We start from the raw sequence: 55,909 nt of genomic DNA on the forward strand, positions 1-55,909 counted from the left end.
ATCGCACCATACAAAAACAATAAAATAAGTAGATAACAAAATATAAAGTAAAATGATACAAAATATAAGTACGAGCAATATAAAAAGAAAAAATAGGCTAGTAAATGTGCTACTATATATGGTCTAAACTCTAGATAACCAACTGAAAACTGATAATCACCTGTGTGAGATAAAAGTATATAAATGTCATTAATGTAACAAATTCATAATATAAAGCTCACAAAGCGCTATAATACGTGGGTGTAAGAGGTAAAAAAATGTTGGTGCCATGGTAACCAATCAGAATTAAGTAGTGCATAATGGTGATCCCCCTCCTCAGGAATGCACTGCGATCACCAATGACGTTTCGGAGAGCCCGAGACCTGCACTAACGCCACTCGTCAGGGGCGTGTCCTTGCAACTATTGTCTTTAACTATTTTTTTATATTGTTCTGCTTCGTTAAGAAATTATAATTTTATTTGGTTTTATTTAGGCAAATCTTAGTGCTGTTTTTGAACAGTGAAGTTAATTATTCATCAAACCTAATTTTAAATTTCTATTTCATTAAAACATATTTTACATTATTTTTGAGATTTAAAATAACATTTTAAATCTCAAAAAAAATTTTACATATAGATTCTTGAATTAATTTGAATTTATGATCTTATTTCTTGTAGTATTTTTAAATAAACTTATTAATACACATTTTATTCAATGCAAATATCATGTGATTCCAAAAAATCTGGACAAATTAAATTCTAAAATATTTTTAGAAAGATGACTTATTTTTTAAGTTTTGAACGATATTTCAAAAAGAGCAATGTTCATAGAGTAATATTACAAAAAATTACAAATTTTCCATTCCTTGTCTGCGAACTGTATCAACTCTTGTAAAACTCTCCTTACCAAGTCGATGTACGCGCTCAATGTCGACATGTTTGAAGCAGTAGTTGATACGATTCCTCAGTTGGATCAAATTTTTTAGCTTCCCAACAATTAGCGTATACTGCTCTCTTGATTTCATTCCAAAAATCTTCAATAGGTCGCAATTCTGGTACGTTTGCAATATTTTGACTTCTGGGCACATATTCGACATTTTTGGACCTCAAAAATTCTTGAACTTTTTTTGAGTAGTGAGATGATGCAAGGTCAGGCCAAAAAACTATTTCATCATCTTTATGAACAGTCTCTATATATGGGAGCAAACATGATCTCAAACACTTGTCTATGTGCACATTTTCATTGACAGCTTGACCGGAAGGTGCAACATAATGCTTTGACAATCCCTTTGGAGAAATCCCAAAACCCAAACCAATAATTTTTGTTCAAATTTTGATTTTCTTTTTAATTTATTGTCATTTGGTGTCGTAGTAACATCTGATGAATAAAACCCTCTGTTTCTTGAAATATTACAATTACTTAATCCAAAATATGATTCATCGTCAATGATCACCTATTTTTTTCGAAAAATTTCAACCCATTTAGACCACTTTGGACAAACAAGAGATTGTTGTTCAGGAGTTCTTTTTGGAGCCTCAATTTTTTTATGATAATGAATGATTGTCTTCTGCTTTATCGTGTTGCATATATATGATTGATTGACATTGAATTTTTTAGCAAGAGAACGTTGACTGATTCCATGTTGATGGTCGATTTTTTTTTCCAATTGTTTGATCTTCTTTTTTGTCATCTTAACTGCTTTCCTACCGCTTCCAACTTGTCGTTCAGGTAATATGTTGTTGTCTTTTCGTTTTAGAATATTGTAGAGCGTAGATCTTGGAATACTTTCCATCATAAAATGTTTTACAATTGCGTTTTTGGAAAGTTCTGGGTTAATTTCAATAAACTCGTACACTCGCTTTCTTACGTCATCTTGTTTCAAAGTAATTTTTTTTTATTATTTCAAATTTGTTGCTCAGTATAAAATTAATGAGTTTTCTAGAGAATTTAATTCTCTACAAAATTGCGTGATAGCCAATCAAAATTGATAACTTTACGCGGAGAAAAAATGGCGGGAAATTTGTCCAGATTTTTTGGAATTACATGTTATTTATTATATCGCAAAAACTAGAAGATAAGAATATTAAATAATATTATATATATATATATATATATATATATATATATATATATATATATATATATATATATATATATATATATATATATATATATATATGCAGTCTTCTCTGTTTAGCCAGCGCCTTTGCGTTTAAGTCTTTTTGGGCTCACCCACACGCCCGCAAAAACTTTGGCGAGCGCATAAAAAAGATTTGTTTTAAATTAGAAATGCCGCGAACAGTTTTGCCGAATACCGAATATTCGGCTTGACTCTTCGCCGAATAGCTGAATATGAGGCAGCCGAGTATTCGGTAACACTTAGAAAAATTTGCATGTGACAATTTCCAACCAGCATTAGTAAAGTGAATAGCGGTACGGGTATTTACGCCTTTTTTATTTTTTATTTTAGTGTTTGGGCATGTTATTTGTTGACTATTCGTTACATCAAACTTTGTTACTTATAGGTTGTAATTCTTACAACCCGTTACCTAAGATGTATACATATATATACAATAAATGTAATTATATAGTGAAAGCTTTAGAATATTTAGTGGCAATTGCGTTGTTTGCGGATTATATTAGCTGTTGATGTATTTATAATATAAATTGTCACTAGAATTTGTAAATAAACAAATTAAATTTACTAAATGCAATCCATTTATTAACAGTTTCGATAATTTATTTTAAACTACCGAACACAAGTATTGTCATTAAAAACCGTACAAATACATTAATCTTTTAATTAAAAATTTGTAAATATTATGAAATTTGTTGGGAAGGCAATAAACTAGCAGTTTGTTTGCTGTGTAATAACAAGATCTTGTGAGGTCGAGAAGGAAGAAAAGCAAAAAAGTTTTACGTATATTATAACTAATTAAATGTTTTGTTATAACAAATTATTTACGCTGGTAGTTTTTTCAATCATAGTTCTTTTGAACCGTAGGTTCTTTAATTACTCTAAGTTTAAGTACTTTTTTTTATTTCCAGCAACAACTTCTCTTAAAAAACGTCTTCAAAACAAGCATTCTGAGCAGTACACTAAGTTAACTGGAGCTCCCCCGGCAACAGGGAACAAAAACGAGGGTTCGCTTACTAATCACTGACTCTAAATCACTTAATCGACATGAAAATGTTCAAGAGCTTTCACCAATCGAAATAACCAAATGGCGACGGGAAGAGGCGTGGCATAAATATTTCTTTTTTCTGCCCCACTTCACCCTTATGTAAACACTTTTTTAAGGTACATTTCAAAATTAGGGCTTCTAGCGCACACAGGGAAACAAAGCAATTTCTGCTAAATAGAGGGGAAGAAATTTAATTGTTTACATTAAATAACAGTATTTAGGCACCACTCCTAACTAGAAATTTCAGGCTGTCCAACTTCTCCAGCTTCCCACTTCTCCCCACTCTCCCAAATAGTAAAACTACAAAGAGCAAAAAAAAAAAATTCTTTTAGGAGCTCTGAAATGTGGTTTTGAAGCGTCTAGTAGCTTCGATAACAACTCATCTCCACCTTGAAAGAAGAAATTGTCAATAAAAATGATACAATAATTGTAATACACAGTATTTCTGGAATTTTTTTGAGGAAGTCGCTACAGAAACTCAGATGAAGATTTTGAACAGAAAAGTTCAACAGCAAAAGAAACTAATTTGTCTATGAAAACTGTTCGCCTAGATTGGAAAACAGACCCTTAAAAATGATGGTCAGCTAATGCAAAACAATATCAAAGCCTAGCAGATTTTTTTTAGGTTTATTTATCATCTCCAGCTAGTTGCGTGTATAGTATGCGGCTATTTTCGAAAGCAGGTACAATTTACAAGGAAACACGGAATCGTTTGCTATCAACAAACGGTGAAAAAAATTTGTATTCATTCATCATAGTTTCGCACAGACAGATTTCAAGAATAAAACTTGTTTTAAATAAATTTTTTTTGTTATAAATAGAATCTTATACATATAATATATTTATTATTTGATTAATTTGTTTATTGCATAATTTATAGTAATATATAGTAATATAATGCGGTTCTATTTCTAACGCGGTTTTTTCTCTTGTTTTAGTATTAGGTATTTGGCCGAATATTTTGCAATATTTGGTCGAATACTAAATATATAAAATATTGCCGAATATGCCAAATACTAGTGTTGTGACCAAAACTAAAAATTGTAACTAACATAACTAAAAAAACCGTAACTAAAATTACCCAACTAACTTTTTAGTCTAACTAAAATTAGTCGACTAACTTTTTAGTCTAACTAAATTTAGTCGACTAACTTTTTAGCGTACCTAAATTTAGTCGACTAACTTTTTAGTTTAACAAAATTTAGTCGACTAACTTTTTAGTCTAACTAAAACTAGTCGGCTAACTTTTTAGCGTAAATAAATTAGTCGACTAACTTTTTAGCGTAACTAAATTTAGTCGACTAACTTTTTAGTCTAACTAAATTTAGTCGACTAACTTTTTAGTGTAACTAAATTTAGTCGACTAACTTTTTAGCGTAACTAAAATTAGTCGATTAAAACAAGCTTCAGTACTAAAAACTGAATAACCTATGAAGCCATGAAATTTTCACACACGATGGCACATTATTGTGGCGGTTGAATGTCCCAAACATGGTTCATAGGGGCACGTCAAATCAAATTAGTAACGTATTAAATCAACTTTGATTATTAGAATTTTGTCTCAGCTCTGAGACAACTACCAATGCGGTTGTTGCAACTGTTTATAAACGCCCAATGGGCACGGAATCTAAAAAAGGCACCCTTTGAACGTTTAATTAACATTCTGCAGTTTAATTTAACGTCTTATTCGGGGTTGGGAAAGCCAACTTGTTGGGGGTATTTTTGTTCTCACGCTCCAATCACCGCAATTTCTTTGAGAAACATTTTCATTTGACTTAACAACATTCTTGAGTTATGAGTTCGCACGATGCCTAAAAGTGTCATATCTGAAACATCAAAAAAATCCTGCCCACGCCGCTGGAAAGGCAATATACGAAAAATAAGATTTTCGCAAGAATCACAAGCGAAAAGAAACTTGCTAATCGATTCATTTCGAAAGAAGATTTTGAAACCTACCGAAAGGACTCAGTTAAAAAATAATATCAGTTTTTTACTTCATAAAAATTTGCATGCGCGATAATTGACACTTATGAGTAATGAGCATTTAATTACTTAGTTCATTATACGGATTTTTTTAAATGGAACATTTCAATCTTGTTTTTATGACGAATTTCAAGTTTTCTTCCGTAAGTGACCGTTCTTCAAGTGGATTTATCGAAAATTTTCCTTTCGAAATAAATTTTTTGATCATTATTTGAAAAAACAAACTAGTAAAAATTTAATATATTGCTATACTGAAGATAAAGTTTCATTACAAACAGTTTGATATATACAGATATTTTATTTTCACATTTCTTGCAGTTAGGCGAATAAACTTCCTTTATAGATTTCGAAACGTAGTTATTAAAAGCGCTCATTTCTCAAGTGCTACTTCCGAAAGTGAAACTTTTGGAAGTTTTGGAAGAGCATTATTTGAAATAGCAACTTGCGATAGTCTAATTTTCATAAGTATTATTTGCGAAAGTTACTTTGACAAATTTTAATGCTTCTATATATTCGTTACGAATAAAAATAATTACTAATTGTATATACCCTTTTAAAAGATTTTTTCACAGAAATCTTTGAAACCTTTCGGTTAACAACCCTATTTCAAAGGCTTAAAATAGCAACATAGGAAAAATTATCCCAGATAAGTAACATTCCTAAAATTGGATTTTATTATACATTGCCTATAAATTTTTATTTTCATATTAGTGATATATAGTATTGGAGCCAGCGAGAAGGGAAGGTGGTGTTGGGGGTATGACACTCACTATCTATTACCATGGAACTATAAGAGATGGACGTGCAACCTATTGTTTTACATCAAAGACGCCGCAGAAATCAGCGAGCCATGCGAGTTTCCGACAAACTCTAAATTTTCACCCGTCAACAAAAAAATCTATTAAAATGGCTGCCCTTAGTTTTTAAACAGAAACTCTGATCACGTGGTGTTAGTTTAAATTTTATAGCATTTGTTTAATAAGACTGTTCAGGATAAGTAACTACTTCACGTGTTGACAAATTACTAAACAAATTACACCAAGGAAAAGGAAATCAGTTGTCGGCACGAACAGATTTTCATCATTTTTCCAAGATAAACATTTGTAAGTTAGGGAACTTTTTTCGTGTAAACAAAGTTCCATCAATAATAAAATAGATCTGTAAAGATAATTTTAAAATGACTAAAAAAAGTAAAGCGAAAAGTAAAACTCTTAAATGAAAATTTTTAGTCAAGGTCTGGTTTCATGCAACTCCTTGGTCCTTCATTCACCAGCCTTAGTTTAGTGTATTTTTTGAGTATTATTTCCGATATGTCGCCGTTTTTTGCCTCGACTACTCTATAAGCTCCATAATATATATTCCACTGAGCATTGTTTTTTAGTAGGTGTATTTTCTAATGGGCTTTTTTATAACTCGTTTGATAATGCAAAACCTTTTAAAAAGTTATTCAAGTTTATAATCATCTTGCAAAATGTAGCCAGATATTTCATGTTTTCGTATTTCATATTTCATATACTATTTCATTTGTCATAAAAGGCACATAATAACCCATTTGTTTTTATCAAATAAAAATTAGTTTATATATAGCTGGTAAATCATGCTATGTTAATATTAAATACTTAGTTATTCTTGCGGTTTGCCATAAATTGGCTTTGCTAAATTCTTTAAAACTGTGACAAATTATTTTTTTCTTTATTGTATTTATATTCATTTTATGTATGAGTTATTTATCCTTAACTGTATATATTTCTGTTGTTAAACATAAAAATAAAAAATTCTATAATATTCTTAAACAATAAGTCTACAGCAATATAGTAGATGGTGTAGTTCCCTGGACATGAAACCAATATTCTCTAAGTAGCTACAAAACTAGTTGATATTTTGTATTATTTGTTATATCTCTAGTTATACATGTACTAAAGTAGTTAAGTAAATGATCTCAATTTCTATATTATTATCAGTATTATTTCTTAAAATATAAGGAATATCTAGCTATATAAAATTAAACTTAAAATCTGACTCTATTGTAGCCATTCTTGACGATTTTTTTATTATTCAAATAAACATATGTAACTTATATCATTGTATAGAGCTTGACTTGACTTAAAAAAAGAGGGGTCATTCGGCCTTTGAAGTTATTGAACTTTTTGTAGTGCAATAATTGATGATTTTTTGACGAAAGGTATAGGGCTTGAGTATGGAAAATTTGCATTGTTATGGCACCGAAAATTTGCATTATGTCACGCAAAATCAAAACAAAAAACGTCATAAAATATGCGAAGGAAGATAGTTATATATATATACATAACTTCTATATAAAAATCCTTAGAACCTATTCTTCAAGAAAACATAAATAAATACTTGTTATAAAAAGAGGAAAGAGTAAACTTGCAATTTCCACCTGGACACTTTTAAAAAACACTTTTTTTTTCTATAAAAATAAACCTTGAAGTTTTGAAACGCTAAGAACTTAAAATTTATGTATTAAAGTTAAAAAGTGTGCACATTCCATTTGATTCGTCATCCCTTTTTTAACCTATACGGAAAGTTTTATAAAAATTGGATGTGTTTTGGTACTAAAGAATCCTAACCTCTGAAAGCTTTGTTTTAAAAAAATGTTTCCGCTTCGAGCTTTTTTCTTAATAGTGGTCTTAAGATATGGATAAAATTTAAATGAAGCCATATAAACCATAGTACTTTCTATATATGACTGGAAAGAGGTTGAGTAACACTAATTGATGCAAAAAACCTTAAGGTGTTTGCTTAAGCATACAAAAAGATATAAGAGAGTAAAGTTCATGAAAGTTACGTGTTTTTTTTCAAACGTCAAATGTTTTTCGTTGAGCCGTGGAATCGCTATCTATTGCTGTTATCTTGAATAACTAAAAGGAAGTTGATGTAACTGGTTAGACAAGACCAAAAGTTTTCGACGAATCCGACAGACTTTATAATTTAATTTCTATGGTTTAAAACAAAAGATTTGTAACAATGCGCAATGAGCATGGTTCGCAAAAAAAAAAAAAAAAATAGGTTGCACGTCCATCTATTATAGGCCATGCTATTGCCGATATTTAGTTTGATCATTCGGCAAATTAAGATGTTAATATAATTATTAGCAAATCTCAGCAATCGATATATATATTCTTATACTCAGCCAGTATAATTTTTAATCGGCAATTATTCTCACGGCAGTTTTCAACTTACCCTCCCCCCCCCCCACCCTGTATACTAGCGAATATACTTAGTCTCTAAATATTTAATTTCATATAAGCGATAAGAAGTACCAATTTATTAACGCTAACTTCCATCATTTTTCTCAACAAGCTTGATTTAATGCGAAAGCTTATATATGCAACGTTATCATTACATTCATAATTAAAACTTTATCTTTTTCTCATTTTTTCAACGTACGGACAAATAAGTACGGAATTGCGCTTAAATTGGTTGGCGTATTAGGTTATGTTTGTTACAATTTAAGTACATTTAAGCTTCGGCAATTTATTTATTCTAAAATGCATACCAAATGTTAAACGTATTAATATAGTTTTTAAAAGGCAAAACATTTAATAGCATTTACCGAGAGGCTCATCGTCCGCATTTAAAAATGCAACCTCCGCAATTAAATCGTGTAAAACTGTAAAATAAGATAAACATTCTGTTAAATGGCAGCGGTCGCTTTATCAAACCAGAAAATTTCTTATCACTTTTTAATTACTTAAAAAATGCAGAATATCTATCATTTTAAAATACATTTTCACTTTTTGTTAAAAAAAAATTAAGTTACGATATATTTTTCCCAAAATAATGTTTTTTTTTGGTATCAAAAATATAATTTTTAGTCGTATATAAACTCGTTTAATTATATTAAATATGGCTGTATACTAGGCAGCAGCAATTTTTGGCTTTAAATTGCTTCAAGCTGAAGTAGATAGTTTGTTTGAAAATAAGAGTTTTAGCGTGAAAAGTAAGATCTAAAGTTAACTAGAAGCAATCTTATTTAAAAAGTAAGTTTGAAATATCAACTTAAATGAACCGCATTTAAGACGCCATTTTTTGTAGAATTATAAAGAAAAGGTAAGGTTAATGAAATCATTCATTATGAAATATAAACTTGGGTGGGTCATAATTAATACATGAAAATGTAAAATACATTTACAAATGTAAAAAAACTTAAATTTAAATAACATAGAATCGGGAAGACTTGCTACGTTCATATTTTGCACTTAGTTTTATAGTCTAATTAAGCAATTGGTTTTTCTAAAAAAAAATTGAAAATCGGATAATGATACTTTGCAAAACATTGCGATAATTGTAGCCTGGAAACATAAAAGCCCTTAAGTTTCTGGGGTCCCCCCCTGTCCCAAACATGAGAGCAACAACTTTATAAAATCATTTTTTAAACATGTTGCAACCTTGTTTGATTGTTTTTAAAACAAAACAGTTCAAGTTCTAAATTTAAGAGTTTTTATTTAAGAACAATGAAATAAATTCAAAAATAATTATTTCAACAAGATATTTCCGTATTACATTGATTAAATTGCACCAATTTTAAACCAAATTAAAAAATTCCAAATTTTCGTACAAAAACATCAACATTTGAAAACATTCAGCCGTCATCCTGTTTCGCTTAGCATACAAATTGTTTAATGCATCAGAAAAAAGGCGCTCACTTGGTGCACTGGTAGCAGGTGTACATAAAATCATCGTTGAAATGCAATACAATATTGGAAAAACATATTGATTTTGATGCCAAAACTCTAAAACATTTTGTTCGTGCACTGACAATCTTATATATTCACTGATTTCTTTTTTTAAATCTAAGGTTAAATTTTTGTCACTATCACTTCCGAAATCATCTTCTTCATCCTCAAATGACAACTTAAATTTTTTTGATTCCTTTGTCACCTTTTTAATTGGAATTATTTCACCAACTCTTTTTGAGAGATAAAAATCTGACAAAAATTCTTTCACAATTTTTAAATATTTCTTTTTTTCGTACTTTTCAAAGAATTGAAAACTTTTATAATTTGGATCCAAAAAAGTGGCACACAATAAAAAGGAATTATTCTCTAATTCATATGAATCTTTGTAAGTTTGTAAAGATTCTAACAAATGTGATTTCAATATTACAATTAAAGGAGGAGTTTCACTTTGATTCTTACTCAGCTGCTTCTCAAGGTACCTTATACTTGGAATAATTAAAGAACACGTTGTATACCTATCGCCAGATAGTAAAACACTTACTTGATTAAAGCTTAATAAAGCATTTACCGTTTCTTTTAAGTTAACCATTTCATCTTCATCGAGTAAATATTTTCTTATATCTTTGTATTGTTGTTTCGAATTAAAGATATCTTTTACGTAGGAGTGAAGCTTAAGCATTCGCTCTGCCATGAGAAACGTAGAGTGCCAACGAGTTTTCACATCTCGAATCAAATGAAGTATGTGATTTTTTTCGACACCTTGTCGTGTTTGACTTTCCTCTAATAAATCATTAAGTTGAGAAGAGTGATTGAAAGATGTAACAATTTTCCTGCACTTAGTTAATGTTCTTGCAATGAAAAAGAATTTAGACGAACTATCTTTTTCACCTTCCTCAACTAAATCTATGACATTTTTAACAACTAATTGCAAAACATGTCCCATGCATCTTATTGGTTGAATATTTAAACAAACTTTTAAAGAATTTAGACAGTTGCGTACGTTACTGGCATTGTCTGATACTATACTCATTATTTTATCATCTACTTTAAACTTTTCTACGATTTTTAGCAAAGCCTCTTTTAAATTATCTGCATCATGGCGGCCATTAAGGTATGCAAAGCCCAAACAAAAGCTGATGAAATTTGTTTTGTCAGAAATGAAATGTGCAGTTGCAGATATATAACTATAGTTTTGACAGGACGTCCATCCGTCAGTAGTAATAGATAAAACTTTAACTGATAATAATTTTGATTTCAAAAGTTCAACTTTTTCTCGATATAAATCAGTTAAAAGAGATCTTAACTTTTTTCGGCAAGGCACTTTATACTTTGGATTTAAACACAAAACAAATTCTTTAAATGCACTACTTTCTACCAACATAAATGGAAGACAACAGGCAATAATGAAAATTAAAAGAGCTCTATCAATCTTATCGCTAACTTCTTTGGACAAGCCACTCATAGTTCGTTTTTTTTTCGGCGTTATTATTTTGTGATCATGTTCAAGATGGTAATCTAATATACTCTTTGATGTTTTACAAGAGTACTGTTTAGGTCTGTTACTATTACATTGATTGCATATTCATTTTGATGTTTCCTCCTCGATTGAGTAATATTCGTATGTAGTTTTAGCTGCTTCTTCAATGGACTGAGCATCAACTTCAATTTCTGTTTGACCGGATGAAAAACTTGAACTTGTTTCGCTATCGTTATGATCTGCAGGGTTTTGTTCATCTATAGTCTTTCTTTTATCCAATCTTTTCTTCGTCAGATTCATCAAATCAGATATTGGAGCAGCATATTCAATTGGAGAAAACGTATTATTTTTCGACAGTTTAAAAATGCAATTTCTTAAAGTAAATTTAAATATATATTTGAGAATAACGGTTTATCTAATATATAGCGAGAAACCATTACTTTGAGGTGTCAGTTAAGACGTTCCTTAAATTTTGTTGTGTTGAGAAATTATATGAACATAATATGAATTAAGACAAATAAATCAACTTAAAGACATTCATTAAAATTTATTGTTTTTAAGAAATTTAAAATACGTAATATAATTTGTGACAATTAGGTATTAAAAATGTTTTGTTTGTACCTAGTATTGCCCCACATTTTCTTTCATTGAATTAAATAAAAATTGGTTTGTTAGTAGAACAACTCCGCCGAAAACAGCTGATATTTTATACCGAATACATAATTAGTTATTAGCATTTTAATAATAATTAAAAAAAAAAAAAAAAATTTGAGAGTTGAACAAGATATATTATTCAATTACACAATATAGAAATAATAAAAAACATTAATTGCGTAACAAATTGTTACGCAATTAATGTTTTTTATTATTTCTATATTGTGTAGTTGTTACTAACAACTACAATTATATTGTCGTCACTGTAAAAACTGCGTTTTATGAGTGTAGAACAAAATAAATTAGATATTATTACCTCAAAAGATGATTGCTGGTATTATATAAAAGAAATCCGAAAAAGCTTCTGCATACAACACATTTCAAAAATATGGCACCATTTTTTTTTTCTAATAGTTTATGGTTCATATTAATTTGAAATTGAAAAAATCCAGATTTAAACCGCTTTTCATTGAAAATTAAAACAAGTACTAAGTAATAAGGGGGGAGTAAATGGATACAGTTTTTTTACTATTACAAAACTCCAAGTGTATATCTCGCAAACTTAAGAAAAAAAAATTTTCTCCAAAAACTTGAAAAACTCTGAAAATCAACTTTGGAAAAGATGCCATGGAGATCTAAATTGTAACTTACAGCAATTTGTTATTAAAAAAATGGCGCTAAAACCACTTCACAACTAACACATAACAAGATTTAAAAAAAGTATTTTTTGGGTAAAAGTAACAATATATTTTTCGCAAATTAAAAACTTAGTCGACTAAATTTAGTCAAACTAAAAAGTTAGTCGACTAATTTTAGTTACGCTAAAAAGTTAGTCGACTAAATTTAGTTAGACTAAAAAATTAGTCGACTAAACTTAGTTAGACTAAAAAGTTAGTCGACTAATTTATTTACGCTAAAATGTTGGTCGACTAATTTTAGTTACGTTAAAAAGTTAGTCGACTAATTTTAGTTAGACTAAAAAGTTAGTCGACTAAATTCAGTTAAACTAAAAAGTTAGTCGACTAATTTTAGTTAGACTAAAAGGTTAGTCGACTAAATTTAGTTAGACTAAAACTAACCTTAACTCCCACACCTACCAAATACCGAATAGTTACCGAATATTCATGATTTTACCGTGATTTTTTGGAAAACTTATTCGGAGGCTATATAAATTGATTTAAAAATTTTAAATGGCATGGCATTGCATAGCATAATATATTTTACAATTTTTTCTTCATGTTGTATCTATTAAGTAAAAAGTGGAAGATATACCAATATTACTTACAAAGATATAGACTTTTGATTTCTTCACGAAGTGCACATAAATATTTCTGAACAAATGTTTTTTGATAAACTTGTGTTAACAGTATTGGTTTCAAATGAAAATCTGTCAGGGTTTCTGCTTACAGTTATAGCTTTGGGGTTATTGCGTGTGTTGGATTTTTAAAAAAAATATTTATATTTGTCATTATCATTAAGAGCTTTGGTATTGTGTCATATATTAAATTGGTGTAAATTTATTGCATCAGTTGTAACAATTTTAAGTGATTAATTCTGGAAAAGTTAAAGCTTTTTTCTCCTGAAATACTGCAAAATGAGAGTATAGAGGCGCTGTACAGAATATGACACAAGACGTTAGATCTACAAATTTGACCTTGGTTTGATTGAGTGTGACCAATCTGTTTAAAGTGATTTAGTAAGTAGGGTACAAACCTAATAGAGTTTTGAACTTTTATTTAACAATCATCCCAGTTAAGATTTTTGTTCATTAGAATTCCTAAATATTTGTAACAATAAACTAAATTCGAGTTTAGAGTTTAAAAGTATTGGGGAAGAAGTTGCAACTTTATTAAGGTGAGTACTTTATTAATAATGTTTTGCGCTTTAAATAGTTGAGTTCTATGCAATTTACAGTAGCCCAATTTGCTGCACCATCCACAATACATTGAGTTGAATGAATTTTTTGTCTAAATAAAATAAATAATAAAAGTTTGATTTGAAAAAAAGTTTTTCAAAAAAAAAAAAAATAGTTTGATTTGAAAAACTATTCATTCTTTTTTTAAAAACGACAAACTATCTAGAAATTTTAAAAGTATATTTTCAGGTTAGACAGGTTAATTACCGATTCCTACTTAATACAACTAGATTTACAACTAAACTGATATTCTCAGTTGACCAATTCTTAGTAGCTAGAAATTTTCAAAAGAATACACTCAGGTTAGACATTAAATTAGAAATTAAAAAACGACTAATTCTTAATGGCTAGAATTCTTATTCTTGCTAGTGAGAATCAGTCGCTTTTTACTTTCAAATCAAGTTTCGCGCCTATCGTCCAAAATAATAACAAAGGCAAGACTTATAACTACAAGCTGGTGCCACTCACCAATATTGTGCAAGGAGACGGAAAGAACATCATAAGTCTGATTGAATCCTGTAACGTTTTGACGGAAGCCGATTACCGGGGACACCTAGTTGACATTATTAAATATTTATAATAATTAATAATAAATGAGTTTGCCAGAGCATTCAAGATTGTGTCATATAACGATTTCTATATAAAACTCATGCCTATGACACTTAAGGCCAGCTATTAAACTATATTGCTAGGTGGGTAGCTAATGGAAAACGACGAGTAATAATTGAAAAGTAAACGCCGGACTAAAAAAAGGTGATAAGTTGCGTCCCTCAAGAATCAGTTCTTTCATCACTGCTACTTGTGTTCTTTATCAATGAGTTACCAGACTGGATTTATAACCATACCAAGTTATACGCCGATGATGGCAAGATCTTATGAGTTAAACAAAGTGTTTTAACATTATGTTTATGTTTCGAAATAAAACTTATAATGACTTATTTAAATAGTAAAAAAATTTCTCGAAAAAATGCGTTTGACATCTATTGATATGGGTTTTATAGAGAGAACCGCATTGTAACTTTTCTCCAAGGTTTTAAGTTCTTTTTCCCGTATTTCGGTACAACAAAAACTCTTGCTTAAGTCTTTTGAATTGATCAGTAGATATGGGCAAGTGTATGAGGATATCTTTATTGAGAAGTGCGTTTAACTCATCGTAAAGAGAAACAGGTGAACTTTCCAATATTGTACATTGTGCTTCAGCTATTAGTGCTTCCTCATCATTAGAAGTAAATTCAAAAAGCCTTAACGAAAGATTTACAGTAAAAGTATTTTTTAATAGAACAACTGAAGGATCTTATAAACACCTTAACAACTGCAAAACATTTCCGTTAATTTTTTCATCGACGTGCTTTTTTAAATTGGAATGCAATAAAGATGCGATCTCTGTATTCATAGCAAATAGTTTTGGAAGCATGAATTCAAGAACCGTATCTGCTGTTAATAACGTTGCATCAACTCTGCTATGAAATTCCACTGCTAGTTTTTCTGGCTCTAAAGCAGCATGTAATGAAGTTAAAGACTCAAAAACCAACTTGTTGATTGTATCAAGAGCATTTAAATTAGTAAATATCCGGAATAAACATTTCTTGGTTTTTAACAAAGGCGCAGCCATAAAAAAAGTGAATTTTAACGATGACGAACATCTAGATGTAGTTCGATTTCTTTACCAAATTCCTCAGTAATTTTTTTCTGAAAAATTTGATTAGGAACTGATGACGTTTTATGAATTTCACTACTTTTCGTGCATATATTAAATTTGTAGGGTAGTTAACATTAATCTTATTGTTTACTAATTCAAAACTAAAACTATTATCGTAAATTCCATGTTCATCCTCTTTTGAATCATTGTCCATTTCCTTGAAAATTGTTACGTTTGTGTCTTTATTTTTCTTGTATAATGTGTTGCATACACCAAGATGAACTTCATGATTAAAGCAAAACTGATCAACAATGTCCATTAATTGCATGAGCTTCTTGTTGATCGCTGCACCATCTTGAGTTGAACCAACTACATCACTATCTATACAGAAATACCAAATAATTCATAAATACCAAATATCGACTACACCACTACCTATACAGAAATACCAAATAATTCATAAATACCAAATACCGACTACATCACCATCTATACAGAAATACCAAATAATTACATAAATACCAAATGAATTCAAATGATGCTCATTATTTTGGATTAAACTTTCAGCTGGACAGGAGCCGTAAATCTTAATTAGGCTAATATTATAAATTTTCTTACATTCGCTTTCATGCAAGTCGACACCAATGTACATTGTGTGTCTCAAAGATGTGTATTATTTTGCATTTTAACTTAGCTGAATTCAAACCCCATTAGAATTTTTTCAATACTTTTTTGTTTTATCACTTCCTTTTTATCAGAAAAATATTGATGGATTTAATTCATCACAGTTGTTAGGCTTTTAAGAAGAGGATTTCCTCTTTGTTGAATCGATGAGCACATAAATTTGTTGTTAGTTATCCCATTAATCAAAAAACCATCTGTAGCTAGATCAGCTACAGTTTATTTAAGGCTCGTTTTTTGTAAACAACTGTCCATGGTTTTAATTTTTTTTTCCGGTGGTGGATTTTAGCTGCTGTTTGATTCTCCAGTCGAAGGACTATCAATAGTAATTCCATGATGCAAAATATGATTCCGCAAAGTAGTTGTGGATCCACCGGAGCATGTTACAACAGAACCGTACCTATTATAGGTCCTTTTAGCATCTCTTAAATTTGGAATTTTACGCTAGGTAGCAAATTTCGAAACTGATGACATTTTTTAAATTTATTTTTTTATACTTTTCTATAATAAATAAACATTTAAAAGACATTATACAAAAAAATCGCCAAAACCGTTTTTGAAAACCAACGGTTTTTATTTATATCGACAAAAACCGCGGTTTTCGGTTATCGGTTAAAACCGATTGGAAGCCCTACGTATACTTGTGTTATTTTAGTTTTACATTTTAAGTTTCTTCCTTGCACAAACTTAACTAAGTTGAGTTGGTGGAAGGAAAATGAGTTACATTTTTATATAGAATATAAAATCTATAGAAGTATAAAATTGTTTTGCATTTTAACTAACAAAAATTAAAGAAAAAGCAAGCTGATGACGTGAAATTGCCACCTAATAACCTTTTTTTTTTGTTTTTTTTTTGTTTGTTATTACAATATTCAAGTCATATTGACAAATATATCAATAAGAAAAATTACATGCAAAAAAATCGTTAAAAAAAAAATGTAAAGAATAAAGATAAAGAACGGGGATTTTCAAAGAAGACTATACAGGTCTTGTCACCGTAAACCGTTGTTGAAAAACTTTGAATTTAATTTAGATTTTAGAAAAAATTTTAAACTTTTCTTTAGTTATGGTCTTTATGGCTTGAATTAAAATACCAATTCTTCTGAACCGCATGACTCAAGCGAAAACAATAATATCATAATATTCTTGATAAACAAATACGTCTCGCATCTATACGATCACTGATTCTTGATACTCAAATGTATCTTATAATTACACTAATCTTAATTGTTAATTAATTAATAAATAAACGAAAATAATAAGAATATGATTGCACTAGGTACATCCAAATGCACTTTAAGGTTGTCCAAAATATTGTGTAGAAGAATTAATCAAATGTTGGTGCCTTTGCGTTTACGCTTCCACCGACAAAAATGCTAAACCACTGTCAAAAGATGGTTAACTTCCAAAAGTATCATACATACAATATTTGCAGATACATCCATTCACATACATCAATTTTTTTTTTTTATGATTTTTTTTTTTTTATAATTTTTATTTATTTTTTTATTTTTTTTGTTTTTATCTTTTTATATATTTTTTTATTACAAAATTAAATTCAATATTAAAAGTATGTACCGTTCGTAATACAAATTATTTACAAATATTACGAATTAAAATAAAAATTAAAGTAAACAAGTAAATAATAAATGACTACTGTACAAGTAATGTCAGTGCAACTTTTAACAAAATTCAAATAATGCTGTTTAAATATAGTTTCTCGCATAAACTTTAAATCAATATTGTATAAAAGTAAAATATAAATGAGTGATGACAAAACTGGGTATAATTAAAAGTATATAAATATATTCTCAATTGAGAAAATTACTTTTTTAGTTTTCTTTTGAACATATAATAATTCCTTCATGAGAAAAATCAAAATTTTTTAAAACTATTTGGCTCCATAAAATAGCTCCACCAAAAGAAAAGCAAAATTTACCAAAGTTTGTTTGAAATTTTGGTTGTTTAATAAAATTATCATTTCTTAAAGAATATTTATTTTTTTCTTTTAAAGAATATAAATCAAAAAAAGAAGCTGGAGAAGAGTTGGTTTTACATTTAAACATAAAACAAAGAATATTATAAACATTTACTTGATATATATTAAAAACATTCATGTTAAATAAGAGTGGCATTGAGTGAGTAAAACGATTTTTGAAATTTATAAGACGTGCAATATGCTTCTGCTGACAATAAAGTGGCATTAATTTACTTTTATGGGTACTACTCCATGCAATATTGGCATTATTAATATGACAGTGTATAAAAGAGTAATATAGTTGAGTTAATGAATGTTTGTTTAAAACACCTCTTGCTTTATATAAAACTCCAATGCTTTTTGCAATTTTGTTGCATAAATGTCCGATGTGATTCTTCCATGATAGATTTTCATCTACAATGATACCTAGAAAATTTGTGAAAATTACTCTTTTTATTTGTATATTATCAATATGAAGAAAGAATTGGAAATAAATGTTTTTTAAATCGTGGATGAAAGAAAATCCATTTAGTTTTATCAATGTTGAGTGAAAGTTTATTTGACTTAAACCAGTTAGATATTTTTGTTAGTTCAATGTTCATATCATAAAAAAGTTTATTGATGTTATTATTAGATAGGAATAGGTTTGTATCATCAGCAAAAATTATTGTTGTTAATTTTGAGGCTTCATGGAGATCGTTAACATAAATTAGAAATAATAAGGGCCCTAGTATAGATCCCTGTGGAACTTCACAGGTTATTTTTATATAATCTATATTTTGATAATCTTGTGAAGAAGATACGTTGACATAGACAAATTTTTTGCGATGTTTTAAATAGCTATTTAGTAGTTTTAAAGCATTACCGGTGATACCATAATGCTCAAGTTTTTAAAAAAGTATTTCATGGTCCATTGTGTCGAAAGCCTTAGATAGGTCTATAAAGACGTCTAAAGTAAACTCTGACTTTTCGAATGAATTAGTTATACTACGAGTAAGATGAATTATTGCATGTTTAGTAAAGCTATTTCTTTTATAACCGTATTGATTTATGTATAGTATATTATTAACAGCAAGATGATTAGATATTTGGTTGAACAAAATTCTTTCTAAAATTTTTTAAAAAACAGAGAGGATAGATATTGGTCGATAATTACCGACATTTAATGGTTCACCTCCTTTAGATATAGGCGTTATTTTAGCTATTTTCAATTGAACGGGGAAAATTTCTTAATTTATAGAACATTTAAAAACTTTAAAAAGAATATATTTTATGGCATCGTGTGAATCTATGACTATATTACAATTTATATAATCAGAACCAATTGTTTTATTAGGTTTAAGCATTTCGAAAGCACTTTCAAATTCTGAATAAGATACTTCAAATATATCTAAACTAGAGATTAATGGAAACACGTAATCATTTATTGGATTAATCGTATTTGGAACATTTTTAGCTAAATTAGGGCCACCAGACACGAAATATTTACTTAGTTCTCTTGCTATTTGATTGGGTTCATATAAAAATACGCCATCGACTTTTATAGTGTTAGGCACAGAGCATAATTTTAATTTACTATTTCCAATAATTTGACTTATAATTTGCCATGTGCATTTTGAATTATATTTATATTTTTCTACTAAATCATAATAATATCTTTTTTTAAATTTTTTTCGTTGACTTTCAAACATTTTGGCATAATTTTGATAAATAGTTTTATTTTCTGGTGTTGGTTTTTTTAAGTACTTTATATACAGTTTTTGCTTTATTTTTGAGGATTTCCTAAGATCTTTATTGACCCATGGTGACTTTTATTCGTTATAATAAATTTTATTCGTTATAATAAATTCACGTTTTAGAAAACTTACATCATATACTTCATAAAAATTTTTAAAGAATGTATCGTATACTTCATTAATTTCAAATGAACTGTTTATATGATTCCAATTTATTAAAGATAATTGATCCTTAAACAATGCTAGATTTGCATCGGTGAAAAAACGTTTAATAATGACTTTTTTATGTTGTTGTATTAATTTTTTGTCAATATTAATAGAGAAAAAAATAGGGAAGTGGTCGGAAACGTCACTTTTTATTTTACCTTTTTTAAGAATTTCATTAAAGATATCGGTTGTTATAATGTTGTCAATTAAGGTAGCTGAAGTTGAGGTTACTCTAGTAGGTTTGTTAATTAGTGGAATTGCTCCATGTTCGAATAAGTCATCGTAAAACTTTTTAATGTTGTTATTAACGTGATATTCAAAATAATTTAAATTTGCGTCACCAATTATATAATTTAGTTTATTTTCCTTAAAAGTATTTTTTTAAATATCATTACACAAAAATGCATTAAAACTTTTAATATGGCCAGATGGTGGGCGATAACAGTAGCTTATAGTTATGCTTTTAGAACTATTGGTTAAAAGTTCAATTGTTAAAAATTCCTTATTGTCATCAGAAATAGGGGAAAGCGTGCACCCTTGATCATAAAATCCAGGGCGCATTGTGTTAATAACATTCTCCTAAATTAATGATAATTGTAAAACTAATATTGATTATAAAAAATATATTTATACTTTCTTAAAGTTTCTTAAAACCATAAAGTTAGAAAACGCTAAAATAGTTTTATAATTTTGTTTTTCGTAAATTTTTGTTTAGCATTTTCCCTCTTGGATTTTAGGATCAAGGGTGCATACTCTTCCCTACTCACATCTCAGGCCTTATAAAAAACCTCAAATTTTCCGTTATATAAAAAAAGTACACCACCTCCGCGTTTATTTTCTTTACGCGCTAGTGGGATCATATTAAAACCTCGAATATGGAGATTTAAATTAGATTTAGCGTCATCAAATGCACCCTACGTTTCAGTTAAGCAAATTATACTAAAGGTATTTGAAGTTTCCTCTATTAAAGTATTAAAGTTTTTTTTAAGACTTCTAATGTTAAAATGAATAACATTTAAATGATCCCGAGAAAGAAATTCTTTTATTTCTTTGTTATAGAAGTAGGAACAATTGTTTCGCAAAGCTCCTACATCACTAAAATAGGTTAGATCCGGATCTGCATTAGTGTCAAGCACCAAGTCGTTAGATTGAAAAAAGTTAAATGATAGCGATTCAAAATTGTTTTGATAATTAGAATATATTTTTAAAATTTAAATAGCTAGAAATAAAAGAATTCAATTAAAAATCGCGCGTAATAAGTTTGTTGTAAATAACTTTAGCAAATTTACCTTTGGCTCTTAATTCCTTTGCTTCTTTAAACAACTTTTTCCTAATTTGTGTGGTTCTTTTGCTAAAATCTTCATTAACATATAGTTTTTCATTCCAAAGTTTTAGTTTGATAAATTTTTCAAAAACTGCGTTTCTTTCTTTGTAATTAAGAAATTTTACTATTATTGTTCTGTTCTTTTTAACTCCTTTTTCATTTCTTCCTGTTCGATGCGCCCTTTCAATCTCTAAATCATTAGTAAAACTAAACTTAGATTTTAATACTTCTTGAATTTTTCTCTCGCTGTCTTCCCATGATTCGTTCTCGCTTTCTTCGACTCCATTAAACCTAACATTACTCCTGCGACTTCGATCTTCAAGTTCGGCAAGCTTGTCTTTCACATCATTGTTTTTGTCATTAAACTTTATGTTATCTTTTAGTTCGACGTTTGGAATTGCGTTTTTTTTCAGTTCTTTCAATTCGGCTAGAGTAGTTTCATACTTCTCATTTACAAAGTCGAAGGCCTTTCTTAATTCCTTCATTTCATTTTTAAGATTTTTATTTTCTTCTTGTATATTATTAAATTTAATTTCCATTTTATCGAATTTATCATTAAAAAGTTTTATTAATGTGTTTTCATGTATCTCCAGTAAATCCTTTATATTGGTTGCTAAAAATTTCGCCATTATTTTTATTTATTGCCTAAAATTTCGCCATTTATTTTTAGTTTTTTTAATTTTATCCTTCGATAAAAAAATACGTCAGTTCGCGTTCGCGGTTGGTTTTAAAATGCTAAAACCTTAACTTTTTTTAACCTTAACTTATTTTAACCTTAACTTTTTTTAAAATAGTAAGGGTTTAAAATGTATGTTTTTAACAATAACATAATTGAAAATTCTAATTTTATATTTAAATTAAACCATTTTGTTAAATTTGTTTTTTTAAAAATGATTAAAAGTTAAAATTATTAAATATTGATAAAAAAGGAAATTTAGAGTTTTACAACTATTTTACCACACCCTCCTTTAAACCGAGAGCCCATTTTACCACACCCTCCTATAAGCCGAGAGCCCAACAACGATAGAATTTAGATAACCATCAAAACAGTATTATACTCCATCATTATTGGCTTAACCTTTAGATTAGGAATCGTCCATAAATTACGCAACACTAAGTTTCACTAATGAACAAAACAAAAAAGATCAAAAGTTTTCTCTCGCAGATTCGTAAGTTAAGTAAAAAATCAAAATCGATAAGTTTAATGAAAACCACGTAAAAGAACTTGTAATCTCCTTCTTAAAAAAAAATAAATTTAGCGTTGCGTAACTTATGGACGATCCTTAAGCGTTTTATTGTCTATAGTTTTTAATGGCCTAAGATCTTCTTAGCTATGCTATTTGTATAGCGTTGCGTACAAACGTCTGTCAGCAGGGTGTCAGCAGGGAGAGGATAAAAATGCGCTGGTGCAATTATTTTTTTTTGCAAAATTATGTATTACTGTATCAAAGTCTATATATTTTAAAATGTTAGACTTACTTAGTCTAGCCAGGTCGTTAAGGCGATCCTGGCTCATGCTATACCTGAGATATTTTTTAATGAGTTTATAGTTGCTAAAGCTCCTTTCTTCTGATGCTACTTTTGCTGGTGCTGTAAGAAGTATCATCAGACTGACACTGAGGTTTGGAAATATACTTTTGTATATACTGTTTGCACTCTGCCAAATTAAATAATATTTTCAGTGAACCCAAATGCTTTGTCCCAAAATTGACTTTGTGAATCATTGTTATGTGTTTCATTTTTTGCACAAAGTCTTCACTGACTATAACTCTAAAATATATTTTTGCAAAAATAGCTGCTTCCTCTGACATTTTTTGGTAGTTCAAAGAAAGCTGTAGGTTTTAGAAATCTGTTTTGCAGCGCTAAAACGAACTGTAAGTCCACTAGTCACATTATCCAATACTACATAAAAAGTTTGTTTTTGAATCGGGATTCCAAGGGAGATTACCCTGCCTCATTCATTTTAATCACATTTGAATTGTGGAATTGTTTTCTGCTACTGCACAGTGGGCCAGTAGGTGGACCAAATGGGAAAAATTTTAGTTGTCTAATCTTAAAAACTTATATAAATTTAATATCTATATATATTAGGAGAAATATATTGGTAATTTATTTTTATTAAATCCCTTAGTTACCAGGACTCTGAGCATTTGAATATTGAAATTAAAATAAATAATTTTATATAAATTAGTAATTTTGGTGACATCAACGTTGTGTGATATTTTAATTACTAATATGTTTTTAAAACAAAAAATTAGTACATGTTGTTTTGGAGTATTTAGAGATAAGAAAAAAAATTGTGTCAAATAAAATTTGTCATAGCATGTTATCTCAGTTATACTTTGAAAATCACAGATTAAAAAAAAAATCTTTAAAAAATATACTTTTTGCCGCACTATAACTAATAATTACCACAATTTGCCGTGTGCTGTTTTATGTTTATTTGAACTATATGATGCTTCAATCGAGTTTCCATTAATTGCTTGTTCCCTTAAATCCCCGTTCAGATTTTATTTATGTTTTAACATGGTTGTTATACAACAATCCATTTTTACATTAATGTTGTTTTTACAGTATTTTATTTGCGCAAAGTATACAATATTGGGCGTATGTATTAAAATAAGATTCACAATTATTATGAGGTTAATTTTTTTTGTTGCTGTAGATAGCTAACTTTGCATACCATAACAACAACATATTTTCGGTAGTTGTTTGTAATTCAATTACTAATACTAACAGTAATTTAATTACTTTTAATTTTAATTACTAAATTTGTAGTAACTTAATTACTAACAAGAATTAGTACACTGAGCGGCATATATATTATAATATTAAACTTTTAAATATAAAACATTTGTCAGAAGAATTATTTAGATATGGTTTTATTAAACTTTGACATTTATAATTTTATCCAAAAGAACGTTCTTAGTATTTCAAAACAAAATATTACTGAAGAAATTTATTCAGCCAAAAATTGCTAAATTTAAAGATTTTAGGCATGCTGTTCGACGATTTGTTAACTTGTACAAAAAAAAGTGGAAATCGGCAAACTATACTGTCAAAAATTTTGAAAAGAAGTTTGTGAACTGGCTTAATGAATGCTTAGTTGTCAGTAAAAGACAATGAACCAACTGCAAGTAGACGTGAAAACCAGTTGCATTTGATGATAGTTATAATAAAACTAAAAAATGGTGTGCATCTTGTATACTTGAATTTCATTCATTCAATGAATTATTTTTTACTGCTAGTAAAAAACTAAGAAATGAACCTATTGTTATTGCTGCCTAAGACGTTTTAAATATTTCAAATACAGATAAAGCAAGTAATTATTCACCAGACAAAACACTGGCATTAACAACTGATGCCAGCCTGACAAAAGCTTTATATCAATTGATTAAAAGCGTAGTCTTGGAGAAAGAATATAACATCTACCCCGCTTACAATGATGTCAGGGATGCAAGATTAAAATGTCATCCTGAAAATATAACAGTGGAGAACTATTCGGCTTCAGTTCATTTAAAAGATTTAATGATTTAAACTTTGCAAAAAATCTGTGCACTTCAGGAACCTGTGCTGAGGCACTTAATATTGAACGACAAAGCAATAAAAGCAATGTCACCCACGTGTAAGGCTGATTTTGATGATGCAACTGGCCAAAGCATTTATAAAAATATCAAAACCTTTATTCAGATTTTACATTATCTTGGTAGCACTCTCTTCAGGATATGAAATAGACTGATTAATGTTTTGACATTGCTAGACTATATGTGTTTTATCCGAGGAAGCTCAAGAGGCTAGAAATAAACACTTCAGATCTTGTTGCTAAAATTTCTGCCAAAAAACAGACAGAAGAGCATCAAATGCTGATCAAATCAATAGACTCCTAGTTTCCAGTGATACTGTTATTTCTTCACTGCGTTAACCAACATCACACCTAACAAATGATAAAACATTTCCTTCAAATGTTTTACAATTGTTTAAACAATCTTCAAACAATATTATTTTTTTATAATTTTTGGTGTTATTTTATATTGACAATGTTTTTTTCACTATTTTAGTTTTTAAAATTGTTAAGCCATTATTTATAAAAACTTAATTGTTATTCAATACAGGTGGGTCAAAAATCCAATAAAGTTTATTCAAAAATCAATTTACCTCTTTGTAACTAAGGAAAGTATCTGATAACTAAGTAGTATAAGTATCCATAACAACTAAATAAAAAAAAAATTATCACTTTTATAAGAAGTGTGATCTCATATTGGAACCCATGCCAAATTTAGTGAGTATAGCACTCGTAAAATATCTGCCAATACCAAAAATAGGTTGTTGCTGAGCAAAATGAAGGTATCCATAGCAACGAAATAAAATCACCTAAATAAAATCAAAAAATATCACCTTCATAAAAAGCGCAGACTTGATATTAGTAACATGCTAATTTTAGTGAATATAGCCCTAATATTAAATTAGTTATGAATTTTGTCCAGTAAAAGTGAATTCTGGCCCACTGTGTATTGTTCCTAAACAATTTTTTCTTTTTTTTCTTTTTTGTTTATTTGTTTGTTGGTTCTTTTTATCACATTTTAAATAAGCATTTCGTTACAATATTTAAAATACAAAAATATAATTATAAAAGTATATATATATATATATATATATATATATATATATATATATATATATATATATATATATATATATATATATATATATATATATATATATATATATATGTAATGATCGTTATTAAAAAATAAAAGAACGCAGGGACTCGTAGAAGACCATACGGCCTTGTCGTCGAGTACCGCTAAGAAATGTTTGTGTTAAAGTTTATAAGATATTTACAAGATAACAAAAAAGTTAACGAAGTAAGAAACTTAAAATATTCCGTTAGAAATACAAGATGCGTTATATTTATTATATATGTAGATAACAGTTATTAATGATACATACCAATTTTTATAAACTCATGATAAAATAGAGGGTAAAAAGGAAGATCAATAAAAAAAATCAGAAGTATATTGTTTATTCATCGATTGTGAAAATGAGTTCTTAAAGCTTTCGTTTAAAAGAAAAGTAGTTACTTTGATAAATAAAATCCTCAGTAAATTTTTTTTAAATTATTTTATTCCATAAGTATGGTCTGAAATCAACTCAAAATTTAAAAAGATTTGTTTGAAAAATGGGCTGCCTAATAAAATTATCATTCCGTAAAATGTATTTAATCTTATCTTTTGATGAATACAAATTATGTTGAGAAATCGGGGATGAATTGAACATAAAACAAAAAATATTAAAAATATTAAGCTTCTATACATTTAAAACTTTCGTTTCAAATAAAAGAGGCTTGCCATTTGTATAATGGTCTTTAAAATATATAAGACGTGATACATACTTCTGCTGACAATAAAGAGGTTAAAGTTTTTTTTTATTTGTACTACCCCAAGCAATGTTTGAATAGTTTGTGTTACAATGAATACATGAATGATATAATTGTACTAAAGTGAAACTTTTTGAAATTTTACTTAATAAGTTTTTAATGTGATTTTTCCATGTAAGATTTTAATCTATGCAAACACCCAGAAAGTAGGTTTCTGTTACTTTTTTAATTTGTATATTGTCAAATTGAGGCATGTTTATTGGCAGTTTGTGTTTTTTGATAAAATGATGGAAAAAAATCCATTTAGTTTTATCAATGTTAAAAGATAATTTGTTAGTCTTAAACCACTCAGAAAATTTGATTAACTCGACGTTCACGTAATGATATTGAGTAGGAATGCATTCGTGTGACAAATAAATTAGTGTCATCAGCAAACATAATTGTTATTAAATCCGAGGCTTTGTATAGATCATTAATATAAATAAAGAAAAGAAGAGGTCCTAATATGGATCCTTGAGAAATTCCGCATGTAATATTAAATAAATTTGATGAAAATGTTTTATTAGCGTAAACAAATTGTTTACGGTTAGTTTAAATAACTTTTCAACCGTTTTAAAACATTGCCTGTTATACCATAATATTTTAATTTTTTAACAAGATTTTTATGATCAATTGTATCAAACGCTTTCGCTAAATCGAAATCGGGGTGTGACGTATCTGTTTTTTGCCGACTACCCAGTGAGCACAAGTACGTTTTGCAAACGTTTAGTACACATTTAATGGTCGGTTAAACGACAATTGTATAAGTAAAACGTTCAAAAAACGTTTAAAAAACGTTTTAATAGGAACTTCTATATCATTTGATTTCATATTTTACAGGACCTTTAAAAAGACTTTTTTTCCAAGTTGAAAACGGCACACTGCGAATATGCAACTTTACTAAATTATGGAGCATTTTCATGTTCCTCTACGAACTCATACGGCTGAATGGAAACTTTTTAAAATTAAAGTGTACCTTGATAAGTTCTATGATAACTCCTACTAAGATATATGAGCATACATAAATACTATATATATATATATATATATATATATATATATATATATATATATATATATATATATATATATATATATATATATATATATATATATATATATATATATATTATATAATATATATTATATATTTATTGTATAATATATATTATAGATCGATAGATATATAGGTGTAGATAGATATATAGATATATGATAAATAGATAGATATATAGATATAGATAGATATATAGATAAATGATAGATAAATAGATAAAGCTACAGTTAGACAAGAACTTTCAAAAATAATAAATGTTTATTGGCTTAAGTACATACATATTACTTGGTATGGTTGAGTTGAAAACTTAATTTTTTTATAACCAATGATTATTACTACTTTATTCAATAATTGGTTATTCAGTAATTCAGTAATTGGTTATAAAAACTTGAAGAACATGAATGTATATCAACTAGGCAAATACATAAGTATTTACTATTTATTAGTACTTTATTTTGTAATTATAAGTTATACAAATAAATATCATATATATTGACAGAACTTTACATGTGATATATGCATAAAGTTTGTTTTAAAACTTTAGAGTCTTCAAGTTCCAAAATCCAAGAAACAGTTTTTTTTTTAAATATTTAGTTCACATATATGCAAACTTTTTGAAAATTTATATATTTATGTATTTTGTTTGTAATTTTTTTTTCTTATGTATGTAAAATTATTTTTAACATATGCTGAAAAAAGTTAAATTACCATTCTCAATTATGAGTAACAAAGATGCAAGTATAGTTACAGTGAAAGGATCGTAACCTAAAACAACGTAAGTTAATGTTACAATCATTTCATTAATAAATCTTTTAATGAATGTATAAAGCTATTTCTATCTAGATTATTTCTACTCCAGCTAGCAATTGTTTTACATTATTTATACAAGTTGAACTTTTAGTAGAAATAACTTTGTATACATAATATTGAGCAACGATTTTTTTTAACTTAACCGGAAGACTTTATTCAGTAGTAACAATCATCTATTACAAAAAAATTAAGAAAGTGGCTCTAGGTTAAGTAAAAAAATACAAAAATATTTATTTCACCTTATAAAGAATGGCAATTATAAATATTGACAAACCTAAATCTTGACTAAAAAAACTAAAGAGATTTAAGATGCGCGTGCATCTTAAATCTCTTTAGTTTTTTAGTCAAGTGATTCAGAGTCTTCAAGTTCTAAACTTCAAGAATCAGATTGTTTTTTTAAGTTTGCAATTTTGAAAATTAATTAAATGCAAACTTTTTGATAAATTTTCACAATTGGTGTTTGACCAATGACCAATGGTCATTGTCATGGTCAATTTTATAATACAATTGGTCAGGACCGTACCGAGCCAATTTTGCGCTTCGGGCAAGAAAAGAAAATTGCGCCCCCTCTTCCCCTCCCTTCCCCCTCCCCCTCCTTAAAAAAAAAAGAAGAAAATTAAACGAAAAAAATGATTTATTGATCACAAAATTTATCACATCAAGTTATAAGTAAATTTGTCATTAAGGTTGCACAAACTTTAGTTCAATGCCACTTTTCTGGCTTTTCTTGAGGCAAATTCACTAATGACATCATCAAAATCAATGTTGTTTGCCACTTCATTTTCAATTGAAATCATAGCCAAACTAGACAAACTTTCTTGGCCAGTTGTTGACCTCATATAGTGTTTTATGCGCTTAAGTTTACTGAAACTTCTCTCACACGTAGCAACTGTGACTGGTATGGTGAGGAAGATGCGAATAGTAATCGTTGTGTTGGGATAAGCATCGGTCAAAGAATATTTATAAATGAGCTGCAAAATGTCGATCGGGCTAGATTTTCCAAAGTTGTCCATCATTGCGTCAGCTTGATATTTAAAGCTTGCCATTTCTGACAGGAAATCGGAAGAATCTAAATCTGCCTTGTCAATTTGAGATAAATTTGCAGCTTTTTTCTTGAGTTCATCCACTGAACTTTTAGAGAGTGAATGCCCACTGAGGTAGCCAAAATCAGAGGATACAGCAGACATCAGCCTCAAACCGCCACTCTATTTGTGTAATCATGCTGTCAAACACAAGGTTGCACTGAGATCCGAATTCTGTTTCTGCTGTGAGAAGGTGAGAGTCATCTTCAGCTTCATAAAGTGCTATTCGCTTCACTTTGCGCTTCCTCTTAATTGGAAAGCCACCATCAATTCCGCTCTGGTTAGCTTTTTCTGTGGCATCTTTGATAATATTGTCCACCCCAACATCTCAAAAATTCTGAATGAAAGCCTTCAACCATTTCTTTTTTTTTACGGCAATGTCAATTGAAATGATTTTTGACTGAAGCAGTTTGTTTTCCCGGTCAATTAGAGAAAGAATTTGACACCAGAAATCCAACAAACACAAAAAACTGAAATCAATATGAATGAGAAGTTCTTTTGCATTGCTAACTGTGACAGTATTTGTCATGGGATTGTGGATAATGGATTCCAAAACTTGAAGGACATCTTTGATTTGTCTGTGCAATGGTGTAATTGCTTCTTTTTTGGTAGACCATCTTGTGTCACTATTTCCCTTTAATGAGATGGTCAACGTTTTCATTAGTTTTTCCCATCTTGACGTGAAGCTTGAAAACAAGTTAAAGATGGCTTGAACCTTTCCAAAAAACGTAATCATGAGTGGGGAAACCTCAGCAGCATGAACACCAACAAGATTTAAAGTGTGAGCTGCGCATGGAACAAATCTTGCTGACTCATTAAGAGAATGGATGTGAGCTTTGACGCCATTGTATTTTCCAGACATATTGGCTCCATTGTCATAGCCTAGGCCCCGACAATCGGAAATGCTTAGACCATCCTTCTCCAATTTTTCACTTATTTTTGTTGCAAGACCTTTTCCGGTTTTTTGGTGAGATTCAATGAAGTCCTCAAAGCTTTCCTTAATTGTGCAGGTTTCATCACTGATGCGGACATACCTGATGATCTGAGTCATCTGCTCTTTGTGGTAGGTATCTGGAGTGCAGTCAAACAGAACAGAGTAGTATTTAGCTTCTTTGATGTTTGACAAAATTTCGTTCCTGACTTTCTGCCCAAGTAACTCAATCAGCTCATTTTGAATTCAAGGAGAAAAGTAGGATGTTGTGGTTTTTTTTGCTTTAACGGACGCAATGTGTTCAGCCACTAAAGGATAATAATGGCTAATCAACTCAATTAAGCTCAGAAAAATGCCACTGTTTTATTGACCAATGTCTTCTGTTGTTCCCCGAAGGGCAAGATTGTTCTTGGCACAGAAAAAAATTGCATCAACAATCACTTTTAAGATATCTCTCCGCTTTTTCATCTCTCCACTAATAACTCTCTACAGATCAGAATTCAGGGTCTTTCCCTCCTTGAGGTTTTTTTTCAAGAGTTTTCCGATCAGAATAGCATCTTTGGTGTTCATTGTTGTTTTCATGCTCAGGAATTCTTGGGTTCAGTTTTTTCCAGTCACAAAACCCTTTTTAGAAAAATTTCTAAGAAATTGTTGGTTTTTGTTGTTAAAAATAACAAACAGCAAAAACAAAATAAAGAATCTTTTTTATTGCTGTACTGCAGCCAAGTGCGAACAGATTTTTTACCATTGGGATGAATTTTTTTATACCATTTTGAGCTGAAGTGTTGCATTCTGTTGTCAAAATCACACAGCGTGTTTGGGAAAAATTCTCTTCTGTCTTGCTCTGACCTATGCTCAATCAAAAAGTATCTTGTTTTGTCCGTTATTTTAGGCCATGTTGCTGGATCCTTATGTTGAAAATTTTCTTCCGAGGCCACTGGAATTTCTGAGATTTCTGAATGAAGTTCATCCTCGTCCATTTCAGCTGGGCCTGAAAGCTAGGCATTTTCATCTTCCCTAGTTGGTTCTGAATCAGTTGTGCAAAATTCTTCTTGACTTTGGCTGATGAAAATCTCCTCTTCAATTAATTCCAAATTATGATCTGAACTCAATTAAAGTCAATTATAGGATCTGTTGAATTGTCATTAATTTCAATACAAATATCATCTGAAATAATTTGTTTCTCCACAGAGTTTGTTACCAACCACTTTTTGAAACAGTTTTGTAGTTTCTCGTCACTTTCTTGGCGCTGTTTTCTTTTCTTCTTAAATTCAGCACCAGATAAATTTTGGGTTCGACTCATAATAGAATTATAATGCTCAAAAGTTATCAAAGGTATATTAGTGTTATAGGGCGCTTTTTTGTTCAGTATATGAGCTTTAATATTTAAGAGCTTGTGTCAAGAGGCGGAATTTTAATTAATTTTCTGTTTAACAGCAGCGACGCCGTGAAATTTAGTTTCATAAACTGATTATTGTTTTTTTAATTTATTAAAGTTTGCGCCCTCCCAATTTTGGCGCCTCAGGCCGCGGCCCGGCCGGCCCCGTTCTTGGTACGGCTCTGCAATTGGTGTTATATGTAACATTCTTAACTAAATACTTCAATGTAAGTCAATATAAAAAATTGGAGTGTGCAACATTTTGTATTTGTTTTTTAATATCAGTTTAAGAATGATAAGTGCAACATATCACAATTGTTTGCACATTTAGAGAAGCAAGTCCTAATATTGCCGTGCAAAAATTTGCCAAGTGTAAGTTCATCTGTTTTTATTCAACATTTTATGCTAAATAAAACGAGATAATTATTTTTCCAAAAATTTAAAATGTGTATGTATTTTAACAAGTTACTAAATAATACATAAAACATTTCTTCAACAAGTTAAAAAAGACTTTCAGAGATGTGTCGCTGCACTTTATTGTTATGATAAACTGCCATCAAGTTTTAAGTCTATTAGTGGAACATGTATGTTAATAAATGTTGTCTTTTCCTTTTTTAAAAAATGTTTATGGTATTTGATTCAATTTTAAGTTATCCACAACAGTTTTTCATTAAAATTTTACTCTGTTCTAATTTTTTACCAATAGGTTTTCAATATACAATATATAAGGAACTACTTGCCTAAAGTCTTAAAAAGTCTTTATCTGCAGTGGATATCCTGGGGGGAAAAACTGAGTTTGAAGATTCATAATTTTTTTATGATAAAATAAATGATATAACAAGGTTTGATGAAAGTGAGATAATTTTAAATAATAAAGCAAAGTTTTATTTATTGTTATATTCTTGTTTACATTTATGTATAAAATTTTCCTAAATAAAGTAAAATGTGATCAAACTAAATATATTCTATGATTTTTTAAGGTCTTTTTCAGCTCTGCTAATAATGTTTTGAATGAAATGATGTCAAAATGTGTTCTAGCATTGTTTAAGAAAGCCGGAACTTAAGGAATTAGATCATTTAAAAAAAACTTTATTGAGTAGAGTAATTTTAGTTTTTACGGAACCATTATAAACGTTCGCAAAACGTTCTTGTGCCCACTCGGTAAAGCCATAAAAATTTTTGATGACTAACTCATCTAAAAAAAAAAGGTCCTCGTTTTCTGACATTTGCCAAATGCCAACAATAGATCCTATTTTACCGACTCGAGTGTCCAATTTGATAACAAATAGACTTTGTAGGGGGGCTAGACAACCTCTACGCCCTCTGCCTCCCCCCTCGGATAGCCCTGAATATTTCCATTGTGAGTTTAGAACTGTTTAATGAGTCTGATATACTTCTTGTAAGCTGAATGATAGCATGATTTGTTGAATTATTTTTTTTTGAATCCATTTTGCATTTTATATAATAATTTTTTCGCTAAAAGGTGTTTGTATATTCTATTGTGCAAAATTCTTTCTAAAATTTTAGAAAAGACAGAGAGGATAGAAATTGGACGATAGTGTTTTACATTAGTTTTTTCTCCTTCTTTAAATATTGAAATAATTTTTGCTATTTTAAACCAGGGAGTTTTTCTATAAAAAACTACCTGGTTAAAAGAGCGTTTAAAAATTTGGAGAAGTATGTCTTTTAAAACGTCGAAAAAAGCATATAATAATATTCCCATTGACGTCATCAGAAACAACTGCTTTATTTGTCTATAAAAAATAAATCTTTTAATTTTTATATCAAGGCCAGATGCAACAAGCTTAATTTCATTCCACATTGCTTTCCAACTGTCATGATTAACTGTTAATTGTGAAAGTAAGCTTTCTATATTTGAAACTTCCATATCTAAAGTTACTGGCTTGAATTACTTCAATATCAATGGGAATTATTATTCTGTGCCATTTAACTGACATTATGATGCTTGTAAAGGTACTAGTATTACTAATTGCTCCACGAATCTCGTTTCTAGTTTTGGAGTAAGATTTAGCTGGAAGGTGAGCTAAAAATGGTTTGACACTCTCTATTCAATCTGACCACCTGGTGCCAGATATGGCGTGAAGGAAACAACCAATACGCTTAGATAATGTTTCTCACCTCTTCGGGCTACATCTGAATAAGATGTATATTGTTTGCATAGTTCCGAAGTAGGTAATGACTTCTGGAATACATTCAGCAACATTTTTACCACATAAGTGGATGGCAGCCACAAGAAGGAAACATAGCAGTAGGACACTGTTTTTCTTTAAAGCTTGTGCTTCATTGTATTTGCCTGACATATTTGGCGCATTGTCATAAATTTTAGCTCTACAATCAGCGAGTGGAAGAGCATTACTTTCTAACGTTTTTGTAATAATTTGAGCAAATTCAGAACCATTTTTGTCACTACAATCTACAAATTTCAAAAATTGTTCCGCAATTCATGGCAAACTAGATAACGTAAAATAAATGTTGTTTGCTCAACATGAATCTGTTGCAGTATCTACAATTGTTGCGTAGTATTTTGCAGAATGTCTTTCTTCCAATACTTGCTGCTTAACAAGACCAGAAAGTTATGCCATAAACTCATTTTGGAAATCATTTTAGAGGTAATGTACTTGCAGTCTTTCACCCTTTTTTTGTGACTCAGCTACTTTTTGAACGTGTTCCTTTAGAATAGGGTCCCAATTAGAAAGCAGCTATCAGACCTAAAAAGTTTCCGTTATTTGAGTCGCCAATGCGTTGCGAAGGTCCCTGAAAAGCAAGGTAACGTTCTCCTTAGAAAAGGATAACATCAATTCTTCTTAAAATTTGTTACCATTTCTCCAATTTCACTAATTAATGATTCAATAAAGTTATCAATACCGTCTTGCATTAAAAGACGTTGTTCTAATTCACGCAAAGCTAAATAGCAATCCTGTTACATAACTTCCGCCAAACGGAACTCGCTGGCCAGCCTTCAGCTGTAGTTAATACAGATTTGGAAACAATACTTAGTTTGGAACAGATACTGTTCCAAAATATCAGGCAAGGAAAACAATACAAAGAAGCATTATGTATGCTCTATACAAGCCAGTCTTGGGTGTGCTGTTCTGCATTAATGTTTCTAAGTTTTAATATACCTTCTGGAAATTTTTGATTATTATCATCTTTTAGCAATATTAAAAGAAAGTCAGTATGACCTCTGGTAACATAATTATTTATTTCTGATTGAGAAGGAAATTCTGCTGTGATGAATCCAATGTCAAGTTTCGTACTTGATTGGTGAAGTGAATCACTATTTAATTTAGAATTTTCTGTAGCACCAGATCCAGGTTCTGAAACAATACCTATGTGAATCATATATATAAAAGGCTATAGCTTTTTTTTTTCTCTCACTAATTGCTACTTCATTTTTGCGATGGCTATTATGTGTCATTTTCATGTCATTTCAATGTCATTTTCATTTTTCTCTTTTTCCAAAATTACAAATTTACAGGATTTGTTTCTAATTCAATTCGTTGTTTTTTTTAATCTAGGTGAAAGAGTGTCTGTATTTCTTTTTCTTTTTTTCATTGCATATGCGTTTCTTTTTTTCTTAACTTTTTTGTGCTCCCGATTTATGCATTTGGATATTTCTAGTATTTCTTATATTTTATTGTACTTATGATTTTTATTAATATTAAGATTATTATGCTTTTTATTAATATTATATATTATGATGATTAATAATATTAAGATTATTATGCTTTTTAAATCATTGTAACTTTTTTGCAGTAATTGTTTTAGTTACATGATAGCTTGTTCCGTTTTGTCAATATATAATATTCAATTGCATAATATTCAATTGTTTTTTTAAAGTTGATATTGGTTTATCATTATATAATATTTTTATTATTCTTATAGTTGTTAATTTATCATTATTATTATCATCATTATTATTTGAACTATTAATAATATTTCATGGTATTTACTTAAGATTAGCTTTTAACTATTTGTAAATGACCTCGATAGCAAGATCTTTTATAGAAATATATTAATTGATTAATTGTACGCATAATCTTAAAAATGTTAAGTTAATATCAAATAAATCTAAAAAAGATATAAAGAAATATTTTTATTTTGTCAGTGTTACGAAATGACTTCTAATATGAACATCGTGACCCTAGAAAATCCTTTTGGGGTATAATAGTGGGGATATATAGTAGTGTATTAGAAGTGATTTTGAAATCTTTTGTTATCGTCCGTGGAAGAAAAATCTAATCAAAGTTTTTATTATTACTGCTCTAACTAACGACTTTAAATTTCATAGAAGTCTCCATTAAAAAAAATTGACATTTATTTATTCATTCTGTGTATCAAAACATTCTATTTGCAACCAAATATTGAAAAACAAAAACATTACAATTTCATTAGGAAATAAAGCAATAAATTGATTTTTAGCTATGAAAGTCTGACTTTCATCAAAAACTTCAATATTTTTTCTGAATGACCTAAATTACTATCTTAATTCAACAAAGATCTAGATTTATATATAAATTCTGACATATAGCACACATAAGAAAATATAATTCTCTCTCTTTCTTTCAATTAATGACATCATAATGAATGTTTACGGTTGTAACCGATCAAACAGCTAAGAAGATTCTTAGGGTAGTCTGGGTGGTTGCTAGGCCTTTTGAAACGTTGCCAATGATGAAATTGTGATGGAGCGACTCTGTTGATTGTTCTGAATACAGACCCAAAGATCGGTTATCCGGTTAATAAGCTGGGGAAGAAGAAGACTGCATGTACTTCGGGAGTGTTGCTTGTGTTTGGAAGCTTGAGATAAGAGTCCCGGAATTCCTCAATTAGTTCACAGCAGTTCTAGTGAAGTATATTTCCAAAACAAGCATGAACAACTGCATCAAACTTTCGGAATCTATCAATCAATAGCAATGCCAAGAAACAAGAACTTGCCTATGCAAATTATTGAAGCTTCTCAACTTTTCTCAAAAGTTTTCTGCAATCATTTTCCAGCAAACTCCATGAAATGTCTGTTGTTAAATGTTCATCATCTTAGGCCACTCTGTTGCATTTTGCCATAAAAAATTGAGATTCTTGAAGAGGTGGTTGACGATGCCAAGTAGAGATTGAAGTTCCATGGGTGGAATGAAGTCTAAGATCTGGCAATCTGATAGCACAACATTTAGAAAGTCCCGTGCTCTTTTTTTTGGCCACCTGCAGCTTGGAAGCCTGTGTAGTCATTCTGAATAGATCCAAAAGTTTGGAGCTCACAACTCTGATGAAAACTCTTAGACTCAATGTCACACCAAGTACAAGTATGTGCACTGGAGTGAGACTGTAAACCACAGATGATGTTAGCAAGCTTCATGTCACATGACAACACAAAAGACATCCTTTAAATGCACAACTTGTCAAAAATTTGTTGCAGATTACCATACTTTTCTGGTAAATTTTCTGAAACAACTACCAACAATTGGCGTTTCACACCTGCATCTTTGAAAAGAGGCTTTTTGGATGGTGGAGAGACATTCTGTGCTTCTAAGGCAATTATTCCTACAGAAACTTTTAAGAAACCTCCTCCTCCATCTATTCCAATCTTTATAAGTTCATTTGACTGTGGACCTCGAATTTGGATGACAGTGTTTCTCAGAGCAATAAGGTCTTTGCAGTGCACAAGTAGTCTCTTGAACTCCAATTGTCAATTTTGGTTGTGTCTATAATGTCGCAGATGACAAACAAATCAGAAAGATACTTTCCAAGTATTTCAAACTTTTCCCCTAAAGTTTTTCTCAACTAGGCAATGTGGAGTAACTTGGTTGAGAATTGAACAAGCTTGTTTATTCCTCTGTTAGATAAGCCAGTCTAATTTTGAACTTGTAAGAGCCGTTGAGCAATCAAAGTGGATGTTGGTGGAAAAAGTACTTTTTGCCTTGAAGATCCTAAAATTAAAATTATTTCTTTCATCAACATTCATTTAAAAATGCTAAAAGATTGATTTTTAGTCAGAGTATTTAAACCTGGAGTCACTGGAAGATTTCTTCCCAATCCTTGATTAAGGCGAACTGTGTCATGAGGAGATGGTGTCTTATTGGCAATCACTGTAGCAGCCACTCTCTGAGCAGCTTTTTCATCTTTAGTTGCAACTTCAAATAAATTTTGTCTAAGCATTCCTTTGGTGCAGACATGAGAAATACCTCTTCCAATCAGTGAAAAGCATACAGAACAGCGTTTATTAACGGCCGGCATTTCAACTGGTTCTGAGCTTTTGAACCTTGCTTTCCCAACACAACAGATCAAACAATCACAAACTGATTCTCTTATTGTTGGCCGAACTTTAATTGTTTAATAATCAGGCAAAGAGGGATCTTGGACATCTTGACCTACCTCTTTTCTTCTAAGAATAGTGCGACATTTTTTACAAACTCCAGCTGAAAGTCTTTGGTCTTCAAAGTTGATTGGTCGGCCAAAAACTTTGGGGCAGCTTTTAATCATAGCAGCAGTGAGTTTTCTAGAGGGTTTATTTAAACAAAGAAAACATACAGTTTTCCTCTTTTCATCATGATATTTTGTTTGATTAGGCATTTTAGAAATGTTGATTGCACTTTTGCTCTTCCTAAAACTTTCTAAACAAATGCTTTAACATTCAACCCTTTCCCGAAATTTTTCAAATAAATAAACAATGCATTTAACATATGTAAAAATGTAAACAATATCTCTATTTGCAACCTTTAAGACAAAATATAACAAATTCTCGCCTTAAAATAAGCTTTTTACTTGCTTTGACTTCACAAAAAAACTTCGAAAAATGCTCAAACTTCAAATCAATTTTTCTTCCACGGACGATAAAAAAAGATTTCAAAATCACTTCTAATACACTCCTATATATCCCCACTATCATACTTCAAAAAGATTTTCTAGGGTCACGAGGTTCATTTTAGAAGTTTCTTTCGTGACACTGTGTTTTATAAATTAAAAAAAATTTTTTTTTTTTAATTTGTATCAACCACCAGCGACGGATCCAGGAATTTTTGGTGGGGGGGGGGGGGGAGGGAGGGGAATGTCACTTTCAACCACCACAGGATTTAAAACATGTAAATCAATATAGTAAGAAATTTTTGGAAAAAAAAAATTAAAAAAGATTTATAATATAGGTCCGAGGACACCGGGGGGATGAGAGGTCGGGGGAACGTGCCTTCCCCTCCCCCCTTCCCCCCTTTTTTTTTCTAAAGAACCTTTGTTTTTGTTTTTTTTTTAGAAAATTTCAGATATAAAAGACTTTTTTTAAGAATTGACAACTGTTCCCCCTCCCTCCCCTACTTCAAAACCCTTTTGTCGGCCGTGTTATAAAATAATTTAATATTACTTAGTGAATCGATAAATCATTGCTAATAACTATTTAAAATCGAAAATGATAAAGAAATATATAAACTAAAGAAAACAAGCAAAAATTTATATTTATTTCATTCATTTTGCATTCCCATACTTTAAAACGTTCTTTTTCAAATTTAATACAATTTAATTTTGCTTTAGCGAGTTAGCATAGCCTAGGCGAAGACTAACCAATGATAAGTTTTATAATTGTAATGTAATGTCTTTTTTTCTATTAGTAACTAACCACTACATCGCATTTATAAAACCGAAATATTCAGAAGTAAATACAAGTAAAAGTTAAAACGCTTCTCGGCCTAATGGCTAAAATCGGGTACCAGTTTTAGAGTGAGACAGCTTTCAAATTATTTAAATACCTGCGTGTATTTAACGTTACTTAGATCTACTGGCCTTTTAGTATAGACTAGTATAGTTTTATTTTAGTTTTCCGTGCTTTAACCACGGGTTGTCTATTTACAAGGCTTACTAATAAACACGTCATGCTCAGTTTACCTATGGAAGATCAAAGTCTTGATTTTTTTGACCAAGACTTGACCACAGAACAGCAAGAATGTGTGTAAATAGTTGCGATAAAGAGCCCCCATAAATCATATTTTAATTGCATTAGAAAGGGATAATCTAGACGAAGGAAAAGCTGGAGTCCAGCTTATTAAAGAAAACACAGTACTTGAATTAACTTAAATTTAATTACTTGAATTAATTTAATAAATTGAAAGTAACTTGAATTAAATCAAATATAACAAAAAACACAATTTTTGAAAAAGAACTTAGTATAAATAATGTACACCACCTGTTTTAAAAATCATCCCCAACAAGAGAAATTAGTCGTAGAGTAACAGTTTCAATTATAGGTCTACCCCATGAATTTGAAAACACCCAAGTTGGAAAAGATCTGAAAGTATGGGTTTTGGAAAACATGTTTACACAAGACCTCTTATTAAAAAGATTCCAGCAAAGGGAACAAAGTGTTTTACAGGAACACTTATAGTCGTTCTTGACTGCCTTGAGAAACCTATACCTAAAAACATTCACATCCAAGGGCATAAGGTGAGGGTTATCTATACTGTTCAAGAAAATAACTCAACACCAAACACAAATACTATCTCCGAAAAAGAAAAAAAAATACTGAAGAAACAAAACTAAATAATACCGAGAAAATTACTCCATTGTCTCCTATAATCACACCTGTAGAAAACACTCTTAAAGAGCCTACGAAAGAGCCCTCCCACACAAGCAAGAAAATTGAAAAGGACATCCAATACCAAATTAGCACTGTAAGTTCAAATAAAAATAACGAAAATGTTTTAAATAAAATACCAGACCAAATAAAAGCACACAAAAGTAATGAAGAGGACCAAGAAAATGAAGCATAGGAAGATGGTCATCCTTATACACTTATAAAAGAAAAAAGGAAGAAGAATATATATATATATATATATACAAGAATACAAAAAAATAAACAACGATATGTCTCACATTATCAACGAGGAGCTTTGTCCAAAGACGACCCGGGAGGTCTAGATAAATCAAAAATATATAAAAATAAAACCAAATAAAAAAAAAAATTAAAAAAAATAAATAAAAATAAAAAATCATTGAAAAAATAAATATAAATAAAAAATCCTTGAAAAAACAAATAAAAAGAAATAAAAAATAAGTTCGTATTGATCGAGTTTACAGTTCGTTTAACAAAAAAGCACAAATAAAAATTAATTTTATAGACCCGAAATTAAGTGACCATCGAGCTTTATTATGCCGATATTTTACGGATACGCATAATGAAAGAGATCCAGGTTACTGGCATCTAAACACAAAACTTCTTGCTGATATGTAATTTAAGAAATACCTTTAAAAATGACTTCGATAAACTAAAAAAAGAAAAATATCTGTATGAAAATAGTAACCAATGGTGGGACATATTGAAATACCATATTAAATCCTCAACAATTGACAATCCTCCATAAAACAAAAAGAAAAATATCAAAAAAAACTTCGTCTCGAAAGAATAATTGAATCTGAAAAATAAAAGTTAAACCTAAATAAAGAAAAAATTAAACAATTTAAAACAGAACTGAAAATTCCATCTAAGTATGGAATATTTATAAGAACAAAGCAAACAATAATTGAAGATGATGAAAATCCTTCAAAAATTCTTTTTTATTTGGAAAAAAACAATCAAATTAAAAAAACAACCACGGATATCAAAGAAAGTGACCACCTATATACCGATACTAAAAATATTCTTAAAATAACAAGAAAATATTATAAATCACTATATATAAAAAAAAAGAGCTCTGTGTAGAAAAACAAAAGGCTTTCTTGTCATGCATAAATAACCCCTTAAATGACAATCAAAATGCTTTACTAAACATCAAATTTAGCAAGGAAAAACTTTTTAATGCGTTATCTCTAAAAAAAGGCAAAACCCCCAGAATAGATGGACTTCCTATAAAGTTATACCAAAAATATTGGAACATTTATGATAAAGAACTCACTCACCTTGCAAATAAAATATCTTTGAAATAAGTGATGGACTTTCCTGGTCACAAAGATCAGCTCTAATATGTCTCTTACCAAAAGGAGGAGATTTATCCGATCTAAAGAACTGGCGTCCAATATCTCTGTTATGTAGTGACTACAAAATTATAACCAAAGTCTTAGCTCTAAGACTTCACAAACATGCTCCTTTCCTGCCCGAAATATATTCTCTAACATATTTCTGGTCAGAGACCTTATTCAATATACGAACGATAAAAATATCAAAAGTTTCATTCTAACAATCGATCAAGAAAAAGCTTTTGATAAAATTGATCAAAATTTTCTGATACTAGTCTTGGAAAAATATAATTTAGGACAGAATTTCATATATGCTATAAAACAAACGCTACAAAACAACTAATCATTAATATATAACAACGGTTTTATGAGTAAACTATTCTCAATCAATAAAGGTGTCAGGCAAGGTAATCCAATTTCCCTAATGCTGTATTGCATGGCAATAGAACCTTTAGCCATCCAAATAAGAAACAGTCATAAAATAGATGGAATTATATTTCCTGGTAATAAATTAAACCTAAAAGTAATGCAATACGCAGATAATACCACAATATTCATGGCTAGCTCGAACTCAGTGATTGAAGCTTTCAAAACACTTGATCAATTCCAAGAAGCTTCTGGATCCAATATCAATAAAACTAAACTAAAGCACTGACACTAGGAGGCTTTAATTATTTAGAATATAAAAAAACAACTACTGCTCTAAGGCAAACCAATTTTAATATCCACTGGTCAAACTTATGTGGCATTAAAACACTAGGAATACACTTCCATACTGATCTTGTATATAATGCCAACATAAACTGGAACATGAGTTTTGACAATTAAAAAAAAGCGAAAACTTTTAAATACCGCAATGTATCTCTCAGATGCAAAGCAATCTTCTTAAACACGCTGGCGCTGTCCAAAATTTGGTTCGTTGCAAACGTGTTTCCGACAAACATGCTAATATTATAACAAATAAAAAAAAACAATATCGACCTATATTTGGCAGAGTGAAAGCGCCGAACCTTTTAAAAGAGACATTCTTAACTTACCAACCGATGGAGGAGGACTCGGAATTCTAGACACAGAAAAGCATTGGCTAGCCTTTAGAATGAAGCACGCCTTAAACTTGCAAGTATGTCAAAATCTTGACGAACTCTACTACTTACGAAATTATTTCTAAGCATACTCCTTTACTAAATTTTCTAAACTATATTATCCCCAATGGCTATTCCTAACAAAAAACAAATTTCCGAAATCCCTACAAGACCCACCCTTCTACTACAAAGATATTATAGACACCTTTAAATTATCAAATGAAATATTCAAAATAAACAAAAAAACATCCAAAAATATATACACCTACTTGCTGAAACCTTCGAAGAAAATATGGCAACAAAGTTTTAAATCATATGTACAAGGTCCATGCAAAAACACACTTTAGAGAATTCTATCAGATTCGCTACCAACCTTTGAAAAAATAAAAAAATGGAACAAAAATCGAGGTCGAGGAAAAACAGCCAGTAAAAGTTGCGGTAAAAATGAGGACACATTGCATCCCTTAATTTCGTGTAAAATTGCAAGAAGTGTTTGGTTAGCTTTCAGAAATATCTAAGAAAAATTAATCCCAGAACAAAAGTTTAACACTATTCATGCCTTATTTCAAAATTACACAGAAATCCTACCAAAAAATAACTTTACAGCAAAAATTGTAACAACACTAACAAATATAATTACAACAGAACTCTGGGGAGCAAGAAACAAAAAAGTAAAATTGAAAAAAAATACATCTATAACAATAATAGCAACAATTAAAAACGAAATTAAGTACCTATGGAAAATCAAACACAGCAAATACGTTAGAAGAAAACAAATCAAAACATTTTATGACACAATTTGCATAAATAATGCGATAAGCACAATAAACGATAAATCGCGGGTTTTCACCATCTAGAAAAAAAGATAAGAGTTCTACTAATGTCACATCCAAGAGTTCTACTAATGTCACATCCACATCATTAACACCTTATCATTTATATGCACAAATAAATAATGATAAAATTATAAAAAATATAAAAGCAACACAACAAAATAAAAATATAAAATAATAAAATAAAAAAAATAAAATCTACCATCTAGGGCCTTGGGCTAGGGGAGGAAAAAAAAACAAAAAAAAAAGTAAAAACGAACAAAAAAAAACAAGTAAAATTAAAAACGAACTTTTAAAACCCTATGCTTTTATGTGTTACTAAAACACAAGTTTTGTAATCAATTTTTTCTGATATTACTATTTTACTATGCCATTATGGTTAAATTTATTTTTCATTGCTTCTTTTTTTTGTTGTTTAATAATATATACAGTTTCGAAGCATATAAGTAAAAATATCTATTGGCGGGGCAAGAAGAAGATTTATTTAGCCTTATCACCGAGCCCCTCTCTCACATTTTAACAAAAACCGTATTATTTAAATATCTTTAGTTAACAAACTTTTATGCTTTCTTTAAATTCGTATTTGAAAAGGATTTTAATTATAACCGAGTATGAAAAAAAATGGCAAATATTAGCGTTTTTTAGAGTATTTTTTGAAACTTTAACATCGAATTCGAGCACTTTCTGTTGATTTTCAGACCTTCTGTTGATTTTCAGACCTTCGTATACGATTCTTAATCAGCATAAAATTTTCAATCACAATCTGCAATAAAAAAAAAGGAGGTGCGAAAGTGTAGTTGGACCGTATCTTCCCACTTGAATATGTATATATATACATAAATATATACATACACATTTATATATATATATATATATATATATATATATATATATATATATATATATATATATATATATATATATATATATACATAAATATATACATATATATATATATATACATATATACATAAATATATACATATATATATATATATATATATATATATATATATATATATATATATATATACATATATACATAATTATATACATATATACATAAATATATACATATATATATATATATATATATATATATATATATATATATATATATATATATATATATATATATATATATATATATATATATATATATATATATATATATATATATATATATACACAGGGCCGCCGAGACAAATTTTCTTCGGGTTTCAATTCATCATTAAAACTGTCGTCTGTTTCATTTTCCACTGAACCAAGAGAATGTAGATCAACGATATCCTCAACGCAATCATCATTATCATAATAAGATAATTCTATTGTTTGTTCTAATTTATTTAATTCTGCCGACTTGAAAAATGATTAATTATTATTCGTAAATTGCTTCAAAAATTAAAAAAAAAAAAATATATATATATATATACACACACATATATATATATATACACATATATATATATATATATATATATATACAGGGCCGCCGAGAGCCTTCAAGCCGCCCGGGACAAAACCTTTTTTGGCGCCCTTATAGATTTCGCTTCATATATATACTTAGCATAGAACCAAAAAAATACATTATGCCTTTATAGCTACTTTAACTTTGTTTCATTTTTTGCTAACTAACCACAGCATAAACGGTTCCTAATTTTAATAAAATTTTCGAGCTTTTTTTGATGCAAAATTATAAATTACTTCATCATATGACTATGATTTTGCGAGATCATTTTCAATAGACAACATTATAAGATTTGAAAGCCGCTCTTGTCCCATGGTGGCTCTGAAGTGGTTTTTTATATTCTTAAGTTCACTAAAAGATCATTCACCCTCTACAACGGATATTGGCATTGTGTGAAAGATGCGCAAAAGTATGCATATTGACGGGAAAATTGGTTTAAGCCTTTGGAATATATTTGATTTAATAGATTGAGAGATTTGCCCCTATTGAACAAGGAAGATGCTTTCAACCGGTCAAAGTGATAAATTTCTTAAACAAGATTTTTAACGTCATTTGAATAGAATTTCGCAAGTTGACGAACTTTGTCATTTTGTGAAGAAGGGTCTTCAGACTGAGAAGAAACCTTTTTCACCACATTAAACCTTGATTGAATTTGTAGAACTATGTGGTCCAATGCCACGTTGAAAATATTTACTTCAAAATTCTTTCTGTATCGTCGAGGTAATGGGCTGTATTTGATGGTTCCTAGTGGAATTTTTTCACTCTTCTTGTGCGTTTCACTTTAAATTCTGTATCATTGTCTAGGTTTCCAGCCACTAGCTTTGCTACAGTCAAAATACAATTCCACGACGAACAAATGAGACCTAGGTCATCTAGAAGTTGTTGAATGAGGATGACTTCTTCTTCAATGGTGATTGACTTTGATTGGAGACATCGACTAACACTATCAATATTTTGCAGTGTCTTATACCAAATTGTCAGGAGAACTACTGATTCAAATGATTTAAAATATTTTCCCAACAATTTCGCTTGATTTAGCATGTCCACAGTTAGGTCAAGTTAATTAACGGTTCTATCCAAAGCAGCAATGATTTCTCGTGGTTTTTTCACTAAAGGTTTTACAGCTGCAATATGGGCTGACTATCTTGTATCTTAAAACTTGTGAAGCGATAAAGCAGTTTCATCAAGAAGAATTTCCCATCTTGCTGGGCTGCAACTAAAGAACACGTAAAGGGTTTGGATATTGCCAAAAAACGTTTTGATCTCAGCGCAAGACTCAGCAGCTTGAACTCCAGCTAAATTTAAACTATGCGCACCGCAAGGAATGTATAAAGCGAATAGATTTTTTTCCAGTATATGAGCTTGGACTCCATTATAGATTCCAGCCATATTAGAACAATCCTTGGCCTCTCAATTTTTGTAAATTGCGATTCACTTTTGCTAAAACATTGCAAATTAAATAAGCAATATCTGCACCTTTCTTTTTCTTCATATCTTCAACGCAGAGAAATTGTTCTTTATCTTCCCAAATCATCTTACCCGAGTTGAATCGCACAAATCAAAGAATAAACGTGATTTGTTCGGTGTGAGATACATCTGGGGTCCCATCGGTAATTATCGTAAAGTATACGGCATCTTTTACTTCTTTCACAACTGCTTTTTGAACTAATATAGCGCATTCACTGATGAATTCGTTTTGTGATTACCAGGAGATTGCATTCTGGTTCCCTTATTTTGATGACGGGCAACTGTTCCAAGATGATTCTTTAATGTTTCGTTGTGACGAGAAATAAGTTCATGGCAACTTCAAAAGTTCCCTTTCTCGTTCTTCTCCATCGACGAATATTGCCCTAAAACAATAATTTCTGCGTTAGTTAAATGTATATCATAGTAGTTCTGTAATAATAAAGTACTTATTCTTAATTATTTAGAGTTCTGGCCTAGAATATTTACCTCTATATGATAAGTTTTGAGATGCTAAAAATAAAGTTGCATCTAAAATACATCGAAGTATTTCACGCTATCTGGCTACTTCCTTTCCTAGTGCCTTTTGGAACTCTGAGTCAATTCCGTGCTGATTGACAAGAGCTAAGTGCAAAGTCTTCCAATTGAGATAATGACTTTGATGAACTGGGTTGCTATTATAACTTTTGATACGATCACTCAATTTTTTCCAGTCATTTCTTATTCCTCCCTTCCAGCGGAGAAGAAGAGATCGATCCCCATTGGATCCGGAATTTTCACATCTAAATAAAGAATACGGGAAACAAAGAAGAGAGTTAGACGATGGGCTCCATATCAAATAATCTCTTTGAAATTTTTCTCCATTAGGCAATGCAATGAAAAGAACTTCTTTTGGGAAGGCCCTGTTATTAGAAGCATCTCGTGGAAAATCATCAGGTAAAGTTGACGGCCTTTTTTCGATTATTTCTTCCTTTTCTTTTTGCTCAAGAATCGATGGCCAGAGTGCTGGGTCATTTTCAACGCCTGAATTTAAAAAATGAATTGAAACTTAATATTTAAATATTGAATTATTGTTTGTGTAAAAACCTATATTTTTTTCGGGTTTCAATTCATCATTAAAACTGTCGTCTGTTTCATTTTCCACTAAACCAAGAGAATGTAGATCAACGATATCCTCAACGCAATCATCATTATCATAATACGATAATTCTATTGTTTGTTTTGATTTATTTAATTCAGCCAACTTGAAAAATGATTAATTATTATTCGTAAATTGCTTTGAAAATAATATATATATAAATATATATATATAAATATATATTATATATATATATATATAAATATATATATATAAATATATATATATAAATATATATATATATATATATATATATATATATATATATATATATATATATATATATATATATATATATATATATATATATATATATATATATATATATATATATATATATATATATATATATATATATATATAGACCTATATATTTCTGCTAACTCACCTTCAAATCAGTATTTTGATTAGTAGCTTTGTAAAACCAACGTAATTCTTGGAGCGTTTGTTTATTTTTTTTACATTCTTTTCCCCTTTTGGAAGCCAATACCCTATTTTGGGCACCCGAAAGTTTTTTACGATTCATTATTAACAGTTACTGTAAATAACCGTACGCATCAATAAAATAATAGCATAGTCAACTACGTAAGCTCGTCAAAAAATTATAAACTCAATCTCAAAAAGCTAATGTCATAAATCAATATTTCAATAGTTAAATATAAATCCTAAACATGAATTACCATAAATAAGTTGATCGTAAGGAGATGAAAAATATTTACTATTACTTTCTAAATTCTGAATAGAATTATTTCTAAATTGTATTCACAGTTTGTTATAGCTAATTCACAAAAAAATTTTTTTTACATAATATTAGGGACCCATTAAAATTTTAAAGGTCTTGAGGAATCTCAAGATAATTTCCAAGAGCATTGATATTTTTCCAGAGTATTTCTGAAATGAATAGACAACTTTTGAACACCCAGGCTAAACGAGTTGTAAAAAAAACTAAAATTCACTCCACCCTATTATGGAGTACGAAATCAATGATGAGTTCGTATTTTAAAATTTTTTTGAGAAATTAAAAATAATGATATAAAGCGAGTAATATATACATTTCAATTATTGCATTTTAAGATTAAAAAAACTATTTTTATTTTACTTCGGCATCTGGCGCCCCATCTACATCTGCCACCCGGAACAAACTGTCCCTTTCCTCTTTTTTTTTTTTTCTTTAATTTATTTTTTTCCATAGTATACATTTTCGTGATTACATAATAAAGATTCGTTAAGATTGAATATACATATAAATATAAAAAAAATCACAATCATAAATAATAAACAAACTTCTGTAATACGAACTGTAAGAAGAACGCGGGAAACTTGCAGAAGACCAAAAGGACTTATCATCAAGAACCACTTTACATTGTCATACATATATACGTATAAGGTCTTATCATCAAGAACCGCTTTACATTGTCATATATATATACGTATAGAAAAATAAAAATATTTACAAAATTTTTACGTTAAATTGTTACATTGTAATTGTATTAAAGTGTAAGATAACAATTATACTAACATGTATCGTTACTTTTTTCTTAATATTACCACGTTTATTGCTAACGCAATGTTTGAAATATATATTAAAGTATATTAAAAAATAAGAGTTTATATAAGAAGCTAGCAGTGAACAAATTTAGAAAAAATTAGTAAGTAAATTTTTATACTTTAAAATACTCTTTTTAATAGTTTTTTTAAAGCCATTTAAGTTTTCAAGGTTAATAATATTTTGATTAAGTATTAAAAACTTATTCCAGATATGAGGTGCACGATAAGTAATTTTAAATTGCTCAAGCTTAGTTTTCATGAAGGCTCTAAAAGGGTACTATTTGTGCGCAACAGGTATTTATACTCTGGCTTTTGTTTATAAAGACTATAGAAAATTGAAGGAGTTTTTTGCATTTTACTATTATACATAAGACTTAGAACATTATATATATTTAGTTCAAACAATATTAGTACAGACATCTGTTCAAAAAGAGGCTTTGTGTGTTCTTTTTTATTTTTAAAATTAATTACTCGTATAGCATGCTTCTGTTTACGATAGAGAGGTTCTAGTCTGCTTTTATAGGTATTACCCCATGCTGCATTACCGTAATTTAAATAACTTTGAACAAAGCTATAGTAGATTTGTTTGAGTAGCGGCTTTTTCAATAAATGGCGTGATCGGTATATTATTCCGATACTTTTAGATATTTTACTACCTAAATAGGCGATATGTTTATTCCAATTTAGATTTTCGTCAATAAAAACACCTAAAAATTTAGTTACATTATCCCTACTTATTTCTCTATTTTCAATAAACAATTTTGGAAGAGAAGATTCAACTTCTTTTTTTTTAAAAGAAGGATAAAATAAAGAAAACTTCGTTTTACTTGAGTTAATAGAAAGTTTATTTGCCTTAAACCATCCAGAAATTTTTTATAATTCTTGATTCATTTCTACGCACAGTTCGTTTATAATTTTTCCGGAGATAAAAAAGTTGCTATCATCAACAAACATTATAGTTGAAATTCTTTTTGATGCCCGATCGTTAACATAGATAAAAAAAAGCAAAGGCCCAAGTATTGAACCCTGAGGAACACCACACTTTAATATAGAAGGGTTAGAGAGTTTATTATCTCCATAGTATATAGATTGCACAAGTTTATCTAAGTAGCTTTCTATCCATTTGTTCGTTCTACCCTTTATGCCATACATGTTAAGTTTTGATAATAATATTTTGTGGTCGACTCTATCAAAAGCCTTAGAGAGATCTATGAATACACCTAATGTAACTTCTCCGTTTGTAAAGGAGTTTTATATTTCATCAACTAGGTGAAAGATTGCGTGTTCAGTTGATGCATTTTTTTGAAAGCCGAATTGCTTGGAGTAAATAAAATTATTTTCTTTAAAAAAAGTATATACTCTATTGTGCATAATTCTTTCAAGTATCTTAGAGAATGTAAAAAGTATTGATAATGGTCTGTAATTGCCTATTTCACTTATATCTCTTTTAAAAATAGATTTTACTTTCGCAGTTTTCAGTTTTTCAGGAAAGATACCTTCCTTTAAGGAGTGTTTATGTATTTTTAATAAAGGACTATCGGTTTCAATTTCACACAGACTTTTTATATGACGCTCTACACTGCTTTTAAGCACATTCCAGTCAGCTGTTTCCATTTGTTTATAAACAAGACATTTACAGATGGTTGTTAGTTTAGTAGTTTGTTAATAGATGTTGTTTATTATCTTTGTTTTGATCCCAGCTATACCGTGTGAAGCGTGAACTCGTTTGAATATTTTTGTTTTCAGTGCAAGATTGCCAATAAAATATCTTATAGAAATTCTAGCAACAGTGTTAAGTCAAACAGGTATATTTGGATGAAGAATCTACCCTCCTTTTCTAAACAGAAAAGGGATCCAAGTATTCCATCTGTTGAAAAGCTAAACAATCTCACACGGATGCCGACAAACCGTCAAATTCTCGGAAACTTCACTTTTCTGTTCAACAGCGAAAAACGGCGACTGGATTGAATCAAAATTATAATTACGGATATAGAATTGCTCGAGAGGGAAATTCTAGACTTTCCACTATTATCCAGCGCACTCATCAGAAAGAAGCTCAATAGTCTGATTGATCTATATGACAAAAACAAAAAGTAACCGTCTGATAAATTCACTGCAAAACTTTCTCAGTTATTTGATGTCACTAACGTTAATGGAGAATGGAAAAGCACGGAGGATAAAGAGCTCTACCAGAGGCAAGTTAAGAGTGGAGGAAAGATTGGTTATCCAACGGTCAAACAAGCCCCTTTGGAATCAATCCACTCAAGAAAACGAATCCGACTATTAACAACTCAACCTCAAGCCAGCTCTTCTCGATTCCAACCCACATGAACGCATGAAAGTGACACATAATCTTCGGATTCTGAAACCTCTGATTCTTCACCCGAGTCGCCAACCTCTTCTTCCACGTCATCTTCTCCTGAATGCAAACCGAAGTACCAAAGATCAAGCACTACAACAGCGGGTTTACTAGTACTGAAAAACAACATTTCTACACATAAAGCACATGACGTTCTTGCAACCATTGCTGAACATGGTCATGATGTGCCGGTTCCAAGAAATGCGGCCATTCACAAGAAACTACATCAGCTAATTGATGAATACGATGGTTGGGAAAATATTCGCATGATAATCTGCGATACGACCGCAGTAAATACTGATTGTTTGCACGGAATTGTAAAGCTCATACAGGATGATGTCTTGAGCAAGGGTTTTCAGAAGCCACAATATATTGGCTGTCAGCACCATGTGCTCGACCTCCTTCTGAAGCATGTCATGGATTTTCTTATTTAAGAGCCAACAACCAAACCATAACTCAACTATTCCTTCATTAACAAATTAACAAAATATTATGTCTCTCTTCAGGCTGATTACCACCTTGTTGCGACAGATGATGTTAACACAGGCGAGAACCCTGGATGGCAAAATGATTTTAAGTTCTTATATGTCAGGCATATCGTCATTACAAAACAACTTCACGTTGCCTAGAATCACCTGGAAGAAACTCCCAAATTTGCACCAGGCAAGATGGAACTCACGTGCGATATATGCTGTTATAGTATTATTTCATATACCAGAGTGGTGCAGTATCCTCGCTCCAGCATGCGACTTCTTCTGCTTTGAATGGGCAAATGCTTGGTTTCATTCGCAACACTACAACGAAGCGTCCTTCAATGAACTGTTTACTTCACTCATGAAGATAAAATGCAAGAAAGCAGTTAAGTGTTTGGAGACGCATTGTTCAGTCTAAGAGTCATTAATTGACATTCCCAGAACCAAATTGCTGAACGTGCTGTAAAACTAATGGAGGAACTTCATGCGAAATCAAGAAAAACAGAATTTTTGAACCTGAATATATACCCATATATATACATATATAAATACATCTATATATATACATATATATATATACATATATATTCATATATATATACATATATAAATACATCTATATATATACATATATATACATATATTTATATATATATATATATATATATATATATATATATATATATATATATATATATAAATATATATACATATATATATATAAATATATATATATATGTATATATATGTATATATATACATATTTATACATATATATGTATATATATATTTAAACATATATATATATATATAAATATATATATATATATACATATACATGTATATATACATATATATATATACATAAACATGTATATATACATATATACATATATATATATATATATATATATATATATATATATATATATATATATATATATAAATATATATATATATATATATATATATATATATATATATTTATGTATGTATATATATTTATATATATATATGTATATACGTATTTGTATTTATGTATGTATATATATATATTTATATATATATATACATACATAAATACAAATACGTATATACATATATATATACAAGTATTTTCACATATATATTTTCATATATATGCATATATATATACATATATATACATATACATATATATATATATACATATATATATATATATATATATATATATATATATATATATATATATATATATATATATACATGTATATATACATATATATACATATATATATATACATATATATATATATATATATATATATATATATATATATATATATATATATATATATATATATACATATATATATATATATATATATATATATGTATATATATACATATATATATATATATATATATATATATATATATATATATATATATATATATATATATATATATATATATATATATATATATATACATATATTTATATTCATTGACTAATTTTATTCAATATTCTTTTCTTGTTCGGCTTTTATAACTTTATAAAGTTTATACCCCTCTCAATTTGAGGGGGGTGTAAACTTAAAAAAGTCATAAAAGCCGTTCAAAAAGAGATTATTGAATCAAATTTGAAATTTGTCGATAAATATAAACAAAGTTTTAAATTTAAAAAAAATAACAAATTTGACTCATTGTCCTTCTATTTTGGGCTAGGGGGGGGGCAACGTTTTGAGGTTTTTGTTGTTCCCAGTCTCCAATCACCGCAGGTTTTGCTTGGTATCCTTATTCCTCATATATATGAACATACTTATATATGGAGTTTTCTTCATGTTTCAAAGTTGCTTAGCTCAAAAATCAAAAAAGTTGTCTACGGCTTTGATGAAGTAAAACAACCTTTATTATCGCTTACTTCTATATAAATAATTTTTTATAAAATTAGATTAACTTAAATATAGTTTTCTTAAAATCTCCATCGCGGAGCACGTTCTTACATCTTCCCCTTCTTTTTAAATGAAATGTTCTGCTATTTAAGTTCGAGAATGTTTTAATATTTTTTCCATAATTCTATAGGATGTCTTTCTCTGTTTGGATATGTTTTCGGATTCGGTTCTTGATAATGGCTTTGTTGCATCGACATAGTAGTTGTTATTTCCTTTTCTGGTGAAGCTGATTTGTTCTGAGAGTATTCCTTGTCTCCCTCTTCTTTAATTGGTGTCGAATTGAATTGTATATCAATTGCTACTTTCTTTATGTGTGAAGCATTCCGAGTTTTTTGCGAGTTATTAATGGGAGATTTGGCAGTAATCATTGTACCATTCTTTGCCGTAATTGTGTAGAGTTTAAACTCAAACGGTGCTGTAGTTTTTATTATATCTTTTTTGTTTTATCAGTACTGTATCTCCAATATTTAAATTTGGATTTTTTGCGAGGTATTTTGAATCGTGGTATTTCTTTCTGTATAACTTAGCATTTTCTTGTCTCTTCTTGGCTTGATCATTAATATTTGTATCAACCCTTGTCTGAAATGAGGGTATTGTGAAACCTGTAAGGCGATTGAACATGAGTGTAATGGTGGTATCCGAGTTTTGCAATGGGGAGTGGTACGGTAGGAGAACAGGAAGTTGTATAACTGCTTTTTCCAGTCTCTTCGTTCAATGTGTGCTGCTCGTATTGTTTTCATCAGTGGTTTCATGAATGATTCGGCTTGTGAGTTAGCTTGCAGCCAAAGCGGCGTGTTTCGTTTATGTTCAATATTCAGTTTGTTGAAAAACATCTTTATCTTAAATGAAGTAAAAGGTGGTCTATTATTGCTGATAATTTTTTTCTGTATTCCATATACTGCGATCGTTTTCTGTAGAAAATCAATAGGAAGGTCAGCGGATGTATTATTTATAATATCAACAATCGGAAATTTTGATGTTTGGTCTATGAGAACTACCAAATAAAATCCGTTAGGTAAAGGACTAAGGTAATCTATGTTAAGTGCGCCCCAAACTTCCTATGGTGTTGGTGTGATTAATAGTTCGGCTAGTGGATTTTGTTTACCAAGTGCTTGACAAATTGCACATTTTTTTATATATTGTTCTACTTTAGTGTCTAGGCCAGGAAAGTAAACTTTCTGTCTAAGCCGTGCATTGATTTTCTCGAGTCCCATGTGACTATTATACGCCAGTTGTATAACCGTAATCTCTAGTGATCGTGGAATGATAATTCGATTTGCTTTTAGGATAATGTCTGATGTTTGATTTACTGTAAGTTCTTGACTAATCTTACGGTAAGCAAGTAACTCTTTTTAAAACTTTCTTATTTCTGGAGGACATTTCGGATGTATTAGTTTATACCAGGTATTAGTGGCGACTAACTCTGTAAGTATTCGTTTAATAGGATCGGCTTTGGTTTCTTTTTTAATATCTAGTAGTGAAAGGGCTTTAGAATATCTAGTAGTGGAAGGGCTTTAGGG

General features: G+C 29.5%; 3 protein-coding genes across 3 annotated transcripts; all 3 read right to left on the minus strand.

Moving 5' to 3' along the window:
- Positions 1-903: 903 nt before the first annotated feature.
- Positions 904-11,313, minus strand: LOC136081214 (uncharacterized). The gene is made up of 2 exons (XM_065798512.1): positions 9,703-11,313; positions 904-1,266 (listed from the first exon to the last, which is right to left on the minus strand). Exons 1-2 carry the CDS (start codon positions 11,311-11,313, stop codon positions 904-906), a joined length of 1,974 nt encoding a protein of 657 aa, XP_065654584.1.
- Positions 11,314-29,443: 18,130 nt separating this feature from the next.
- On the minus strand, positions 29,444-29,932 carry LOC136081215 (zinc finger MYM-type protein 1-like). The gene has a single exon (XM_065798513.1). The coding sequence runs from the start codon at positions 29,930-29,932 to the stop codon at positions 29,444-29,446; it is 489 nt and encodes a 162-aa protein (XP_065654585.1).
- Positions 29,933-30,155: 223 nt separating this feature from the next.
- LOC136081216 (zinc finger MYM-type protein 6-like) lies at positions 30,156-30,878 on the minus strand. The gene has a single exon (XM_065798514.1). It carries the CDS (start codon positions 30,876-30,878, stop codon positions 30,156-30,158), a length of 723 nt encoding a protein of 240 aa, XP_065654586.1.
- Positions 30,879-55,909: the final 25,031 nt, after the last annotated feature.

Source organism: Hydra vulgaris, chromosome 06 (genome assembly GCF_038396675.1).
Source record: "Hydra vulgaris chromosome 06, alternate assembly HydraT2T_AEP".
In the NCBI taxonomy this organism is placed as follows: domain Eukaryota; kingdom Metazoa; phylum Cnidaria; class Hydrozoa; order Anthoathecata; family Hydridae; genus Hydra; species Hydra vulgaris.

Coding starts and splice junctions, on each gene's coding strand:
- LOC136081214 (XM_065798512.1), bottom strand. CDS start 11,313: ATGAGTGGCTTGTCCAAAGAAGTTAGCGATAAGATTGATAGAGCTCTT. Junction 1,267..9,702: donor ATTTGGAATTTTTTAATTTG/GTTTAAAATTGG, acceptor ATTTCTCCAAAG/GGATTGTCAAAGCATTATGT.
- LOC136081215 (XM_065798513.1), bottom strand. CDS start 29,932: ATGTCTGCTGTATCCTCTGATTTTGGCTACCTCAGTGGGCATTCACTC.
- LOC136081216 (XM_065798514.1), bottom strand. CDS start 30,878: ATGACTCAGATCATCAGGTATGTCCGCATCAGTGATGAAACCTGCACA.